General features: G+C 45.7%; 2 protein-coding genes across 2 annotated transcripts; one reads left to right on the forward strand and one right to left on the reverse strand.

Moving 5' to 3' along the window:
• The first annotated feature begins 6,391 nt into the window (after positions 1 to 6,391).
• On the forward strand, positions 6,392 to 27,168 carry ULK3 (unc-51 like kinase 3). Its single transcript, XM_015822540.1, has 16 exons — positions 6,392 to 6,493; positions 7,868 to 8,008; positions 8,342 to 8,462; positions 8,766 to 8,870; positions 9,155 to 9,298; positions 10,530 to 10,612; positions 10,910 to 11,065; positions 11,797 to 11,902; positions 13,286 to 13,326; positions 14,542 to 14,644; positions 17,357 to 17,421; positions 19,060 to 19,138; positions 20,945 to 20,985; positions 24,089 to 24,136; positions 25,461 to 25,527; positions 26,704 to 27,168. Exons 1-16 carry the CDS (start codon positions 6,392 to 6,394, stop codon positions 26,718 to 26,720), a joined length of 1,419 nt encoding a protein of 472 aa, XP_015678026.1. The 3' UTR covers positions 26,721 to 27,168.
• Positions 27,169 to 37,809: 10,641 nt separating this feature from the next.
• CPLX3 (complexin 3) lies at positions 37,810 to 50,389 on the reverse strand. The gene is made up of 3 exons (XM_015822541.1): positions 50,229 to 50,389; positions 43,780 to 43,867; positions 37,810 to 38,034 (listed from the first exon to the last, which is right to left on the reverse strand). Exons 1-3 carry the CDS (start codon positions 50,387 to 50,389, stop codon positions 37,810 to 37,812), a joined length of 474 nt encoding a protein of 157 aa, XP_015678027.1.
• Between the last annotated feature and the right edge of the window lie 7,137 nt (positions 50,390 to 57,526).

Below are 57,526 nucleotides of genomic sequence, written 5' to 3' on the forward strand. Positions count from 1 at the left end.
TTTGGTCTCTCTGCCTTCCTCGCCCAGCTTCAATACAACTGCCAAACAGTTCTTCAAAAAGAGCATGTTAGCAAAAGCCCCTAGTTCTCAAAAAAAAAAAAAAAAAATTGGCCTATGGAAACATCTCTGATTTTTTATCAGATTTTTCAGTTGCCAGCACCTCTGATTTCAAAATAATTATTTGGAGAGAAAGACTATGGTTTTAGCCAAGGCTTATTTGGGGCAGAATGGATGGCAGGCCATTCTTAACGTCCAAAATCTTACTGTCTTGTTATTCAACCCCAGCGATGATTGACAGCTGTTAAAAACATTCGGTGTCTCCTCAAAGGCCTGTTTTGAGTCCTCTGCGAACGAATCAGTGTAAAAGGAAAACCTCAGTTTCCCCCATCTGATAGGCTTGATCGATTGCTCAAGTAGAAATTGGGGATCTAGGTCTCAAAAAACACTAAATACTCTTTGGTTACTCCCGTCGACCTAATTTAAGCGATCTAAGATGCACACCAGAGGCTTAGAAGGAGCTTTGAATAGATCTGATGAAGGGGGAAATGTTCAGAGAACTAAGATGAGGCTGCAGTTTCGTTAAACAATTTTTTTTCCTCGCTTTTTACTCATTTAGGTAAACTTGGTGTCTCTTTCTCCCCTCCCCCAAAATACATAAGATGTTTTGGGGGGTTCCCCCCCCCAATAGATGTTTCCAAACCTTTGTGAGGTTGGATGTATCCCAGTACGTCCCAGGGAAGTATCTCTTGGTTTCTGTCTCTCTTTTTTATTTTATTATTCTTTGAAGATATGTAATGATGGCAGAAATGAGATTTTTTTTAAAAAAAGAAAAAAAAAAGAATCTTCCCCTCTAGGATGTATTTTCCGCCTCTATTTTTTTTTTTGTCCCTGTAAAAAAAATGTATATGTCAAACTTTTGTTTGTTATTAAATGCAGAATAAAAATATCAAGAATTAGTAGAAACGTCGTGGGTTTTTTTTGGTTTGTTTGTAATTGTGCGTTTCTTTGACCGGCATTAAGCCCCATAGCACCTGCGTTTCTTGTATTGCCTTGTCGCCTTGTGATATTTTGTTCCTGAAGATTTTGAGGGAGTGATGCAAACTCATTTCTGAAGGCAGCTCCCAAGGATGGGTTAGCTTCAAGAGACCATTTTCAAGTACCCTGTGACAGACTGAGCCTCGGTGGCTTGTTTGCACACCCTCCAATTTTATGACTTTGTAACACAACACCAGTTTTCCCAGTTGCAACGTAGGCTGAGCGCCAAAGAATTGAGGCCTTTGAACTCTGGTGCTGGAGAAGACTCCTGCGAGTCCCCTGGACTGCAAGGCGATCAAACCGGTCAGTCCTAGAGGAGATCAACCCTGACTGCTCTTTAAAAGGCCAGATCCTGAAGTTGAAACTCAAGTACTTTGGCCACCTAATGAGAAGGAAGGACTCACTGGAGAAGAGCCTAATGCTGGGAAAGACTGAGGGCAAGAGAAGAAGGGGGCGACAGAGAATGAGGTGGCTGGATGGAGTCACTGAAGCAGTAGGCGTGAGCTTAAAGGGACTCTAGAAGATGGTAGAGGACAGGAAGACCTGGAGGAACGTTGTCCATGGGGTCGCAATGGATCAGACGCGACTTCGCAACTAACAACAACAAGAAGAAGACAATACCAAGTCACAAACTTAACACAGGCTGGGTTTGCACAAGTTCTGTGTGAGTGAGTGGGTGAGAGAGAAGTTTAGAGATGGGGGATCCCTCCAAACGGAGCTGCCAGAGGACACCCCAGGCCCTCCCATAGGCTTTGTTCCCCAAGAATGCCGAAGGCCATGCTTGGGTTTGTTAATTTATATCCACCTTTATCAATAACTCAAGGCAGAGACCGTATCTAATAGTCCCTCTTCCTATTTTCCCCACTACAAAAACCCTGACTTGGGGGGGGGGGTTGGGCAAAGAGAGGGACTGTTCCCAACTTTCATGCCTAAAGCGGGACTAGAACTCACCGTCTCCTGGTGATTGGCCCCGATCACCCAGCCACCTTTCATGCCTAAAGCGGGACTAGAACTCTCCGTCTCCTGGTGATTGGGCCAAGGTCACCCAGCCATCTTTAATGCCTAAAGTGGGACTAGAACTCACTGTCTCCTGGTGATTGGCCTCTGGTCACCCAGCTGCCTTTCATACTTAAGGTGGGACTAGAACTCATGGTCTCCTGGTGATCGGCCCAAGGTCACCCAGCCGCCTTTGCAAGCCTAAAGGGGAACTAGAACTCGCCATCTGCTTAGTGATCTGCTTAAAGTCACCTAGCTGCCTTTCATGCCTAAAGCGGGAGTAGAACTCACCGTCTTCTGGTGATTGGCCCCTGGTCACCCAGCCGCCTTAGCACGCCTAAAGTGGGACTAGAACTCACTGTCTCCTGGTGATTGGCCCCTGGTCACCCAGCTGCCTTTCATACTTAAGGTGGGACTAGAACTCCCCGTCTCCTGGTGATTGGCCCAAGGTCACCCAGCCACCTTTCCACGCCTAAAGGGGAACTAGAACTCGCCATCTGCTTAGTGATCTGCTTAAAGTCACCTAGCTGCCTTTCATGCCTAAAGCGGGACTAGAACTCCCCGTCTCCTGGTGATTGGCCCCTGGTCACCCAGCCGCCTTTGCACGCCTAAAGCGGGACTAGAACTCACTGTCTCCTAGTGATTGGCCCCTGGTCACCCAGCTGCCTTTCATACTTAAGGTGGGACTAGAACTCGCCATCTGCTTAGTGATCTGCTTAAAGTCACCTAGCTGCCTTTCATTCCTAAAGCGGGACTAGAACTCCCCGTCTCCTGGGGATTGTGGCCCCTGGTCACCCAGCCGCCTTTGCACGCCTAAAGCGGGACTAGACGAGCTCTCCGTCCGCTTAGTGATCTGCTCAAAGTCACCCAACCCCGCCGCCCTGCCGAAAGTGGAACTAGAACTCACCGCCTGCCTCTCCTGACGTCTAACCGGGTGCCTTCCCTCGCCTGGCCCAAAGCGGCGCCGGGGGCTCCCTGCCCNCCTGCTTCCCTTCCGGATGGTACCTGATCCTCAACGTTCAGGCGGTTCTCTCCCCACGGGGTGGCGGGCGGGATAGTCTTAACTCCCAAGAGACTGGCCGGGAGCTTTCTCTGAAACCTTGCCCTGTTCTCCATCCGTGTCTCGTGGGAAAGTGCAAAGATTAGGGTGTCTAACTTTTGTGTGATTTTCCTCCCCCCCCCCCTTCCCTTCCTCTCTCCCTCTCTCCTTTCCAATATACATCTTTTTGACTTATTTCTTGCGCTTTCCATTTCTTCCGTTGCCGGCGTTTGGGGGAAAAGCAGTCTGGCACTCTTGCCGTTCCCACTGGAAGCGTCAATGAACAATCACTTCCCTTCTCCTCATCGTCCCAGCTGCTGTCCTTGTTGATTTTTAATTAGCCGAAGACTCGTTAGCTGCCAGCCAGCGTAGGGTGAGGAGCGCATGGCCATTTCCCCCTAGTGTGTGTTTTCTGGGAGATACGGAAGACAATTTCTGAAGGACACTCCTTGCTTTTTCCCCCTCCCTCCCTAAAGCCACTAAAACCAGGTTTCCTATTTGGGGTTGAACCGTTGCAGATTGTTGGGGAGGATAAAGGCTTATTCACCAGCCACACTGGCCCCTGAGAAGCTAGCAACCTGGAATGTGAAAGGAGGGGATGAGGCTTTCAAGTTAAACAGCGGAGCAAACATTGAGATGAAGAGGGCAAATATTTCTAATTTGGGTAATCCGGTGTTGATTTTACTCAATGCTGTCCTATCTGGTTTGGTCTCTCTGCCTTCCTCGCCCAGCTTCAATACAACTGCCAAACAGTTCTTCAAAAAGAGCATGTTAGCAAAAGCCCCTAGTTCTCCCCCCAAAAATAAATTGGCCTATGGAAACATCTCCTCTGATTTTTTATCAGATTTTTCAGTTGCCGGCACCTCTGATTTCAAAATAATAGTTTGGAGAGAGAGACCATGGTTTTAGCCAAGGCTTATTTGGGGCAGAATGGATGGCAGGCCATTCTTAACGTCCAAAATCTTACTGTCTTGTTATTCAACCCCAGCGATGATTGACAGCTGTTAAAAACATTCGGTGTCTCCTCAAAGGCCTGTTTTGAGTCCTCTGCGAACGAATCAGTGTAAAAGGAAAACCTCAGTTTCCCCCATCTGATAGGCTTGATCGATTGCTCAAGTAGAAATTGGGGATCTAGGTCTCAAAAAACACTAAATACTCTTTGGTTACTTCCGTCGACCTAATTTAAGCGATCTAAGATGCACACCAGAGGCTTAGAAGGAGCTTTGAATAGATCTGATGAAGGGGGAAATGTTCAGAGAACTAAGATGAGGCTGCAGTCTCGCTAAACAATTTTTTCCCCTCGCTTTTTACTCATTTAGGTAAACCTGGTGTCTCTTTCTCCCCTCCCCCAAAATACATAAGATGTTTTGGGGGGTTCCCCCCCCAATAGATGTTTCCAAACCTTTGTGAGGTTGGATGTATCCCAGGGAAGTATCTCTTGGTTTCTGTCTCTCTTTTTTATTTTATTATTCTTTGAAGATATGTAATGATGGCAGAAATGAGATTTTTTTTAAAAAAAGAAAAAAAAAAGAATCTTCCCCTCTAGGATGTATTTTCCGCCTCTATTTTTTTTTTTTGTCCCTGTAAAAAAAATGTATATGTCAAACTTTTGTTTGTTATTAAATGCAGAATAAAAATATCAAGAATTAGTAGAAACGTCTCGGGTTTTTTTTTGTTTGTTTGTAATTGTGCGTTTCTTTGACTGGCATTAAGCTCCGGGAGCACCTGCGTTTCTTTTATTGCCTTGTCGCCTTGTGATATTCTGTTCCTGAAGATCTTGAGGGAACGATGCAAACTCATTTCTGAAGGCAGCTCCCAAGGATGGGTTAGCTTCAAGAGACCATTTTCAAGTACCCGGTGACAGACTGAGTCTCGGTGGCTTGTTTGCACACCCTCCAATTTTATGACTTTGTAACACAACACCAGTTTTCCCAGTTGCAACGTAGGCTGAGCGCCAAAGAATTGAGGCCTTTGAACTCTGGTGCTGGAGAAGATTCCTGCAAGTCCCCTGGACTGCAAGGCGATCAAACCGGTCAGTCCTAGAGATCAACCCCGACTGCTCTTTAGAAGGCCGGATCCTGCAGTTGAAACTCAAATACTTTGGCCATCTAATGAGAAGGAAGGACTCACTGGAGAAGAGCCTGATGCTGGGAAAGATGGAGGGCAAGAGAAGAAGGGGACGACAGAGAATGAGGTGGCTGGATGGAGTCACTGAAGCAGGAGGCGTGAACTTAAATGGACTCCAGAAGATGGTAGAGGACAGGAAGACCTGGAGGAACGTTGTCCATGGGGTCGCAATGGATCAGACGCGACTTCACAACTAACAACAACAAGAAGAAGACAATACCAAGTCTCAAGGCAGAGACCGTATCTAATAGTCCCTCTTCCTATTTTCCCCACTACAAAAACCCTGAATTTGGGGGGGGGGTTGGGCAAAGAGAGGGACTGTTCCCAAGGTCACCATCCAACTTTCATGGCTAAAGCGGGACTAGAACTCACCGTCTCCTGGTGTTTGGCCCCTGGTCACCCAGCCACCTTTCATGCCTAAAGCGGGACTAGAACTCTCCGTCTCCTGGGGATTGGGCCAAGGTCACCCAGCCGTCTTTAATGCCTAAAGCGGGACTAGAACTCACTGTCTCCTGGTGATTGGCCCCTGGTCACCCAGCTGCCTTTCATACTTAAGGTGGGACTAGAACTCCCCGTCTCCTGGTGATTGGCCCAAGGTCACCCAGCCACCTTTCCACGCCTAAAGGGGAACTAGAACTCGCCATCTGCTTAGTAATCTGCTTAAAGTCACCTAGCTGCCTTTCATGCCTAAAGCGGGACTAGAACTCCCCGTCTCCTGGGGATTGGCCCCTGGTCACCCAGCCGCCTTTGCACGCCTAAAGCGGGACTAGACGAGCTCTCCGTCCGCTTAGTGATCTGCTCAAAGTCACCCAACCCCGCCGCCCTGCCGAAAGTGGAACTAGAACTCACCGCCTGCCTCTCCTGACGTCTAACCGGGTGCCTTCCCTCGCCTGGCGCAAAGCGGCTCAAACCGGCGCCGGGGGCTCCCTGCCCGTCTCTACCCCGGAGCAAGTCCCCCCCCCCCGGTCCTTCTCCTCCCTCCCCCACGCCGGGGAAGCCCGCTGCCAGCCGGCGGTTGCGCGCGGGGCGGCTGCGCTTCTCGGCGCCCGGCTGGCTCGGCTCTGCCCAGCAGGAAGCGGAGCGGGAGGAGCCTCGTCCGCCGCCGCCTCCTCCTCCTCCTCCTCCTCCTCCTGCGGGGGATTCGGAGAGGCCAGCCCGGCCCGGCCGCCTGGCTTCTGCCGGCGCTGCGCGGGGATGGCCGGGGCCGGCTGGGCGCCTCCGCAGCTGGAAGACTTCCTGCTGACCGAGCGGCTGGGCAGCGGCACCTACGCCACCGTCTTCAAAGCCTACCGGAAGGTAACGCGGGGCCGGGCCGGAGCCGCCTCTTGGTGGGGCTCCGAAGTGGAGCCTCCCCAGCGCCGGGAAGTCTACCTGGAAGGAGCTCAGCCCGCGCGCCGCTCCTGGCGCTCACTGGGTTGGGGGGCGCGCGCGCAAAGGGAGGGAAACTGGGGGTGGGTGGGATGATTGAGACCCCCCCCCACCTCCTTCCCTCTGGGGTTTCCTAAAGGTTGTGGTCTTGGGGTGGGGTGGGGGTCTCTTCCCACTTTGGAAAAATTAGGATGGACCCCCCCTTCCCCGCCCAAGAAAGAGAGTGTTCTGGGGCGCACGGATGATCTGTGGATCGGGCTGGAAATGAAAGTGGAAGCATGCCTGGAGTGGTGCAGGATGACCAAATGAGAGCAAGGAAAGACTGCTGCATTTTTCATGAAAGCCCCCCCCCCAAAAAAAACCCAACTCTATTATTTTGTTAGCACTTTAAAAATAAGGAGGAGCAGAGGGGCATCTATTGATTAAATGTATTTATGTATTCAGTTTTTATTCCAACCCATCTCCCCTACAAGTACCCAGAGTTTAAAAAAAAATAATGTTAAGCTAAAAAATATAAAATATCCAAGGTTAAAAACATATTTTAGAAAGCTAAAAAATATAAAATACCCTAATTTTAAAAAAAAAAAACCATTTAAAAAAGCTAAAAATTATAAAATACCCTAGGTTAAAAAATCATTTTAAAAAGCTTAAAAATATAAAATAACTAACGTTAAAAAAATGTTTAAAAAGCTTAAAAATATAAAATACCCAAAGTTAAAAAAACATTTTAAAAAAACCTAAAAATATAAAATACCCAGGGTTAAAAAAAAACATTTTAAAAGCTAAAAAATATAAAATACGTAAGGTTAATTTTTTTTTTAAAAAAAAAGCTAAAGATATAAAATAACCCAGGTTAAAAAAATGTTTAAAAAGCTAAAAAATATAAAATAGTCAAGGTTAAAAAAAACATTCTAAAAAGCTAAAAAATATAAAATACCCAAGGTTAAAAAAAAATTTAAAAGCTAAAAAATATAAAATACCCAAGGTTAATTTTTTTTTTAAAAAAAAGCTAAAAGATATAAAATAACCAAGGTTAAAAAATGTTTAAAAAGCTAAAAAATATAAAATACCCAAAGTTAAAAAAAAACATTTTAAAAAGCTTAAAAATATAAAATACCCAAGGTTAAAATATATATATATAAAGCTTAAAAATATAAAATACCCAAGGTTAAAAATATATATATATAAAGCTAAAAAATATAAAATACCTAAGGTTTAAAAAAGCATTTTAAAAAGCTAAAAAAATATAAAATAAAAACCTTACTAGAAAATTCCAAACTCTTTTCCTTTCTGCCTTCTTAGAAGAACTCCCGGGAAGTGGTGGCCATCAAATGCGTGAGTAAGAAGAATCTCAACAAGGCCTCTGTCGAAAACCTGCTGACCGAAATCGAAATCCTCAAAAACGTCCGGCACCCCCACATTGTGGAGTTAAAGGACTTCCAGGTGCAAATCAGAAGGGGGGGGGGCCTTTGGGCTGTGATTGAGTGCAGTTAGAAGTGTGAGGACTAGTCGTAAGTCCCTTTTTTCAGTGCCGTTGTAACTACTAGCTAAGGCTCTGCAGGCATTTCTTTGACCAAGCTAATTAGAGCACCACCTCCTAAGACTGACCGATGCAATTCTCAGCAATAACTCCCACTGGGACTAGGTATCACCCAAATTGCCTCCATAAGGACTAGAAACTTGGTGGGTGGGAGGAAAGAGGTTGGCTCAATGGGAATGGGAAAGTAGATGTGCTTTTGATAAACTGGATGGATTTCCCCACCCCCTCTCTTTTAGTGGGACAAGGAATACATCTACTTAATCATGGAATATTGTCCTGGAGGTGATCTGTCCCGTTTCATCCGTAGCCGGAGGATTCTTCCCGAAAAGGTGGCTTGTATATTTCTACAACAACTGGGTGAGGAATACGGAGAGAAACTTGTGGACTTCCAACTCCCAGAATTCCCCGTGGCTGGCTGGGGAATTCTGGGAGTTGAAGTCCACATGTCTTAAGGTGGGCAAAGTTGGATACTCCTGGTTTAGAGCAGTGTTTCTTTAAGAGGGTTGAACTTCAACTTGCTGGCTGGGGAATTCTGGGAGTTGAAGTCCACCCCTCTGAAAGTTGCGGACATTGAGAAACACTGGCTTAGGCATCTAGTCCTCAAGAATATGGACTGTTACGGAGTGCATTTCCTTTCTTTTTTTTTTTTATTCAAAGCAGCTTGTGCCTTGAAATTCCTTCACGATAAGAATATCTGCCATCTGGACCTCAAACCTCAAAATATCCTACTGAGTTCCTTGGAGAAATCTCATCTCAAGCTGGCAGGTATGGGAAGGAGCGAAACATCGGGCTACGGCTGTGCTCAATTTCTTATTAACATCCCTTAAAGTGGATTTTGCTCACAAGTAACAAAATTGGTAGGGTTTGACTTTACCGTGTCGGTCGTAAATGCGAGGAGCAGCTATAAAGCACTTTTTCGACAGTCCCCGAATGATTGGTAAATGAATGATCATACCTTGAGGTCCACACGTACATCGTGATTTCCCCGGGGATGCAGGGATGAATCCTGCTTTGAAGACTTTTAATCAATGCTCCCTCTTTCTCCCTAGATTTTGGATTTGCACAGCACATGTCCCCCAGGGACGAGAAGCACGTGCTGAGAGGTTCGCCTCTTTATATGGCGCCAGAAATGGTGTGCAATCGGCAATACGATGCCCGGGTAGACCTGTGGTCAGTGGGCGTCATCCTCTATGGTAAGATAAGATGATAAGATAAGAGGAGAGGAGAGGAGAGGAGAGGAGAGGATAATAGATAGGATGATAGGAGAGTATAGGTTGGGATGGGAAGAGAGGAGAGGAGAAGAGAGGAGAGGATAGATAAGATGATAAGGTAAGATAGATAAGATGGAATGGGAGGAGAGGAGAGGAAAGGATAGATAAGATGATAAGGTAAAATAGATGGGATGGGAGGAGAGGAGAGATAAGATGATAAGATAAGAGATAAGATAAGATGAGATAGATGGTAAGATAAGAGATGATAAGATAAGAGGAGATGAGATGAGAGGATAGGATAGATAAAATGATAAGGTAAGACAGATAAGATGGGATGGGATGGGATGGGAGAGGATAGATAAGTAGATGAGATGAGAGGGTAGATAAAATGATAAGATAAGATAGATAAGATAACCTTTATTGTCACTTTGTTCTGTGAACACACTGGCACACGTTAAAAATGAAACATATGTATATTAATAAGTCCATTAATCAGTGGAATAACTTGCCTCGCCTCCAGAAGTTGTGGATGTAGGAATTGGGTATGTCTAGTTTAATGAAAATAAGGACTAGGAGATGACACGATAGCAGTCTATCATGGGGGTCAACCTAGTCTCCAAAAGCCCCTGAAGGCAGGACAAGCAGCAACGGGTGGAAACTAATCAAGGAGAGAAGCAACCTGGAACTAAAGAGAAACTTCCTGACAGTGAGAACAATTAACCAGTGGAACAACCTGCCTCCAGAAGCGGTGAATGTTCCAACACTGGAAGTTTTTAAGAAGAGACTGGACAGCCATTTGTCTGAAATGGTATAGGGTTTCCTGCCTGAGCAGGGGGTCGGACTAGAAGACCTCCAAGGTCCCTTCCAACTCCTGTTATTTGTTAAGTTCATCTTCAATGACGGGAGTGTTGTGAATGCAGTCTTCCCACCATGGTCTTCATTTCATAATGGAATTGCAAGCTCAGCTAAAGATCGTAGAATGGTGAGCTTTTTGGTGCTGTCTGAACTTGGTGATTTTCTCGCAGATGTTTCATTACCAAACTAGGCAACGTCATCAGTTCTAGAAGGGAGTGGGGCTTGCAGAGTGGAGGAAAAGTGATTTGAAAGCAGTGATCGGGGCTTCGTTCCCTGCAGCTTCCGCAGGATTCTTTCAGGCGTCTCCACAAGACCTCCGATCCTTAACCAGGATACCTTTCTCCCCCCCCCCTTTTAGAGGCTCTCTTTGGCCGGCCGCCTTTCGCCTCCAAATCGTTTGCTGAGCTGGAGGAGAAGATCCGGAGCAGCCACCCTGTTGAGGTAACCCTGCAAGGCCGCAGGTGGGGATGACTTTGTCAGTTGTGGTTGTGATGTTTTACCGCAGGGGTTTGCAAGCTGCTTTTAATTCCCACCCCCTTCCTCCCTGCATTTTTTCTGAGAAGGGATCCACAGGGTCTCCCAGATTCTCAAAGGGACCCAAAGCACAACTTCCCATCCCCACCACTTCCTGGAACATCTCATCAGCTTCGCTACCCACGGAGTGATCGAAAATCCTCCTGGTCAGAAGTGGGGGTACCTTTAAGCCTTCACCTGATTTCTTCCACCTTTCCTTCCCAGCTTCCCAGCCGCCCCCGACTCTCCCCGGAGTGCCGGGATCTCCTGCAGCGTCTTCTGCAAAGGGACCCCCAGCAGCGGATCTCCTTCCAGGCCTTCTTTGCACACCCGTTTGTGGACATGGAGCACATGGCCAGCGCGGAAAGTCTGGGGAAAGCAGTGAGTAGTGGCAAAGGGTTGAGTATGGGGGTCTATGTGTTTGTGTGTGTAAGAATGAAGGGGAGGGGAGGGGAGGGGAGGGGAGGGAGGAAGGAAGGAAGGAAGGAAAAGAAAGGAAAAGAAGGAAGGAAGGAAAAAAGGGGAAGGAAGGAAGGGAAAGGGGGAGGGAGGGAAAGAAGGAAAAAAGAGAAGGAAGGAAGAGGGAGGGAAGGAAGGAAGGAAAGAAAAGAGAAAGGGAAGAAAGGAAGGAAAGAGAAAGGGAGGAATGAAGGAAAGAGAAAGGGAAAGAAGGAAAAGAGAAAGGAAGGAAGAAAAGAAAGGAAAGAGAAAGGGAAGGAAAGAAGGGGAGAGGTGTAGTTCAGCATTGGCAGATGACTTACTATTACAGCAGAATCTAGGTGGGTCTCTATTTACTAGCCCCACCTAGATAGATCAGACCAGGAAATCCACTCCATAGAAAAGCTAAAACTACTTTTGTTGAGAGTGGCTCTAATCACAAACTCTTGCAAGTCTGATTATAAATCCATAAATATAAAAACCAGTTCCTCCTCTTCCTCACAGTTCAGTGGATTTGGGAGGTCTCTCTCTGAGCCACCTCCAGATGTTATCTGGCTGGGACATTCTGGGAGTTGAAGTCCACAGATCTTAAAGCTGCCAAGGTTGGACACCCCTGTTTTAGAGGATGGACCCCCTTGGCCCACAATCTCTTCTCTTACGTTGCTTCTTTACAGACCAAGCTTGTCACGGAGGCGGTCAAGAAGGACCAAGAAGGTGACATGACCACCGCCCTTTCGCTCTACTCCAAAGCTCTGGAGTACTTTGTCCCTGCCTTACGATGTGAGTAGCCCAGTTGCTCTTTGCTTTCCCCTTCCTTCTTTCCTCTAGAGTAAGTCAACCCACTCTGAGTAAAAACAAAGTGCTCCGGAGGGCAGGACAAGAAATAACAGGTGGAAGCTTATGAAAAAAAACATCCAACCTATAACTAAGGAGAAATTTCCTAACAATGAGAACAATTAATCAGTGGAACAGCTTGCCTCCAGAAGTTGTGGGTGCTCCATCACCGGAGGGTTTAAAGATCAGATTGGACAACCATTTGACTGGGATGGTATAGGACAGTGATGGCGAACCTTTTAGAGGCCGAGTGCCCAAGCTGCAGCCCAAAACCCACTTATGTATCGTCGGGTGCCGGATGGGCGTGGCCCATTAGGTGGGTGTGGCCCATTGGGTGGGCGTGGCTGCAGTGGTAATAGCAGACTGGGTGGGACTAAAAAGTTCAATCAATCAATTCCAACTTTGCGAGATCTTTTTTTTCGTGAGAAGTTGAAATTGACTGATTGATTGAACCTTTTTTTTTTTTTGCACACAGCGGCGGAGGCCTAAAGCGAAAAGGTTTTATAAAACCCAGCTGAAGGCCTAGGACTGGGGCGACAGCCTGCGTGCCCACAGAGAGGGCTCTGCGTGCCACCTGTGGCACGCGTGCCATAGGTTCGCCACCACGGGTATAGGATTTCCTGCCTTGGGCAGAGAATTGGACTAGAAGACCTTTTAAGGTCCCTTCCAGCTCTGATTCTATGTAGACCTGCATTTGAGTCTGGGGGAATCAATTTATTTTCACTTGGGACCAGCCTCTTCCCGACTTCGTTCATTTCTTGCTGCCCAAACATATTCTCCCAAGATTTTCTCCGCCTCCGCCTGATTTTCATTTTCCTAGAATCCACTTCTTTGCTTGTTTCTACACTAGCTGGCAAAAATCACCCTTAAAAGGGGCTTGCCAAGCCACCAACAGGTAGTCCCTGACTTATGAGCTACTGGGAGCTACTTACGAACGAGATTCAAAGTCCTGCCAGTCACATGCACCCCTGGGAGTCACATGACCAAACTTCAGGTGCTTCACAACCAGGCCACATATATGTCCATTTTGCAGCATCCTAGGGTCATGTGACTGTGTTTTCCCAAAAAGGGACGTCCAGTTTTCAGCAAACCACCTCCATAGCAAACCCTTGGCTCGCTTAACGACTGCCGCGTGTCCTTAACGAGCACTGCAAAAACAGGTTGTAAAATGAGGTCTTTTGCATGACCGTCCCGTTTTGCGACCGTCACGATTGGCAGGCTCCATTACGGTTGCCAGTATTCAAATTATGGTAGACTCCCTTGGGTTTGCCCCTCGGTGTAATACGCAGCCTGCCTTGCCCACTTCTTCATCTCCCTTATTGTCTTCAGATGAACAAGACGCCCAGCGGAAGGAAGCGATCCGATCCAAGGTTAGTCGAACGTCCAGGTTCCAACTGACCCGATGGCTAAATTTTCAAGCAAACTTTTGGGGTAGGTGAAAGTGCTCCTTTGCAAGCAGGATTAGGCCAGGATTTCTGCCTTAGGCAAGGAAGATAGGTGGGACCCACCAGCATTTTTTCCCAGTCGGTCTCCTCTTGGGAAGCCGTGTCTAAAAAGCAGTTAGCCTTGAAAGTGAGCTGAGGAATAGGGTCAGCAAAATAAATTTTACTGCTAGGCAAACTCCTAATAAATATAAGCTAGTTTGCTGTACTGATAGGCACACCAATATTCGGTTTTGGGGAAATGGGTATTCTGTCTTACTGATAAAGGAGCCCCAGTCGTCAAAAAATACAGCAAACACATTTATTCAGGCAAACACATTTAGTCGGAATTAAATCCAGCTGGGAATAACTTGGCGCAACAGTTTTCCCTAATTCCTCTTCAGCTTTTAGCAATGCCAAAATCCAGGTTTCTCAATCTTAGCAACTTTAAGACAGGTGGACTTCAACTCCCAGAATTCCCCAGCCAGCCAGCCAGCCAAGCTGGGGCTGGGACTGGGAGGGACCTTGGAGGTCTTCAATCAATCTGTTTATTACAGCCATAAGGCCAGACATATAACAGCAGTAACAATTTTACTTCCATATTTACAGAATATAAATAGTCCAGGGGTCTCCAACCTTGGTCACTTTAAAACAGGTGGACTTCAATTCCCACAATTCCTCATGGCTGGCTGGAGAGTGTTGGAAGTTGAAGTCCACCTATCTTAAACGCCTCCACAGTTAAGAAACACAGGATCCCACTGCAGTTTACCAATATGTAAATCTCAGAAGCAGCCTATTTATTAGCAGTATTTTACCTCAAGAGCCCTTTGGCTGTGCTGAGCCCCAGTTTATTTCTTTATTTCAAGAAGCAAAACGGGCAGAGGCGTAGTGTGGGGGGTGCAGGGGGGGCCGGCCGCACCGGGCGCAACATCTGGGGGGGCGTGCTCGCACTCGCAGCTCTCTGCCCCTGCCTGTGCGAATCCGATCCGAGCCGCCGGGTCGCCGCCCACTGTGGAGGGGGGGGGCGCAAATTACTTGCCTTGCCCCGGGTGCTGACAACCCACGCTACGCCACTGAAAACGGGCACCATTAATTTGCAAGGCGCCTACTTTGGTGCAAAGCATTAAAAGCTCTCTTCTGTTTCCTGTTTCCCCTCTTGACCAGGTGAGCGATTATATCTCACGTGCCGAGCAGCTCAAGGTGCTGGTAGCATCGGACAACAAAGCCCTTTTGCAAAAAGGCTGCCCTGGACGGGACATTTTAAAAGGTAAATTTCTAAGGGAGAGAAGCTGAAGAAGGGAGTACCTTGCTTGAAATAGTGTCTTGTTGATAAGGCATAAGTCAGGGTCTCCAACTTTGGCCACTTTTAAGACTTGTGGACTTCAACTCCCAGAATTCCCCAGCCAGCCATGAGGAATTCTGGGAGTTGAAGTCCACCTGTCTTAAAGTGGCCAAGGTTGGACTAGACCAGGGCTTTTCAACCAGTGGTACAGGTACCACCTGTGATACATTGGCACCTGGCAGGTGGTACGCGACCATCCTAGAAAAGTGGTAGCGGGGGAGGGGAATGACCTGAACCGGTGGCAGCACCGCACAAGCCTGAGCGAGAGACAGCTGGAGCTCCAGGGCTGTCAGGGCTCAGCGGAAGCGCCAGGATCAGTGCCAGGCTCCAGCTGGAGCTCGGCGCTGATCCTGGTGCTTCTGCTGAGCCCAGAAGACGCGCCGATCAGCTGCAATGTTGCAGCATCTCCAGGGTCTTGTGATTTACATTCAGATGCTTGGCAACTGATTCATATTTATGACGGTCACAGTGTCCCAGGGTCATGTGAAGCGACCAACACCTGCTGCAACCACCCAGCAGACGGGGGGAATAAAACCAAACACCCCCCCCACCCCACCCCCGCTGCCAATCCTCAACAGAAATGCTCACAACAATGAAAACTTCAGACAGGAGGAAGAGCGCCACCAGGTGGGCAGGCAGGTGTCTTGCTCGGCTGTGCCTTGGGGGGCACTTTTTTCAGTGCCATTGTAACTTCAAACAGTCACTAAGCGAACGGTTGTAAGTCGAGGACTACCTGTACTTTATCACTTTTTTTCCTTTTGGGGGGGTCATCAGGTTTTTGACACCTTGCTAGGCGACTGATGGTACTCGGATGTTGCCATATCCTAAAAGTGGCACAATGGGTGAAAAGGTTGAAAAGCCCTGGACTAGAAGACCTGTAAGGGTCCCTTCCAGCGCCATGATTCTATGATAAACAAGGATCTGCTGCAAAATGATGCCGGGTGCCAATCCTGCAGGAGTGTTGTGAGCCACCAGAGGGCGCTGCTCCACAGCCTCCCTTTCTCCAAAATCGAGATATTTTCCCCCTGAGCTGTATTTACTATTTTAGGACAGAGCTGGCAAAAGGGAGAGCATGGTGTGTTTGCCTGCGTTGCTGTAGGTTTCCAAGACAGGCATTCGGTTTCGGGGGGAGGGGGGTGTTGTGGTTGCCCAAGATTTTTTTCTTTGGCAAAAAAGGATGTACAATCAAGCTCGTTGCTTGTTTAACGACCACCTTGTTTTAGCAATAGAAATTCTGGCCCTAGCTACAGTGATAAGTCGACAATTACCTGCATACGAAAACCTGCCCCTCTGTCAACTGTCCGACAAGCACAGCGGTTCCCAACCTTTTCTATACCCCCCGCCCCTAGAACACTTCTGATATATTCTCGCACCCCTTACCAAAGTTCGAGATAACGACAACGAATTATACATACAGGCTATAATTTTGAATAGCCAAGTTTTCGCACCTCCTAGAATATCGTCTCGCACCCCCGATTGGGAACCCCTGGACTAGTGAAACCCCAAAAAGGAATCTTCAAGGCTTTTGAATGCCATAAAATATAAGCTAATGATGATGATGATGATGATGTTGATGATGATGATGATAATGATGATGATGATAATCTATATAAATAAAAATGTAAATGTTCGTTTGTTCAAAATCTTAAATCTCCGAAAGTTCTTCACCGATTGCTTTGAAATTTTGACACAACGTTGCATTCGAATACGCACGTGTTTTTATATACCTACTATTATATAGATGTCACACCTGTGACAGGTAAAAACATTTAACCTGTCTGAGCCACAGCAACGTGTGGCCGGGTACAGCTAGTAATAATAATAATAATAATAGTAATAATAATAATAATAATAATAATAATAATAATAAAGTTGGAAGGGACCTTGGAGGTCATCTAGTCCAACCCCCTGCTCAGGCAGGAAACCCTATACCCTTTCAGACAAATGTCTGTCCAGTCTCTTCTTAAAAACTTCCAGTGTTGGAGCATTCACCGCTTCTGGAGGCAGGTTGTTCCACTGGTTAATTGTTCTCACTGTCAGGAAGTTTCTCCTTAGTTCTAGGTTGCTTCTCTCCTCGATTAGTTTCCATCCGTTGCTTCTTGTCCTGCCTTCAGGCGCTTTGGAGAATAGCTTGACTCCCTCTTCTTTGGGGCAGCCCCTGAGATATTGGAAGACTGCTACCATGTCCCCCCTCGTCCTTCTCTTCGTTAAACTAGACATACCCAATTCCAGCAGCCGTTCCTTATAGGTTTTAGCTTTATTGAATACACATCTCGGAACTGAAGAAGCAAAACCACCTCTGGTTTTCCCGTGTGAATAATTGCCTAGTTAAGCCATAGCTTCCCCTTACCCGCTCCCACCGGATGTTCACATTGTCCATTCATGGAACTTCGTTTTATTATGGGAAACGGTCCACTTCTCCTGCATTAGTGACCTTGGCATTCTTGCAGGCTCTCACTCTCTCTGAACAGCTTCTTGGGATACCCTTTGGTATCCCATTTCCTCCCCCTCCGCCTCCCCCCTGTTTCTATGGCAAGCTGATTAGCGGTAGAAGTTAGCAGGCATCCTAGCGATTCAACCTTGACACCCTGGGAACTTTATCTTAGCTGCAAACCATTTTTTCCTCTCTTGTTCCAGAGATGTCCAAGAACAAACCCCGACTGTATGCTGCTCTGGAGGTCGCATCTGCCGCTGTGGCGAAGGTCAGCTGCTGGGGAGGGGGGAACAGAGAGGGTTGCCGTGGTTGAACCGGGGAGCACGCAGGGACTCTGCAGTCCCAAACAAGCAGGGTGGGTGACTTCTGGGAGATTGTGGAAGGCTGCGGGAGATTTAACAGGATGACAGAGCTGGAAGGGACCTTGGAGGTCTTCTAGTCCAACCCCCTGCTCAAGCAGGAAACCTCATCTCATTTCACAGAAGTGGCTGTCCAGTCTCTTCTTAAAAACCTCCAATGATAGGGCGAGTGGGGCAGGCAGGCGGGCAGGAAGAAAGGAAGGGAAAAAAAGGAAGAGAGAGAGAGAAAGAAAAAGAGAAAGAAGGAAAAGAGAGCGAGAGAGAAAGAAAGAAAGAAAAAAGGAAAGGAAGGAAAAAGAGCAAGAGAGAGAGAAAAAGGAAAAAAGGAAGGAAAAGAAAGAAAAAGAGAAGGAAAAAAGAGCAAGAGAGAGAAAGAAAGAAAAAGAAAAAGAAAGGAAGGAAAAGAGAAAAAGAAAGGAAAAAAGAGCAAGAGAGAAAGAAAGAAAAAAGGAAAGGAAGGAAAAGAAAGAAAAAGAAAGGAAAAAAGAGCAAGAGAAAGAAAGAAAGAAAAAAGGAAAGGAAGGAAAAGAAAAAGAAAGGAAAAAAGCAAGAGAGAAAGAAAAAAAGGAAAGGAAGGAAAAGAAAGAAAAAGAAAGGAAAAAAGAGCAAGAGAGAAAAAGAAAAAGGAAAAGAAAGGAAAGAGAAAAAGAAAAAGAAAGAAAGAAAGAAAGAAAGAAAGAAAGAAAGAAAGAAAGAAAGAAAAAGAAAAGATGACAGAGTTGGACGGGATCTCAGAGGTCTTCTAGTTCAACCCCCTGCTCAGGCAGAAGACCCTCTACCATTTCAGATAAATGGCCGTCCAGTCTCTTCTTAAAAACCTCCAGCCACAGCCCCCCCACAACCTCTAGAGCCAAGCCCTCCCATTGATTCATTGTGTTCATTGTCAGGAAGTTTCTCCTTCCTTCTAGTTTCCATCTGTTAACTTCTTATCCTGCCTTCGGGTGTTTTGGAGAATAACCCTAACCCTTCAGCTCCTTGAACAGTCCCAAAAGGCAAAATAAGGACCAAATATTGTAAGGGCTCCGAAGGGTGTGCTAAACCACACTTGGGATGGAAGAGTTCAGTGGGACTTCTTTTTAAACTCTCAATCCTGTCCAGCCAAGTCTGTGCAACACACACACACACACACACACACACAAACACACGTACACACAGAGCCTGCTTGCCTTTGCAGTTCGCTCGAGTGCCAGTATGTTCAATTGCATTCAAAAATGAATGGATGAATCAGCGCTCTCCCCATGAACTCAGCATTCAGTGCGTAAAGAGATCCGATCTTTTCTGCTTCCTAAAATCGCCTGGCTTTAATTTTATCCCCATATTTTTGCCGGGGGGGGGGGGGAAGAGGTGAGGAAGGAAGGAAGAAAACTCTTTATTTCTCCATACCTTTCTCCCCGTGCGGGTCATTGTGTGGCCTCTACTTTGATTAAAAGTGGAGAGGGGGTGTGTGTGTTAATTCATATACAGCTGGGAGAGAATATTTGTAGCCCGGTGTTGAAGAAGTCCTTTCATGTCCAGCAGGGATTCAGCTTGTTATCTCTCGTCCCCAGGAAGAAGAAGGGAAGGAGGACAGCGAAACGCTGGAGCTGTATCAGCAGAGCTTGGGCGAATTGCTTCTGATGCTGGCTGGTGAGTGAAAAGCTCGCTGGGTGATGCCAGGAAGAGGCTGGAGGACAGGAGAAAAGGGTCAAAGGTGACCAGCTGTCCCTTCAGCTACACATAGCTTAGCGGTGAGGTCAGACTTGATCTTAATGCATAGGACTATCATTTCAGACCAATGGCTGTTTGTCTGAAATGGTTTAGGGCAGGGGTCTCCAAACCCCGGTCCGTGGACCGGTACCGGGCCACGGCATGCCAGCAACCGGTCCGCAGAAACAAGCAAAGCCCCATCCGTGGGATGCAGGCAGCACACAAAACCACACACCCTCCAGTCCGTGGAAAAACCTCTCTCCACAGAACCGGTCCCTGGTGCCCAAAAGGTTGGGGACCTTTGGTCCAGGGTTTCCTGCCTGAGCAGGGGGTTGGACTAGAAGACCTCCCAGGTCCCTTCCAACTCTGTCATTTTGTTAATTCATCAGCGGAATGGCTGATACAAGGAACGGTTGCAGGAATTGGGTATGTCTAGTTTAATGAAGAGAAGGACGAGGGGGGACAGGATAGCAGTCTTCCAATATATCTGAGGGGCTGCCCCAAAGAAGAGGGAGTCAAGCTATTCTCCAAAGCACCTGAAGGCAGGACAAGAAGCAACGGATGGAGAAAATAACCAAAGCGAGAAGCAACCTAGAACTAAGGAGAAACTTCCTGACAGTGAGAACAATTAACCAGTGGAACAACCTGCCTCCAGAAGTTGTGAATGCTCCAACACTGGAGGTTTTAAAGAAGAGACTGGACAGCCATTTGTCATATAATATACGTGGGTATATGCATAATTCTGTATTTACTTATTTATTTTTGTCATATTTATGTAGTGTGTATCGGAGGTGGTGATCTTTTGAGAACTGTATGCAACGAAATTTCATTTTCATGTATGCCGATTAGTGTACATTCAAAGTGACCATAAAGTTGTTATTCTATTCTGAAATGGTCTAGGGTTTCCTGCCTGAGCAGGGGGTTGGACTAGAAGACCTCCAAGGTCCTTTCCAACTTTACTATTATTATTATTATTATTATTATTATTATTATTATTATTATTATTATTATTATTATTATTATTATTATTATTATTATTATTATTATTATTATTATTATTATTAATTATCTCTTCTTAAAAGCCTCCAGTGATGAAGCACCCACAACTTCCGAAGGCAACTTCTGTTCCACTGGTTATTTGTCCTCACTGTTAGGAAGTTTCTCCTTAATTCCAGGTTTGCTTCTCTCCTTGATAAGTTTCCATCCGTTGCTTCCTGTCCTGCCTTTGGGGCTTTGGAGAAGAGGTTGATCCCCCTCCCCTTTGTGGCAGCCCCTTAGATTTCTGTATCTGGATCTTTGGAAGAACTTTGGGCTGCCTCCATACTTTGCAACTGAGCAATGCATGGCATCCTCGGTTTAGATTCAGCGTATCGCAAAGCTGGTTATCGTGGTTAGTACACCGTGCTTCATGACTTAGCAGGTGGTGAGGACCCAGCCCGCTCTGGCTTAATCAAACCCCCATGCTTAAAACAAACAAAGGCTTCCTGCAACGTGTGAACTTGAGTAGACATTGCTGAACTCTTAGTCAGTTTTTTCAGTGTTGTTGTAACTTTAAGCGGTTGTTAAACAAACGGTTGTAAGTCTAGAACGGCCTGTAAGTCGTATTTTATCTTTTGAATCCAGATTTCTGCCCAGCCCTATAATGTTGCTATAACTGTTGGGCTTATAAGCTAATTCACTGCATTATTTTTTTTAGTTCTTAAGCAATCAAATACTCTTTATTCTCTTTTTTCCCCCTAAATTCAGCGGAACCTGCAGGAAGAAGACGAGAATTGCTACATGCTGAGGTACGTTATGGCTGTCTCTCCAGAGTGGAACCTGGGCCCCAGAGAACAGGAAGGGCTGTTGCCTCCAAGGGATCACTTCTGAATCAGGAAAACCACACTTCAAGAGCACAAACCTGGCTTTTGATATTGTTGGTTGAACGGGTGCATCAAACGTCTGAATGCGCACCATAGAATGAAGAAAACCTTGCATGGAGCAAAGTTGCTTTTGTCAAAAGACCGCTGGGTTTTCTTGTTTGTTTTTTTTTCTTTGAAAAGATTTTACTTCTCATCCAAGAAGCTTCTTCGGTTCTAATTAACTGGTGAGGAATGGAAGGAGCTGAAGGGAGGATTGTGGGCGATGGATGGAAACTCATCAAGGAGAGAAGCAACCTAGAACTAAGGAGGAATTTCCCAACAGTGAGAGCAATTAAGCAGTGGAACAGCTTGCCTCCAGACATTGTGGGTGTTTTTAAGAAGAGATTGGACAACCATTTGCCTGACATGGTATAGAGTTTCCTGCCTGAGCAAGGGGTTGGACTAGAAGACCTCTAAGGGTCCCTTCTGACTCTGTTATTCTGTTATTTTGTTATTCTGTTATTCCTACCACCCGGGAGCAGAAGATCAGAGTAGAAGTCCTTCAAGATTCCTCCCAACTCTTAGGATTCCCTATATGTGCTTTTAGATTAAAAAGACAATTTAATTTCACCTTTCTATACCCAGATGCTCTAAAGACAATGTTTCTCAATTCTGTTATTCTGATTTATATTCTTTCCAGTCAGCAGGTCGTTAGTGCTCTGAGAATTGGTCATTCAAGTGCTAATGACAGCTGACTGCAAAGAATATAAATCCTTCCATTCCCTACCAGTTAGTTAGAACTGAAGAAGCTTCTTAGATGAGAAGCAAAATGTTTTCAGAATAAAAAACCAAGAAAGTCCAGTTGCCTTTTGGAAAAAGCACCTTTGGGGCAACCATGACCTGGATCAGGGGTAGTCAACCTTGGCTCTTTTATGACTCGTGGACTTCAACTCCCAGAATTCCTGAGCCAGCTGTGCTGGCTCAGGAATTCTGGGAGTTGAAGTCCATGAGTCATAAAAGAGCCAAGGTTGACTACTCCTGACCTGGATGATTGATACCATAGACACCATGTGTTATGTATGTGTTTAGTAGTGGAAGGGTCTCAAATCACTTCCACGCCAGGCCGATGGGCTTCGTGAGTGCTCTTTGGCTGTTGAGAGATGGACAGGGCTGTCTTGATGGACCCAGAGGTTGGTCCCACAAGGTTCTTCTGAACAGGAAATCCTGACTACTTACCTGCTGTTAAGTTCCTGGGAAGGACGACAGGGTTAAGAGTTTTCCTAAACGTGAGGTAATTTTTCCTTTAACGTTTTGCACTCGAATACAAACAGAACCGTCTAGGTCTGCGACTACCGGGCTCGTCTTATAGACTTTCTTGTCTAGTTCCATCCTCTTCAACTCCCCCTTCCCCCCGGGGAGAGAGCTGCCTTCCGTTGACCTGCAAAGTAGGAGACGCCTCAAAACATTTGAGCAGAGATGATTGTGAGAATAGGTGTGGTGGTATACGGATGACTTGCTAGAACTCTAAGCCTAGGAAGAGCTTAGATGTAAAAAAGATGTTGAGACACTAGAAAGAGTGCAGAGAAGAGCAACAAAGATGATCAGGGGACTGGAGGCTAAAACATATAAGGAACCGCTGCTGGAATTGGGTATGTCTCATTTAATGAAGAGAAGGACGAGGGGGGACAGGATAGCAGTCTTCCAGTATCTCAGGGAGTGCCCCAAAGAAGAGGGAGTCAAGCTATTCTCCAAAGCGCCTGAACAAGATGCGAACAGGACAAGAAGCAACGGATGGAAATGAATCAAGGAGAGAAGCAACCTAGAACTAAGGAGAAACTTCCTGACAGTTAGAACAATTAACCAGTGGAACAACCTGCCTCCAGAAGCGGTGAATGCTCCAACACTGGAAGTTTATAAGAAGAGACTGGACAGCCATTTGTCTGAAATGGTATAGGGCAGGGGTAGGCAACCTTGGCTCTTTTATGACTCGTGGACTTCAACTCCCAGAATTCCTGAGCCAGGTCCCTTCCACCTATTATTATTATTATTATTATTATTGTTGTTGTTGTTGTTGTTGTTGTTGTTGTTGTTGTTGTTGTTGTTGTTGTTGTTGTTATTGTTATTGTTATTATTGTTATTTTGTTGTTATTGTTATTATTGTTATTATTGTTATTGTCATCGTCATCATTATCATTATCATTATTAGAGTGTGGGAGGTTAAAAATGGGAAGGCCTGAACTCAGCTCCTAAGTAAATTCTCCTGCCTAAGGAATTTCTCCATCATGGTGGAATCCCCCCCCTTGAGGTTAAATCCCTTGCCTCAGTTTGCATTCTGGGAAATGGCCCTTGCGCCTCCCTTTGGCTTCTGGATTCAAATCCTGGCTCTCTCCCGTGCTTGGCTAAGGTGCGCGGGTGAATGTTGGTGCCCAAATGGGAGGGCAGGACGTCGGAGGTTGCTCCGTTGCCTTTGTGGCTTATTTCTGGGGATATCCAGAATTCCGTCTGCTCTGCCAGGAGGAGCTTTCCGTGGGGCTGGCCGAGCTCTCATGATGGCGTTGAGGACGAGGGGAGGCCCCAAGAGGGCAGACTGTAGCTGCCAGGAGTCTTAGGAAGAAACGCCTGGATCTCTTTTCCTTATAGATCAAGGAATCCCAGTGGGAAGCCGAGTCCATCGGAAATGAGGGCCTTTCGGATTCTGTAAGAAACTGTAAGTCTGGTCCCTTCCCTTCCTTCCTTCCTTCCCTCCCTCCCTCCCTCCCTCCCACCCATCCATCTTTCTTCCTCTCTCACTGTGTCCCTTTCTCCTTCCTTCCCCTTTTCTGTTTCTTCCTTTCTGTTCCTTCCTCCCTCCCTCCCTCCCTACTTCCCTTTTCCTTTTCTCTTTTTTCTTTTTCTTTCTTTCTTTCCTTTCTTCCTCCCTCCCTNTGTCCTTTAGGACTGATGAATGGACGACAATTCAAGGACCCTTCCTGCTGTCCCAATTCTCAAAAGGATTTGCACTCCATTAAAAAGGAAATTGCAAAACGTGAGCTTATGTTTGTCTTGGCAGATCCAGACGCTGATGGCCCGAGCAGAATATCTGAAAGAACAGATCAAGGTAGGAGAAGTTGAGGGGGAAGGGGGGAGAGAGAGCTGCCTTCCGTTGACCTGCAAAGTAGGAGACGCCTCAAAACATTTGAGCAGAGGTGATTGTGAGAATAGGTGTGGTGGTATACGGATGACTTGCTAGAACTCTAAGCCTAGGAAGAGCTTAGATGTAAAAAAGATGTTGAGACACTAGAAAGAGTGCAGAGAAGAGCAACAAAGATGATCAGGGGACTGGAGGCTAAAACATATAAGGAACCGCTGCTGGAATTGGGGATGTCTCGTTTAATGAAGAGAAGGACGAGGGGGGACAGGATAGCAGTCTTTGGGGCACTCTCAGGGAGTGCCCCAAAGAAGAGGGAGTCAAGCTATTCTCCAAAGCGCCTGAACAAGACGCGAACAGGACAAGAAGCAACGGATGGAAACTAATCAAGGAGAGAAGCAACCTAGAACTAAGGAGAAACTTCCTGATAGTGAGAACAATTAACCAGTGGAACAACCTGCCTCCAGAAGCGGTGAATGCTCCAACACTGGAAGTTTATAAGAAGAGACTGGACAGCCATTTGTCTGAAATGGTATAGGGCAGGGGTAGGCAACCTTGGCTCTTTTATGACTCGTGGACTTCAACTCCCAGAATTCCTGAGCCAGCTGTGTTGGCTCAGGAATTCTGGGAGTTGAAGTCCACGAGTCATAAAAGAGCCAAGGTTGCCTACCCCTGGTATAGGGTCTCCTGCCTGAGCAGGGGATTGGACTAAGGTCCCTTCCACCTATTATTATTATTATTGTTATTGTTATTGTTGTTTTGTTGTTGTTATTATTGTTATTGTTATTTTATTGTTATTGTTATTATTGTTATTGTTATTATTGTTATTGTCATTGTCATCATTATCATTATTAGAGTGTGGGAGGTTAAAAATGGGAAGGCCTGAACTCAGCTCCTAAGTAAATTCTCCTGCCTAAGGAATTTCTCCATCATGGTGGAATGCCCTCCCCCCTTGAGGTTAAATCCCTTGCCTCAGTTTGCATTCTGGGAAATGGCCCTTGCGCCTCCCTTTGGCTTCTGGATTCAAATCCTGGCTCTCTCCCGTGCTTGGCTAAGGGTGCACGGGTGAATGTTGGTGCCCAAATGGGAGGGCAGGACGTCGGAGGTTGCTCCGTTGCCTTTGTGGCTTATTTCTGGGGATATCCAGAATTCCGTCTGCTCTGCCAGGAGGAGCTTTCCGTGGGGCTGGCCGAGCTCTCCTGATGGCGCTGAGGACGAGGGGAGGCCCCAGGAGGGCAGATTTGGAGCTGCCAGGAGTCTTAGGAAGAAACGCCTGGATCTCTTTTCCTTATAGATCAAGGAATCCCAGTGGGAAGCTGAGTCCATCGGAAATGAGGGCCTTTCGGATTCTGTAAGAAACTGTAAGTCTGGTCCCTTCCCTTCCTTCCTTCCTTCCTTCCTTCCTTCCCTCCCTCCCTCCCACCCATCTTTCTTCCTCTCTCACTGTGTCCCTTTCTCCTTCCTTCCCCTTTTCTGTTTCTTCCTTTCTGTTCCTTCCTCCCTCCCTCCCTACTTCCCTTTTCCTTTTCTCTTTTTTCTTTTTCTTTCTTTCTTTCCTTTCTTCCTCCCTCCCTTCCTCCCTTTCTTTCTTCCTTCCTTCCTTCCTCCCTCCCATCTTTCTTTCTCTCTCACTGTCTCGCTTTCTCCTTCCTTCCCCTTTTACTTTATGTTTTTTTTTCCTTTCTGTCCCTCCCTCTCTCCTTTCCTTCCCTTTTCCCTCCCTCCCTTTCTTTCTTTCTTTCTTTCTTTCCTTTTTCCCTCCCTTCCTCCCTTTCTTTCTTCCTTTCTTCCTCCCTCCCTCCCTCTCTCCCTCCCTTCTTTCTTTCTCACTGTCTCGCTTTCTCCTTCCTTCCCCTTTTCCTTTCTGTTTCTTTTTCCTTTCTGTCCCTCCCTCTCCCCTTCAGTTTTCCCTCCCTCTCTTTCTTTCTTTCTTTCTTTCTTTCTTTCTTTCTTTCTTTCTTTCTTTCTTTCTTTCTTTCTTTCTTTCTTTCTTTCTTTACTTTCCTTCCTTCCTTCCTTCCTTCCATCTACCTACCTTCCACCCTACCATACCGTGCCCTACCCTGCATTGGATAAGTGTTGGTGTAGAGGAACCAGGCTGGCGTAGAAGTGAAGGCCCCAGGCTAGAAATGGGGAGATCCTGGCTTCTAGTCCCTCCTTAAGCACGAAGCCCCTGGGGGACTTTGGGCCAGTCCCTCTCTCTCTCTCTCTCTCTCTCTCTCTCGCTGCCTTAGAGCGAAGAAGGCAAACCACTTCCAAATAACCCTGCCAAGAAAACGTAGCGACTGAGCCAGGCTGTTGCCAGGAGAAAAAAAAATGATTTCAAGAGATCAATTTTGAGCCAGCTATTTAGAACGTCAGGTTTAAACTTTGCTAAAACTAATTTGAAAATAGCACTGTTGGGGGGTGGGGGGTTAATGATTTCATTTCAGGCTTAATCCAAATTGCTTTTTCTCTTTCTCTCTTCTACCTTTTTTTAAATGGATTCATTTCAGGCTTAATCTAAATTGCTTTCTTCCCTTTCTCCCCTTTTGCAGCATGTACTTTACAGTGACCCATTGCCAGGAGCCGGCCTGGGGGCTTTCCATACCTCAACCAGCCAGCCGTGGACAATCCGAATTTGCACCCCGTTGTTTTCATAACTGGGGCTAATTGTTGCTGACACAGAGCTGGGTCCTGCTGCGGATTCAGACGGGCGGAGCAAACGCTAGGGAACGTGAGGTTTTGTAGGCTGTCAAACCTGGCCTGGCGTGATTTATTTTCCCCGTTGGCAAAACTTGAATTTAAGTGACTAACCTTAGAGGCTATCAGGCATTTAGTGGGCAGGGAAATAAGCTCAGGGTACTTTTGTTGAAGGTACGTTGTGTACAGTAGTACACGATCCGGAACGAGGTGTTTACAAGTGGGTGATGCCAGGATGGTTCTCCTGTGTATTATCCTGATTGAGGAAAGATGGAGAATCTTATAGGGAAATGTCTTCATAAACTATTTTCTAACAGCTACGGGAGAGTCGGTGTTTATTCTGTTCTTTTATTTATCATTGGGGTGGGTGGGGGGAAACCCATATCACTGGTTTTGGAAAGTAATTCCATTTGAAATCTTGAATTCGTTTGGAAAGTGACCTGAAGGTTTGAACCAGTTCAGAAAATCTGTGTGATAGAAGGCAAACCATAGAATCCTAGGGCTGGAAGGGATCTTCTAAGGTCTAGTCTAGGGGTAGGCAACCTTGGCTCTTTTATGACTCATGGACTTCAACTCCCAGAATTCCTGAGTCAGCATAGCTGGGCTAGCTAGCTCTCTCCTGCCCTTCTGCTTCCTGCAGAGACGCAGCAAAGGGAGGAGCCCCGCCCAAAAAGCTTGTCAGCTTGTCGGAGAACACCATGAGTCCATTCTCTTTTATACACACGCACACACACAAACAAACAAACAGAGAGAGAAGCATGAAAGTGCAAGTGCCTCTCTCTGTCTCTGTCTCTCTCTGCAAATGGCAGAGGAGGCTGGGAGCCACAGGGGAAGGCTCAAAGAGCCGCATTCAGCTCCGGAGCCGCAGGTTGCCGACCTGTGGTCTAATCTAACCCTTTGCCCAAGGCAAGGAGACCTTATAATATCCTGGACAAATGGCTGTCCAATTTTTTTTTCTTGAAAACCTCCAGGCAAGCTGTTCCATTGGTTCTCACTGTCAGAAAATTTGAATTTGGGTGTTTAAACTGATTTAGACCAAGTAGATGAACAAAGAAAAGATGAGTTATGTTCCACTAATGCAAAAGCTACCTGGTTTCTCCCCCCCCCCCCCAATTATGGTCCACTCTGTCCTGTCCCGTTCAACCCCAGTAAGACAAAGAGTTTGTCATCTGTTCTTGAGCCACCCCAGTTGTTTTGCAAAGTTCTTGTGGTCCCAGCTGTGACAGTGAGACAATCTGTGGTCCTCCCTCTCTTCTCCCCCATCAGCGATGCTCTCCATGGCATTCCTCCACAAACCAAGGTTGGAAGCAAAGGCTCAAGCAGCCCACGTTAGCTTGGAGAGTGTGTTAGAAGTGCCCTTCAATACAACTGTGGCATTGGAAGTGGGGGCTGGCACAGCCCCCCTTTCGCTACTGGGAATGGCCCCAATCAGGCAGGGGTCACCAGCCAGGGGGTGTCCCAAGGCCGGCCAGGTGCAGAGCTGGCTGAACAATTCTGGGAGTTGAAGTCCAGCCATCTTAACAGTTGCCAAGTTTGAGAAACACTGCATCAAGACCTGATTGGGTTTTTATTTATGATTTAAATCGTAGTTTTCTGGGGCCATAGGGCACCATCGCCATTAACCAGGGTTTACAATCTAGCCTGGTTCACGCCACAGCCTTAGTGCAATTTATGAACCAAAGCAACCGGTCACCGTATCTTCAAACAGCAAGTTGAGAACTTTAAATCATTTTTTTCCCCAATACAGAGAGCCTGCAAACTCAGAAACTTCATTTGGGCAGCTTATGTCGGGGCCAGGCAGGAGGGTTTGGCCACAGTTATTTTTATTTTTTGGTACATAAAATAATGTATGTATCTTGTAGCCAGATACTGAGCATTTAAAAGCTTCTTTCTCTTAAAGCACTTTCAAGACAACTATGCCTTTGGTTTCCTCCGGTTCTTTCCATGATTCAGTGGCCCCTTTCAGGAATGAGGGCAGAGAGGTCAAAAAAGGCAAGATAGCTACTCTGATCTGCCTTCTAACCTGCCAATCAGTGGAAAAAACAAAGAAAATAGGATTATACCTCCCTAAATTGTACAAAACGATGCATATTTCTCTCTCTCTCTCTCTCTCTCTCTCTCTCTCTCTCTCTCTCTCTCTCTCTCTCTCTCTCTCTCTCTCTCTCTCTCTCTCTCTCTCTCTCTCTTTCTCTTTCTCTCATATGTAATCTCTCAGAATTATAATGTGTGTTTGTTCCAGTTACATAACTGAACGAAGGATAATAAAACGGACAAGGTGAAATTAAGTCTTTCTGTTTTGGGACAAGGGGCGGAAACGGAGTCTTTCGCACCACGTTCCTTCTCCGGTTACAATCGGAGCTGAACTTTTCAGAGGCCATTTGACTGTCACCTTCCTTGATGATCAGAACGTTAGGGAAAAGAATAGCTCGCCTGCGTTGTTGGAACGGACAGCTGGGTCTAATGTTTGGTGCGCCTCTTCCTGCAATCAGGAATCTGAAAAACGCAGGAAGCAGCAGATGAACGAAGAGACGGGGCTTTTTAATTTTTCAGATTCTTGAGCTGAGAAACTATTAAGGTTTGGTTCCCCCCCCCCCATCCACCAGGAAAAAAATGCCAGGTTGCAGAATTGTCTTCCAAGGGCAATCACCCTTTGTGTGTGTGAGAGAGAGACCATAGCGGTGTGATTCCCAGGTGGTCAGGTTGTTCTTTCCTGCATCCCAAATCTACCTTTGAAGGGTCCTTGGTGCTCTCTGAGCCTGTCTGTTTTCTTGCAGACATTTCATTACCCAGCTAGGTAACATCACCAGTCCCAGTCTACCTTATTTTCCCATTTCTGTTCTTTATTCCGGGATTCACCCGGGTCTTTGAACAAGGGATTGTGTGACACGAGGCTAGACAGTGTGCCAAAAGGCCATGTTCACCATCACTTAAGGTCATCCCTGCACATGCTCAGCAAGTCACTTGCCGTGTCGTCAGCTGGACAGAAAATCCGGCTCATTTTGGCACAGCCGAAATAGCAACAGCAAGAGCACTTAGACTTCTTCATAGTTCTTCACAGCCCCTCTCTAAGCGGTTTACAAAGTCAGCATCTTGCCCCCAACAATCTGGGTCCTCATTTTACTGACCTTGGAAGGATGGAAGACTGAGTCAACCTTGAGCCGATCAGGATCGAACTGCTGGCAGCCAGAAGAAGTAGCCTGCAGTACTGCCCTCTAACCACTGCACCACCCCGGCTTTTACTCATTTTCTGAAGATCGCCAACATTGTTATTAATCTCATATAATCCTAACACTGAATGGAGCAGCTGGAAAAGGAACATTAATGTGGACCGGTATCTAGGAATGTTAACATTTCTCTCCTGGTTCCAAAATGGGAAAGGAGAGCAAAATAAGGAGAGAAGAAAAAAGCAATTAATTAAAAGTCCAGATGGAAAATGCACAAAAGTGGAAAAATTTGGTATTCCCCAACACGGAGAAACGGTTGGTGAATTGACAGAACTAGGGACTAGAACTCACCGTCTCCTGGTGATTGGCCCAAAGTCACCCCAACTTTCATGTTTAAGGCGGGAATAGAACTCTCCGTCTCCTGGTGATTGGCCCAAAGTCATCCAGCCGGCTTTCATGCCTAAGGCGGGACTAGAACTCACTGTCTCCTAGTGATCAGCTCAGTCACCCAGCTGGCTTTCATGTCTAAGACGGGACTAGAATTCACCATCTCTTATGTTCCCAGACCAGCATCTTATCCTCTACACCAGGGGTAGTCAACCTTGGCTCTTTTATGACTCGTGGACTTCAACTCCCAGAACTCCTGAGCCAGCACAGCTGGCTCAGGAATTCTGGGAGTTGAAGTCCACGAGTCATAAAAGAGCCAAGGTTGACTACCCCTGCTCTACACCAAACCAGCAAACCAAGTTCTTAAGATGCTGCAGCTCAGTCTGCTTGGTGTAGCTTCGATCAGAGATACCCAACTTCAGATTTAAGAGCCCACATCGACCTGCTGGCTCCGTGAACTGTCATCCAGTCGCCATTGTGAACGAGGCAGAACCGAGAGGGGAGAAATGCCAAAATTCCATGCTTCTTTTCATTTCGGTGAAGTTCACCTTGATTGGAGTGGAGTCCCCCTGGCTCTTGGTCCCTGCTGTCTTCAAATCATGGTTAGAGGCAACACCTCCACTCTAGCCTGGCAGAACTGGCACGACCCTGGCCTATTTGGGGGCCTGTCTCCTCTGTTTTTCTCTGCCAGCTCTTGCATGAAAACGCAGGCTGTGACAGGGAGGCGCGTGCTTCCCTTTGCAGCTGGCCCCATCTGATCATGCCACCTGGCTGGCGAGAGAGCCTCCATGGGGCAGATAATCTTTCCAGACCGAAGAACATGTGCAGCCTTCCTTTCCTTACGACCTGAGGTCATGTTGGCTCCTAAAATAAACCAGGGGAACATCACATGATCTCCGCAGCAATGTTGTCAAAAGGGAGAGAGCGAACAGAAATGGGGGGGGAAAAAAAGAGATGCTCGGGAAGAGAAGAGCCTCAATAACTAAAAAAAGACCACACAGGAGTCGCAAACCCATCAGGGGGAGAAAGCGGGAGGGGGAATTAGAAACCCACCTAATTAGGAGCATCACGGACGAGGAAGGCCAAACAATCGGCGTGTTCAAAGCGAGGACTTGAGTCCTTTCACAATTGGATTCCCAAGTCCATTTTTGGCACCCGCGAGGCTGCCGTAGCCACCCACCCTCCTCGTCCCCCGTGCCAAACAGCTGGTTCACCAACTTCTCAAGAATGGCCACTAATGAACAGGATCGGCTTTGTCCAAGTTATTAGGAATCCTGTTTTGTGAATAAAGCATCTAAATGAGCGCTTGGATGCCAAATAAAGGAAATGAAGAAGGGGTGGGGAAGTAAAAAAACAAAACAAAAGACAGTTTTAAAAAAAGTCAAAACTTTATTAGGGCTCATTAAAATGCTTTCCCGTCCTTCCGGTTTTTAATGTAGATTTTGTTATTAACGGATTTGTGTTTGCTATTCTTTCGAACAATAGAAGCTTTTGGCAGAACGATTGGACAAGTTCACAATTTGTTGATTGCCCAGTTAAATATCCCAATCATTTAAGGGTGAGAAGCTGGCCATTCTCAGACTGTGCTGGAAACATTTTCATTATTTGTTTGGTTTCAACTTATATGGCCGCCCCCCACATGCCCAATCCATCATGATTCCTCGTGGCTATCCGTTCAAAGCACTATAAAATCTATGGCACTAAAACCAACATGGTTGTTTAAGTAATGACTTCGTACATAAGTCTAGGCAGATTCTGGCCTGGTGTAGGAAAAAATATAATGTATATCATATATAATACAAGTACTCCTCAACGTATACAGCAGTTTGCTTAGTGACCATTCAAAGTTACGACATCGCTGAAAAAAGTGACTTATGACCATTTTTCCTCCTTACGACTGTTGCAGTGTCCCCCTGCTCACATGATCAAAATTCAGCCGTTTGGCTAATAATAATAATAATAATAATAATAATAGTAATAAAGTTGGAGGGGACCTTGGAGGTCATCTAGTCCAACCCCCTGCTCAGGCAGGAAACCCTATACCCTTTCAGACAAATGGCTGTCCAGTCTCTTCTTAAAAACTTCCAGTGTTGGAGCATTCACCGCTTCTGGAGGCAGGTTGTTCCACTGGTTAATTGTTCTAACCGTCAGGAAGTTTCTCCTTAGTTCTAGGTTGCTTCTCTCCTTGATTAGTTTCCATCCATTCTTTCTTGTCCTGCCTTCTGGTGCTCTGGAAAATAAGTTGACCCCCTCTTCTTTATGGTACAGGTAATCCTCAAGTTACAACTATCTATTCATATTTATGACAGTTGTAGTGTCCTGGGGGGGGTCACTTCAGCAAGGGATGCAAAGTTAGAAGTTCGGTTTGTAAAAATATCTCGCTGTGAGGCGTGTTTTCTTTGCATTTGGCTGATCTGGTGTATAAAGCTGGCTAAAAGGTTTGTAAAAGATGCCTTTAGCTTAGCAGTGGTGCACAATTCATAAGAAAACACTTAAGTGGGCCAGTGATAGGATAGCTGTATTATGCAACCTTCCTAACTCTGTTAATTTAATGGCAACAGTTAACTCGGGGGAAGTTGACTTGAGCCTTCTCCTCTTCGCCAAGTTGTGTGAACTGCTTACTAGAACTTAATAAGCTCTTCGTGCTTCTGAGATGGAGACAAAGGGTAGAATGGGCTTCAAAGGCAGGATGGTATGATTAAATAGCATATAGCAGTATTTCAGTATTTGAGGGGCTGCCAAAAGAAGGATGGGGTCAACTTATTTACCAAAGCACCTGTAGGCAGGATAAGAAACAATGGGTGCAAACTGATCAAGGAGAGAAGCAGCCTGGAATTAAGGAGAAACTTCCTAACAGTGAGGACAATTAACCGGTGGAACAACCTGCCTCCAGAAGCGGTGAATGCTCCAACACTGGAAGTTTTTAAGAAGAGACTAGACAGCCATTTGTCTGAAGTGTATAGGGCAGTGATGGCGAACCTTTTAGAGACTGAGTGCCCAAGCTGCAACCCAAAACCCACTTATGTATTGTCGCGTGCCGAGTGGGCGTGGCCCATTGGGTGGGTGTGGCCCATTGGGTGGGCGTGGTCACGGTGGTAATGGCAGACTGGGTGGGACTAAAAAGTTCAATCAATTCCAACTTTGCGAGATCTTTTTTTTCCCGCGAGAAGTTGAAATTGATTGATTGATTGAAACTTTTTTTTTTTTTGTATACAGTGACAGAGGCCTAAAGCAAAAAGATTTTATAAAACCCAGCTGAAGGCCTAGGACTGGGCTGATGGCGCGCGTGCCCACAGAGAGGGCTCTGCGTGCCACCTGTGGCATGCAAGCCTTAGGTTCACCCCCATGGGTGTAGGGTCTCCTGCTTGAACAGGGGGCTGGACTAGAAGACCTCCAAGGTCCCCTCCAGCTCTATTCTGATTGATTACAAAAAAATGGGGCCGTAGATGATTGGGTTGTTTGTGTCACCCAAACCTAGCCACCAGTTATCAAACCAGATCATTTTTTTTTTCTGGGTATGGCTTTGGAAAAATCTGTTGCTTCTTTCCATTCCTTCCGATTCGCCATTCTAAGTTTTTCCCTTGAAAGCTCTCCTCTCACCCATCGAACCTTCTTGCGACGAGATGCTTTGCCCTGCAGACCCCATTTGAGAATGATCTTAAAAACAGACCGAACGAAAATATATGTCAGCACTAAAAAGGCTGCCTGAAGTACTTTCAGCTACCTCTTTTTTGAAAAAAAAGGCAAAACAACCCCAATTAATTTAAAAACTCCACCAGATTGTTTTGCTAGCACTGACAAGCAGAGTTCCTGGGCGGCCTTCTGCAAAAGTAATAGTCAAATTAAGATTTCAAAAGGAGACAAATATCACTTTCTTCCAAAAAAAAATAATCATAATGAATTGTCCTTTTAGTATTATCATGCAGCTAGTTCCCAATCCTGGATCGTTTGCTTTAGATTCGTACTTGCACCGGAATTGTTTTCATGAGGTTGATGTATAAAAGCAATTTCGTGGGAGGAAGGAATGATGTTAAAAGAGGCTCGGAGTTCGTTATCTGGCCCGGTGTGGGGAAAAGAAAAAAAAAGATCAAGGAAAAACAGATCAAGTTTGTTCCGTCGCTCGCTCTGGGAGTGATTCATATCAGGAAGTGGTAGCACTTTTATTTTTAGAGCAGACAATTTGCAGCAGCCCTCAGGTCCTCGGCTTGTACGAAATGCAGAGCCAAAGCAGCTGCCTTGATCATGACAAAGACACAAAAAATAAAAATAAAAAACAAATCCCCAGATCTGTCTCGAGGTACTACTTTTATTAGGTCAAATCCAGGCTTACAGAATCTCTGAGATCTTGGGAGTTTCCAAAAATATTTCATCGAGCAAGATAGTTGTAAATCCAGGAACCGGGTTGGGGAGGGGGGAGGCATATGATTGGGGTTTTTAAAATAAAAATAAAAACAACCCTATTGGGGCCAGATTCATCTTAAATAATGCATTACAAGATTTAACGTCCTGGCAAATGGGAGTGTCCAGGGATGCTGGCTTGGGTCAAGGATTTTTCCAGTCCTTGCTAGGAAAAGTAGAAAAAAAACAGATTCCCCCCAATCTTTGGGACTCTCAAAGACAGCTGTTAATGTTTAGATTATTTTCATCCTTTGCAAAACACCGAGGTCCCTCGGTAGGTGGGGAATCTACTGACTTTGAGATGCATCTAAGATTATAAGCTGGGGGTTGTTTTTTTCTCTGTTCAATTGTGTTTGATTCTGTGGATATTTTTTTTTTGTAGGTGTGGCCTTGCCTCCTTTTTAGGGCTGAGAAAGAGTGACTGGCCCAAGGTTATCCAGCTGACTTAGTGCCTAAAGCAGGACTAGAACTCACAGTCTCCCAGTTTCTAGCCAAGTGATGGCGAGACCACCAGACCTTTTAGAGACCGAGTGCCCAAACTGCAACCCAAAACCCACTTATTATTGCCGGGTGCCAGGTGGGCATGGCCCACTGGGTGGGCGTGGCTGTGGTCATGGCAGATTGGGTGGGTGTGGCCAAGGTGGGTGTGATCACCTCGATGTTGCTCATGGGGAGGGACGCCTGTGGGGGTCAGGCAGGGTTGGGGGAGATCCAGGGGGTCTCTGGCAGGTGAGGCGGTGGGCAGGAGGCTCGTCCTGTGGGGTGAGGCGAGGTAAGGCAAGGCAGGGTGGGGGTGCCATTGTCACAGGGAAAGGTGAGGCAGGGGCCGGGGCGGCTGCTGCCTGACACCATCGGCGCCTGCACACAGAGGCCAGTGAGCGCATGGATGCTGGGATGCATCCGGACATGTGGGACCTCGGCGAGTTAGCGGGCGGCTGGTTGAAGAGGGACAGTTGCCATCTCCAGGGCATGATGCGCGTGCCCACAGAGAGGGCTCTGAGTGCCGCCTCTGGCACGCGTGCCATAGGTTCGCCATCACTGTTCTAGCCTGATGCCTTCACCATTACCCAAAGCTGGCTCTCTATAATAAGCTAATATACTGTAGGCCTAATTTCATACATCCCCTTGTTTTTTCCCACTCAACTTTCATCTTTTCCCCTTTGGGTTGTTAATCATCTTGCTTGGGAAGGCTTGCAGCTGTTTTATAAACCTTCTGTCAACTTAATCGTTGCTTTCGGAACATCATCTGGATTTGATTTCTATGTTTAGTGCACTAAGCAAGAAAGGCATTCTCAGAGGACAGTGAAATGAGCGTCTGTTGGCAATCAACTCATTAGCACTGAGGAAGAGCAAGAAGCCAAGTTTTTGGACCCTGCGTAGCTTGAGAAGGTTCAAGAAGCTCACAATGTAGAGTCGAAGTCTAGATATCGAAACTTTCCACAATATTCTCCCATTATGCCCTGCTAGGATCTTCAGGGGCCAGACAATGTTCTTTACTACAAGGTGTATATAACCAATAACTTGATGTTAGAGAGCAACCATCCCAGTTGGGAGAAGGGGTCAAGTCTGGACTCTTTCCATAAACACAAGAGGGAAGGTCTGACTCAACCTTGAATGTCTTGGACCCTTAGCTGATCTTTCCCAGGTGAAAGTTGCCAGTCTGGGGAGATTCCTGTATTATAGGCAGAAAACAATAAAGTAGGTAGTTTGAACTCTAGAGCTATGGTCTGATTGTGCCTGCCTGACACTGGACGACATGGAGACAGATGGAAGATTTTCTGCCTACGGGATTCCACCGTAATTTCATCAGTCAATAGTGAGGAATAAAGTGTAGTGCCTTGCCCTTAAGAGAAGAAACAGCCTGCATTTAGACTCCAGATACGCAACGCGGTTGATCTTTTCTGGAAGAGAATAACAGGACAAAGGAATGCATAGAAGCTTGGTCTTTATTCCACCAAATTGAACAGTACCATGGAAAAAAAAGAAGGGAAGCATCGAAGGTCGAGGGTGAAAGAATACTGCATAGTCACGTTACAACATAAAGATTGCCACGTTTGTTACACAGGTAATTATACCCTTCCCGCTACTTGTTCAAAACATGACAGTGAGAGGTCCCAGGATGTATTGTTAGACATTGAAACAGAGCACAAAACGCCTACGGGATTATGGTTGATTAAGCACCAACCAGAGAGACTTTCATCCGTGTATGGCTTCAGGGGTAGAAGGAGGGGCCAAGCTGTGCTATCTCCACCTGTAACATGGGGATGATGCATTTGGGCTTTCTGAGGTTCTGGAAGTTCTGTTTAATAGTAGGGAACTATGGCAGCAGTGGGAGGGGAAATCTCCTCTTGCCCCCAAGCCTTGGACTGGAAGACGTACAAGTGGCCGAGCCACCTAATTTGACAAGGCTCGGAACTTCTCTTGGCAACGATACCTTTCGCTTCTTCGGCATTTTTCTACAAGAAGTCCCCTCTTCAAATTGTGTTTCTGTAAAGAGGGTTGTGTGTAAGTTTGTACATGTGTTTGTGTGTGTGTGTGTGTGTGTGCATGTGTGTGTAGTGCACATTTATTTCACTACACAGCCAGGACGACGCCCGAGATAGTAAATGGCTCTTATCCTTCTCCACCAAGCGGTGGATGGAAGCTAGTTTGTCTAGATATATAAGGAAAGGGAGAAGGTTGAAGAGAGGTAGAACTTCAAGGTGGATCATGGTGAGGGAAGGGGGGGGGTGTCCAACAATTGATGGTTCTAACCTGAGACAGGTACGCACACCTCATGTCCACTGAAGAGGGACAGAAGAAGGAAGATACCTTACAAGGGAGGGGACTTGGGCTGCAAAGAAAATACTCAGCTCACGCACGCACAAACAAGGAAGATAAACTCATTGGGCATCTGTTGGGTCCTTCTCATCAACTAGGGTCAGGCTTCCACTCTCACGGACACCCCACCCCACTCACACGGGTCCCAAGTTGACCACTGGGATCTGGTGCCGGTCAAGAGGCAGCATGGAGTCACATGATGGTGCATTTCTCAGCAGACTGCTTCAGATCATCTATGGTGGCTTGGGCTTTGTCCTTCAAGGAATCTAGGTCTATGTTCTGGATGTTGGTCAGCTGTCCGATTACAGAGTCCTTTTCCTCTTCCTCCTCGTTGTCTTGCTCTATCATCTTGGCCAGCTCCTTAGGCAGCTCCACGTCACCCCCGGCTAGTTGGATCTGGCTGTCATCACTTTCGTTCTAAAGAGAAGAAGGTTAACCGATTGGTCTGACTTAAGAGAAGCAAACCCCTTTGACTATGGAGGTTCTCCGTCATCCAGTTCCTGGTTGTCCCAAAGGTGCTTTTTCAGGAGGGAACTGGGCTGTCTTGTTTTTCTTTGAAGATATTTCGCTTCTTCTCCAAGAAGCTTCTTCAGCTTGGACAGCTCCATTCCCCACCATCCAGTCAGAACTGAGGAAGCTTCTTGGAGGAGAAGCAAAACATCTCCAAAGAAAAACAAAGGAAGTCCAGTTGCCTCCTGAAAAAGAACCTTTGGGACAAATCCCACGGATTTCAGTGGCGGTAAGCCTCAGAGGCAATACCGGTAGGTCTTCACTTAGGACAGTGTTTCTCAACCTTGACAATTTTCAGGCATGTGGACTTCAACTCCCAGAATTCCACAGCCAGCATTGCTGGCTGTGGAATTCTGGGAGTTGAAGTCTACATGCCTTAAAATTGTCAAGGTTGAGAAACACTGACTTAGGACCATAACCGAGACCAAAAACATCTATCACTAAGCAACACAGTCACTATGTGAGTCACGCCTGATGGCCTTCTCTGCCAGGGTCATTAAGCAGATCATTCTGCCCCTGAAGTGAACTCAGCTTCCCTCGTTGACTTTGCTTGTCAGCAGCTGACTGGGAACATTGCAAGTGGCAATCAGGTGATCCTGGGATGCTGCAACCATCATAAATACCTGCCACCCAAATTTTGATCACATGACCACAGAGATGTTGCAATGGTCATAAAGGTAAGGGCTAGTTTTAAGTCACTCATCATAACTTTGAATGGTCACTAACCTAATGGTTAGGGTTTACCTGAGATCTACCTGTAGTTTTCTGAGTAGGTTTGGATTCAAAAGCTAAGGGGGGGGCTGGTCTTAGTTGTACCACCAGGGAATTCTTGGACTATAGCTTAGATGAGGAAATTCCCCCTCCTGCCCAAAAGCTCAATAATGACAAGAACGACTTCTCTAAGATTGCCAAGAAAAATACATGTATGTCCATGAATTCCCCAAGAATCAACCTTACCTCTGCTTACAAATAAGTGGGAATTTGAAAGCAGCCTTGAAGGAGGAACATGAGGTTCAGAATGAGATTTAGAACACAGTACATCAAATATCAGAATTGGAAGGGACCTTGGAGGTCTTCTAGTCCAGGGGTCCCCAACCCCTGGTCCATGGCTGCGGCATGCCAGCAACCGGTCCGCACAAACAAGCAAAGCCCCATCCATGGGATGCAGGCAGCACACAAAACCACACATTCTCCAGTCCGTGGAAAAACCTCTCTCCACGGAACCGGTCCCTGGTGCCCAAAAGGTTGGGGGACCTCTGTTCTAGTCCCGCTCCCTGCTTCAGCAGGAGACCCTATCTACCATTTCAGACAGGTGGCTGTCCAGTCTCTTCTTATTCAGATTATTCAGATTTTGGGATCTGGATGGTCTATTGTTAATCATATTAGCTGCATTCACGCAGCCGTGCTAACCAAGTGGGCTAAAGTTTTAATGACAGCATTCATAGCACCAGCCAAGTTGGTTAGGCTTAATCTTCTCTGTGGCTTAATGCCCTGTGCAAATTCGGATGTGGGACAGTTCCACGATCCGATTAAGCCTGCTGCCATCCTAGAAAATGATGTAAGAGACGCTTGCAAATGTCAGATGTAGGGTTGCAGATGAATGACTAAATGCCAGGTATAAAAATAGGCCATTTTGTCAGATTTCGGCCTTGGGGCAAAAAACCCAATAAATACTGTTAGCCACATCCCAGTGAAACAAGTAGAGTGGAACCAAACTGCATTCATCATAAGCTTCATTGATTTGAAGAGGACCAGTTAGGAAGAGAATTCTGAACATAATTGGTTTGTCCTAATTATGCCTGGCCTTAAAAAGTCTGCAAACGGGCAGCATATTGGGTTTCAGATTCAACTAGAAAGGATTCCAGCGGAGGCAATTGAATACGTCGTAGCTCACGGCTAATCTCTGGATGACCCAACTATTCTCAACTTCAGTTTCTCACTCATTGGGCAGCCTCAAAAATGTAACTGGTTTCAACTGGAAGAAATCACCAGATCAGTTCAGCCAGAAGGATTCCCTGGGACACGTTTCGCTTCTTATCCAAGAAGCTGCATCAGTTGGGACTGGATGGTGGGGAGATAGAAGGATAGGTTCCAAACCCATCCTTCCATCTCTCCAACATCCAGTCCCAACTGCTGAAGCTTCTTGGATAAGACGTGAAACTTCTTCTTCTTCTTCTTCCTCCTGAAAAAAACAGTCCACTTGCCTTTTATTTTAAATTTTTAAAAAAGCACTTTTGAGGCAATTATGATCTGGATGACAGAATCTCCATAGACGTTCTCAAGACTGTGTTTCTCAAACTTGGTAATTCTATGACTTTAAATGACTGGGGACTTCTGGGAGTTGAAGTCCACCGGTCTTCAAATGGCCAAGTTTGAGAAACATTTCCCTACATCGGGGCTTTTCAACCAGTGGTGCGGGTACCACCTGTGGTACATTGGCACCTAGCAGATGGTACGTGACCATTCTAGAAAAGTGGTAGCGGGGGGGGAATGAGCTGAACTGGTGGCAGCACCGCACAAGCCTGAGCGAGAGATGGCTGGAGCTGCAGGGCTGTCAGGGCTCAGCGGAAGCGCCAGGATCAGTGCTTCTTCGGGGCTGTCAGGGCTCAGTGGAAGTGCCAGGATCAACACCAGGCTCCAGCTGGAGCTCGGCGCTGATCCTGACGCTTCTGCTGAGCCCAGAAGAAGCACTGATCAGCTGGAATGTTGCAGCATTTCCAGGGTCTTGTGATTTACATTCAGATGCGTGGCAACTGATTCATATTTATGACAGTCACAGTGTCCCAGGGTCATGTGAAGTGACCAAAACCTGCTGCAACCACCCAGCAGACGGGGGGGAATAAAAGCCAAACACCCTCCACCCCACCCCCATTGCCAATCCTCAACAGAAATGCTCACAACAATGAAAACCTCGGACAGGAGGAAGAGTGCCGCCGGGTGGGCAGGCAGGTGTCTTGCTCGGCTGTGGCTTGGGGGGCACTTTTTTCAGTGCCATTGTAACTTCAAACAGTCACTAAGCGAACTGTTGTAAACTGAGGACTACCTGTACTTTATCACTTTTTTCATTTTTTTTGGTCATCAAATGTTTGACACCTTGCTAGGCGACTGGTGGTACTCAGATATTGCCATATCCTAAAAGTGGTACAATGGGTGAAAAGATTGAAAAGCCCTGCTCTACACTGTTTTCCCAAAATTCCCAAGCAGCACTCAACCTATCAAAAAGAGGCTATTGGTTCAGGGGCATTTAGCTATCTCTACACAATAAAACTCTACCTCTTTGGAGGCTTTGGACCACGTCCAAGACCTACATTTTTCAAAGGGACAGAGTGTTGATGGGTGTTGGTGCATCCACCCTCTTGAGATTAACTGTCCCCTTGCAGAGACTTGTGCTGTTGTTTTTGTAAAAAAAAAAAAAAAAGGTAATTCCTCTTGCAAGTGGCTGGCTGGTTGACGTCTTCGTAAGGCGTAGGGATTCGTAAAGATCTTGTCCTCTTTCTGTCTTCAACTGACAGTAGAGGACGCCCACTTCAACTTGCTTTGGGGAACTGGGAAGTTGTGTTTATTTCTGTTTACTTATTTCCAATATTTGCAGAGTACTTAAGAAGGACGTTTTTGGTGCTCTGTAGGACAAATTAAAACCATGTAATATGACTTTCTTCTGGGGTTCGGCAGCGTAAATTAAAATCATCTAGTATCCAAATCAAAGTCAAGCAGCAAAAAAGCCAGCGAAGGGTCCCAGCAGAATTAAATCAAAAGAAACCAGAGAGGGAACTGTAATGGTGGGGAACTTCTAAACGGGAGACCCGCGAATGTGCCAGGTTGATGATTCGATTCAATAGCAGTTGGGTTGAACTAGTCCTTCAGTTCAAATCACTGAATAGAATCAAGTGCCTTTGAATCAGTCCCAATACTTGACTTAAAGCCATTCGTTTAGGGCAGGGGTAGACAACCTTGGCTCTTTTATGACTCATGGACTTCAACTCCCAGAATTCCTGAGCCAGCATAGCTCAGGTTGGAAACCTCTCCCTTTCCCCCTCAGCATAGCTGGCTCAGGAATTCTGGGAGTTGAAGTCCATCAGTCATAAAAGAGCCAAGGTTGCCTAACCCTGGTTTAGGGTGACCGGCTGGCTGGAAAATTCTGGGAGTTGAAGTCCACACATCTTAAAATTGCCAAGGTTGAAAAACTGGTCTAAACTTTAAATAAAAAAGATGGGGCTGGCATTAATTGGAAGTTTCTGCAGAATCTAGCCTGGAGTCAGGGTTCTCCATAATCAATTTTGGGCATTATTATTATTATTATTATTATTATTATTATTATTATTATTATTATTATTATTATTATTATTATTATTGATCATCGCACAGTCAGCCAGATGTTCAGACTGGATTTGGCATTTTTGTCTACCTATCGAGTCCTTCCCAAGGACCTGGGATAGGCAGATGTGGATGTTTGATGGTATTACAGATATTGTTGCAGGATGGAAGCAGTTCCTAGTAAGGCCGCCTTTTGCAATTGACTCATGGTGAATTTGTCAATACCAATGGTGTTCAAGTGGTGCTCCAGTTGTTTTGGGATTGCACCCAAGGCACCTATTACTATTGGTGCTACCCTTGCTTGCTTTTGCCACAGTTTTTCTATTTCTATTTGTAGGTCTTTGTATTTTGTTATCTTCTCCAGTTCTTTCTCGTCTATTCTGCTGTCTCCAGGCACTGCCACGTCCACTATCCAGACTTTTTTGTCTTTCTTATCAACAATTGTTAAGTCTCAGGTGTTATGTTGTAGGTGCTTGTCTGTTTGGATTCTGAAGTCCCAGAGCAGTGTAATTTTATCATTTTCTATGACTTTATTTTATGATCCCACCAGTTCTTGCTTACAGGCAAATGATATTTCTTGCAGATCTTCCAATGCACCACTGTTGCTACTTTGTCATGCCACTGCTTGTAGTCAGTCTGTGCGATCTTCTTGCAGCAGCAATTATTGCTGTTATTATTATTATTATTATTAATAATAATAATAATAACTGCTTCCATCCTGCGACGATATCTGTAATACCATCAAACATCCAGGTCCTTGGGAAGGACTCGACAGGTAGACAAAAATGCCAAATCCAGTCTGAACATCTGCCTGACTGTGCAATGATTAATAATAATAATAATAATATTAATAATAATAATAATAATAATAATAATAATAATAATAATAATAATAGTAATAGGCTGCCTGTCTTACCATGGAGTAACTCTGGGCAGCTTACAATATTAAAAAGATAAAACAATACCAAATCTACAGACAATATAAATGCTATAGAGATCCCAAATATTCAGCCCTAACTAAAAGATGGGGAAGGAGGGAGTAGGGTGAGTAGCGGGGAGAGAATTATCAACTCTGTTTACCTGCTGGGAATCTATTCCCCTTTAGCATAAAATAGCTTTCTTCACTTTGATCGCGAAGCTTCACTATAATAAAGTTGTGTAGAGCAGGGATCTCTAACCTTGGGAACTTTAAGATTTGTGGACTTCAGTTTCTAGAATTCCTCCCAATTCTGGGAGTTGAAGGCAACAAGCCTTAACGTTCCCAAGGTTGGAGACCTCCGAGGTAGAGAAATTCCCTAAACAAACCAGACTGTGCTCTATGAAGGCCCCACTCCATACCTTGGGCAGTTTGTATTTGTCCCGGAAGTGAGTCCGCAGTGTAGCACGTTCAGCCTTCTTCTGGGCAAACTGGGCATCACGCTCCATCCTGCCAAAGTCATAAGGAGAAAGAAATGGATTTCAACCATGAACAGGTCTGCTCATCTGTCCAAACTGACTCTAGGCAGCCTACAAGGGTCAGCACCACAAGGCAAGCTTCATAGAACCCAATCACCAAGGCCATCAACAGGATTCAACTGAAGAATAACCTCAACTGGCATATTAACCTCACCTAAACACATGGCCTCAAAGCCGGGAGGAACCGTCAGGTCTGAACAGTAAGACCACACTTGGAATATTGCATCAGGTTTTGGCCACCAGAGATAAAAAATATATAGAGATTCTAGAAAGAATGCAGACAAGAGCAACAAAGATGATTAGGAGACTGGAGGCGAAAATATATGAAGGACGGTTGCAGGAATTGGCTATGTCTAGTTTAATTCAAAGAAAGACTAGGGGTGACATGATAGCAGTCTTCCAATATCTAAGGGGCTGCCACAAAGAAGAGGGGGGTAATCCTGTTCTCCAAAGCATCTGAAGGCCAGACAAGAACGAATGGATGGAAACTGATCAAGGAGAGATTCAACCTAGAAATAAGGAGAAATTAGAACAATTGAGACAGTCAGAACAATTAATCAGCTTGCCTTCAGACGTTGTGGGTGCCCCATCACTGGAGGCTTTGAAGAAGAGACTAGACAGCCATTTGTCTGAAATGGTAGAAGTTTTCCTGCCTGAGCAGGGGGTTGGACTAGAAGACCTCTGAGGTCTCTTTGAACTCTGTTATTCTGCTCTGTTCTATGGTCTCTAAAGCCTTATGGAAGACTAATAGGGTCAGAGCCATCCTGCTCCCTGGAGAGCTGGTACAGAAGAGGCAGGATATTGGGTTCCAATGAGGTGGCACTGCTTGATGGAAGACACCTGGAGCATGTCCTCCCTACTTGATCCGGAGGGGCAAGCCAAAACGATGGGGAGACAAACAGTCCCACAAATAGCTTGGCCCTATTATTAGTAAATGTGCTCCAGTTGGCAAGCTAAGCCGAAATTGCTGGAGGATGACAACATGGGAACAGAAAGTCAGAAGATTTCCCAAAGGAGACAGGTATCCAGGCCAGTGTGAAGTTAATCAAAAGATACGGACCAAGCCACATTAATTAAGCAACAAAAACCTGGCTCGGTTACTGTGAAATAATTGCCTCTGCTCTTTCTCTGCCTATATCCAATAATTGTTGAAGCAAAACTGGTGTATTGCACATTGCATACATATATAAAAATGTATGATCTATCCTTGCTTGTAAAAGAGCGTATTGCTATCATTTTTACATGATCTCCTCTCGACTGATATTGTAAGGATCACTTCTCGTTATCAATGCACAGGACGGAATCCCAGTTTTGTGTATTATGTAATCCAGAAAGTCTAACCTCACGTGAGGTTCATTCCTCACCCCGGGCTTTTACATGGTACAATGATCACATCCCTAACAAACCTTCACAGAAAAGCCGCAAGTTTGTAGAACTAAACTATGAAGAGATAAAGAGGCAAGACTGAGCCTCAGCTAGATGTAAAGAAGAAATTAAGTGAATCCTTAAGTGAGATTTTAATAAATGTAGTGAAAAAGGCTTCCCAAATTTCTGGTTTTTATTTTTATTTTTTTGCCATCCTAGACTAACCCAGGGTTAAGGTTGCTGGAATTGGGTATGTCTAGTTTAATGAAGAGAAGGATGAGGGGGGACATGATAGCAGTGTTCCAGTATCTCAGGGGCTGCCACAAAGAAGAGGGAGTCAAGCTATTCTCCAAAGCACCTGAAGGCAGGACAAGAAGCAACGGATGGAGAAAATAACCAAGGAGAGAAGCAACCTAGAACTAAGGAGAAACTTCCTGACAGTGAGAACAATTAACCAGTGGAACTACCTGCCTCCAGGAGCGGTGAATGCTCCAACACTGGAAGTTTTTAAGAAGAGACTGGACAGCCTTTTGTCTGAAATGGTATAGGGTTTCCTGCCTGAGCAGGGGGTTGGACTAGATGACCTCCGAGGTCCCTTCCAACTTTATTATTATTATTATTATTATTATTATTATTATTATTATTATTATTATTATTATTATTATTATTATTATTATATCCTATAATATCTGAATGAATCCTTTAACTTCCTTTAATCTGCTTGGACTAAGATGGCTTTGATCCAAGCGGTTAGGAAAAAAACAAAGGCTTGGTTCACACAACTTTCTCAATCTAGTTAGGCTAAAAATCTAATGGTTGCAGTCGTACCGTACAACTTCATGACCTTGATTAACTGAGAGGGTGTCTGCCTTTACCCACACAGTTGAGGTGATGAATTTGCTAGGCAAATATTATCCTGAAAATGGCTTCACTTAGTACGCAAAATTATCCTGTTAGGTGAACACAGCCATCCAGGATCTGTAGATAGGATACTACTCTCGTTCTCCAGTGGTGTATACGACAGAAAAAAACCTTTAATTTCTTATATTCTCTCCTTGCCCCAACATCAAAGTCATCTTAATTGGTCCCATTATATCTCCTTTCAGTGGTACAACTAAGTAACTCTCATCCCAAGCCCTATGGCTCAATTAATTCTCCGTCCTCTAAACATTTAAACAAAAGGCCACACTTGGAATACTGCATCCAGTTTTGGTCACCGTGATGTAAAAAAGATGTTGAGACTCTAGAAAGAGTACAGAGAAGAGCAACAAAGATGATTAGGGGACTGGAGCTAAAACATATAAGGAACGGTTGCTGGAATTGGGTATGTCTAGTTTAACGAAGAGAAGGACGAGGGGGGACATGATAGCAGTCTTCCAGTATCTCAGGGGCTGCCCCAAAGAAGAGGCAGTCAAGCTATTCTCCAAAGCGCCTGAAGGCAGGACAAGAAGCAATGGGTGGAAACTAACCAAGGAGAGAAGCAACCTAGAACTAAGGAGAAACTTTCTGACAGTTAGAACAATTAACCAGTGGAACAACCTGCCTCCAGAAGCAGTGAATGCTGCAACACTGGAAGTTTTTAAGAAGAGACTGGACAGCCATTTGTCCGAAATAGTATAGGGTTTCCTGCCTGAGCAGGGGATTGGACTAGATGACCTCCAAGGTCCCTTCCAACGTTATTATTATTATTATTATTATAAAAGCTGCTGGCGACACAAGCTGTTAGACAGAGGACTGACTAAAGAAATACTTGAGTCCTTAAATGCTGGGTATTTAAGCAGAGGCTGGATAGCCATCTGTCAGGCTTTCTCCAGCCAGGGCTAAAACTAAATGCATCACAGGTGGTGAATCAAGGACACCACCCTCTGATAAGTACAGGTAGTCCTGGACTTCATTTAGTGACCGTTCAAAGTTACAACATCACCAATAGTGACTTATGACTATTTTTCCCAATTACGACGGTTGCACCATCCGCATGGTCATGTGATCGCAATTCGGACGCTTGGCAACTGACTCATATTTATGACAGTCGCAGCCTGCCGGGGTCACGTAACTCTCCTTCTGTGAACCTTCTGACAAGCAAAATCAATGGGGAAGCCGGGTTCACTGAACATTCGTATAACCCTCTTAACAGCTGCAGTGATTCATTTAGCAAACCATGGCAAAAAAGGATGTAAAATGTGGCAAAATTCACGTAGCAAATGTCTTGCTTAGAAACAGAAAGTTGGGCTCATTTGAGGTCGTAAGGCGAGGACACTCGGTATGCGTTTTGCAAGAAACGAGAAAACTATTAAGAAAAAAAAAATCCAGCCCCTGTTATGTGCAAAACCCAAACTCTACTTATAATGTAATAGAAACCAGGCTTAATTCTTGTGCTTCTTTTTTCCCTGTTCCTGTAGGTCTACGAAACAGTTCTCGTTGCACGGAGCCATTAATACATGGCTCTCGTGACTGTAATGGATTAGTTTAGTCCAAGCTGATTGTTCCTAATCTTGTTGGATCTAGCTCTCCCACTGTCTTTCAAAGTTAAGGCAATTTTGTAGTTTCTGCATCGGGCACCGGGCAAGATGAATCTACCTTTCAGTGGTGTAATTCTACAAATCTGTGATGGAGTTTAAATGAGTTGGAGGGTTAGGACAGCCTTGACAGATTTCGTGGAGAGGAAAATTAAGTACCGTCAAGCAAACCAGGAACTGGTCTATTAAATTAAACTCTTTTTATAGGTCAAAGATAAGAAATAGGATTTTGGGCTGTCTTTAGCTAAAAAGCTAAGATTAAGGGCCATTTCTAAGCAGTTCCATCATTTTATGTTTCTGAGCTTATTCCCTATGCCGCTGATGTTCTTATATTTGTCTGAAAAAGTTGCTATCAAAATTATTTCTGTGCAAAACTCTTCAGGAACCAGTGCTCCTCTCTGCAACACAGTTTCAATAATAATAATAAAAAATCAGGTGGAAATCTATCCCAAATCCTTAATCTACCTTTAAGCTTAAGTGACTATCTTTTTGATACAGACTGTAGTTCCTCCAGGCTCCCTGCAAAGATAATAGAAGGCAGGCAGAGGTGCTTACTCACAATAAACCTTGGGAGGGATGGGATGTGAGACTGAATAGTTAAGGTATTATAAAACTCTGAGCGCTGAGTGCAGAAAGTGAGTAATTCCGAAGAAGAACAATGTATTATGTACTAAGGCAGCTTTAAATTATGTGTCTATTCCTTCTTCCCCTCCCTTCCCCAAATTAGAAATAATTCAGAATATAAATAAATCTGTAGTGAGACATAGTGGGGGGTTTTTTTTCTCTTCCTGGGAAAACAATCCCATCTCTTGAAAGCAAAAGAGGATTAAAAGATTAGGGGTTCATGAAAATACATTACTGACATTCCCTGCTCTCTGTAACTAATGGAATATCCTGGCTCCCTTTCTGAGTTTCCTCCTCTGTGCATACGAGGAGCAGCTGAAACAGGTGCAGGATCCCGTTAATTCAGCCACCATTTAAATGAAAGATCAGCTTCTACAATCTGCGTTCCGCAGCCCTGAATTCCTACATTTGCAAAATCTCTCGCCTCCCAAACTCCAGTTTGAAACGTATTTTTGACGAATCTCGTTTCCTAAATAAAGACGCGTCTATAAGGACTCCCGATAAAAATTAAATCGAGTGTTTAAACGAGATAAAAATACCACATTCGAGTCGGGGAAAGATTACAAAACGATCTTAGGTAGATTTTTGTGGGACTAGACTTCGAAGGTTTATGCTTATTTTTTTCCGGAATTCCTACTTATTTTATTTAGCTTTGAAGGTATGGATCTCAGAATCTATTTCTGATTGGATGAACAAGTTCAAGATTTTATTCAGCCTAGAACATCACAGGGGAGAAATCTTCACTCTCTGCGCATGTACTTGTCTTCCCATTGATTCAGTCACTCTAAACCAATAAGTCATGTTAGACTTGAGCCAACAGCCCTATCCATGTTCAGATTGAGTATTTGCTTTAGACGATAAATGTCATGTACCTCAACCACCTGATGGAGGGCTGAATGATCGGAGCTGTTATACAATGAACTATCGTTCATATTATGTAAAGCGAAATCATCACATCTTATTTGATTATTTTGATTAAAAAGGAGTGAAGGGCTTTGGTCCTCCTGCTCCTTCCTATTAATCTTCCAGAGAAGCACTCAAGCATAGGCCTGTGAAGGAGGCATTCAGAAGACTAACAGTAACAAGACATGTCTAGTTCAATTAATGAAGTGCACTCTTCTCTAATAATGCTTAGGCTACCGTGTTCTTGTCAACCAACTGCTAAACTTTTCTAGACTGTTCCTCATGAGATGTATTGGAATCCAGTTTTTATCCTCCATCATCAGCAAAGTACAATTTTGAGCAGTTGATATTTTGCGACGCTATTATTGTTCGTCAACATGCAAGATACATTTGTGAGCAATTGATGTTTATGATATTACTATTGTTAATACGGACTATACTCCTAGTTGCAAAAACGAAAATCTGTTAGATTATTTTTGGAACTTCAAGAAGATGAATTGAACTTAAAGAAGACTACACAGCAAGTGAGTATCTGGAGGTATCGGCAGTGAAGGCAAAAAATAATGGGGAAACTTGACTCAAGTCATCAAGGTTTCTTTCAAGCAGGCCCCCATTTCTGTCTCAGATATATAACATGGCAACATTCCTCCAGAGAGTCTCCTGATGACCTGGATTGCTAAACTACATCGGGATGGCCAGTCAGGTGTTCTGAGCTATGATGTCATCATTCTTAGCCAGCCTATGACGCCATTGTAAGTCAGAATACCTGAAGAACAGCAAGCTAGGAAGTCTAGCCTGATGATATCTCACAAGGACTGTATTTATCATATGTTGAAAAGCAAAGATGAAGGTAGGGAAGAGGTTTCCCTTCCAGTATTTATTTATTAAATTTATACACCGTCTCATGCAATACTAGACACTTACTTTTCTTCCATCAGCTGCTTCTGATACTCTTCATATTCTTCCCGGGTCATTCCTTGGGCTTCTGCTGGGGATTTGTCCCCTTCGCCTTTGTCTTCTCCTCCCAACCCGCCGGTGAGATTCTTCAGTTGGCCACCGACCATAGACTTCACCATGAAAGCCATGGTTAGGCAGACCGAAGAGCAGCGGCAGCAGATACGGGAGCGGAGTTAGCGGAGTTAGCAGTCCCTGGAGAGGGCCAGAAGAAGCTCAGCTGGGTCGTGGAGTAGGCTGGCGTCTTCGAGCTCAGCTGCCGACTCGGGTTTAGATCAGCATCTTGTCTCTCGTGGAGGAAGCGTCCCCTCGTTGTTTCCCATTGAGGCTCAACGGGGCTTCCGGAGGGGAAGAGTAGAGCCGAGTCCAAGCGAAAGTTCAGCACCTGGTGTCCGCGGACAGCTCCGGAGCAGCGCGCCCCGGCCCGACTCTCACAGAATTGCGGACTGGCGCGCTCGTTTCAGCACCACGGCGCTCGGACAGCGACTGCCGTCGATGGGCGTTTGCGGAGCCGATGTGCCGACGGGGCTGATCCGGGAGAAAGACTCCCCTCCCGCCGCGGAGGGCCGTCCTTCGGAGTCCCAACCCTCTTCAAGTTGGTCTAACCTCGACTCTCCACGCGTGACAAGTTGACTCCGCCCCCTGAGCCCTCCCTTCTGGCTTCCCAGCCCCACCTTCCTTTTTACTTTTATTATTATTATTTTATTTTAAAAAGGAAAGAAAATGGACGTGCGGAAGAGACAAGTCTGTCACTCAAACAGCTGATGGCAGCGTCTGAACCCATCCGATGGGAGGAGAGTTGGGAGTAAGGACCCCGGTACGTTTACCAGCTTTGCTCAGCCTGGCACCGGATGGGCCGGATGGCAAATCCTATCATTCCCTTGGCTCAGAGTTAGGGGAATTGTGTCCAACACATCCGGAGGACCTCCAAGCGAAGAAGACTGTTGTCTGCACGCAAATACAGATGTGATGGACAGTAAAGTGGGAAGACTTTTTCTGGAAAACTAGGTCAAAAAGATGAATTTGTACCTCTTTGGACTGGCATGCTTTTCCTTTCTTTTGTGCTCTGCCTATTAAAGAACCTTTATATTTATCTTCTAGACTCGAGTTACTAAATTTCTACCCCCCCCCCCATAAAGAGTTTTCTAGCCTCTTAAAGACTGGTTTAATGAGGTATAAGCATCCATTTTATAGCTGTCTTGGAACTGCATGTTTACTCAATCCAAATTTCTGGATCTGCCTGAGCACAAGCCTATAAACTAATCTCACAGTTGCGTTTGCACAACTTCGTTAGGCAAAGTCTAGTGGATCGTTTTGAGATTCGCAGCTGATGCAAACACACCCACCCATCAAAACCGAGTCTCACTGGATCTAGTTCTTTATTTACCCTCCCGCTTTTCACTCCCAAAAGTGACTTGTAGAGCAATTAAAATCAAACACCATAGCATTAGCAAGTTTGTGATTGCAAGGCTATTTTAGACCTTGGTAATAATGGCTGGAACATTAGAGTTTTTAAGTTCTGGCATATGGGAAGGGAGGGAGGGAGGAATAGAGGGAGGGAGGGAAGAAAAGAAGAAAGGAATAGAGGGAGGGAGGGAGGGAAGGACAGAATGAAGGAAGGAGGAAGGGAAGGAAGGGAAGGGAGGGAGGGAAGAAAGGAAGAAAGGAATAGAGGGAGGGAGGGAGGGAGGGAGGGAAGGAGGGAGGGAGGAAGGAAGGAAAGGAAAAGAAGAGAAACAACAAGGAGCAGGGAGAGAGGAGAAAGGAAGAAGAAAAGGGAAAGAGGAAGGAGGGAAACGGATTCCCTAGAAATTGCAATGGGGAGGATGGGAAAATTTAAAAGAGAATGAAAGAGCATAGGAAGAACTCAGCTGCAAAGCTTCTGGTTTGAATGGATAATGCCCATTAGGAGCAGCTAAGCTCCTAAAGCAAGAATATAATGCACTATAATAGATATGGCTAGTACAAATGAACAAATGGATTTAAAAAACCATCCTCCTATTTTTGCATATAAATAACCTGAGTGCTGCTTTTTTTTGTACAGAAGTTAATGGGAACTGTTTCTGCTAGCCACCTAATTGAGACACAGCAAGTGTGCTTTAAACTCTAGTGGGACTCGTTGGTTACGTTCACACAATGCATTAGGTTCAGTTGAAACAAAGTTGAGTAATTTGTGGTGGAGTCCACTGGGGGAATCTAGCCATCATTTTGGCATAGCTTGCCAACTGGAGCACATTTACTAAAAATGGGGCCAAGCTATTTGTGGGACTGCCTGTCTCCCCATCATTTTGGCTTGCCCCTCCGGATCAAGTAGGGAGGACACGCTCCAGGTCTCTTCCATCAAACAATGCCATCTTGTTGGAATCCGATATCCTGGCTCCTTTGTACAAGTGACTGTCCAGTCTCTTCTTAAAAGCCTCCAGTGATGAAGCATCCACAACTTCTGGAGGCAAGTTGATCAACCCACTGGTTGATTGTTCTCACTATCAGGAAATTTCTCCTTATTTCTAGCTCGGTTCTCTCCCTGATTAGTTTCCATCCATTGCTTTTTGTCCTGACTTCAGCTGCTTTGGTGCCTGGTGGACATTGTCTTTCCTACCTTTCGTCCTTCTAGCTTCCTTCCAGTCAATATTTTTTGATAACAGCGATGGGGAGGAATCTGTTTCTACCTGTTTTGTTTTTTTTCCAAGACCGCAAAACCCCAAAGAGATCAAAATCTATAGAACCGAAGCACAACCTAGCACACAAAACAATTGTGGTTTTGCACCTGTAACAACAGGAAACTGCTTCTCGGATCAACAGGACGAATCTGTGTGCTTCAGAAATGGGGATCCCTTTCAAACAGGATGTCTTTTTGCTGAATCGGCCTGATTTTCCTCCAGATAAAGACTTCTCATGAATTTTAGCACTATTCAGCACTACTATATCTTCACTTTTCTCACACTCCATCATGTACCCTCCTGGTCCTCAAATTTAGTGTGCTTCAGAAGGCCAGAACTGGGGGCTTTATTTCGCCAGAGGGGTCTGTAGAGATTAATTTAAAAAAAAATACAAGATGGAGGTTCCAATTGTTTGATTGCAACACGTGTATATATAGTAAACAAAGATGAGGCTTTGCATACACAAGTTGTGGCTGGCAACTGGCTTTGTTGTCTCTTCTAAGGACATCCCTGGCCCTTGGTAACATACCCCACAATCATTGTTTACCTTTTGTCACCTTATTACAATTTTGCTTCCTTCTCCAAAATAGGAAGATAGGCTTCATGCTTGCACTAAGCCAGAAATTGTGCCTGTTTGGCTGCTGGACTGAACCAAACCTGGTTTAATCCAATATCTGAATTTCTCCAGTCTGTGTGCTTTTGCCATGATTGGATTCAATTTGGTTTAGATTATTATTTTTGAGTGATAGGTTTGATTGATTAAGGGATAATAAGCACTGCCTTTTAGCTTGGTCTTTGACTTACACAAAACTAGTTAGGATTCCAGAACTAAGTCCCTGGATTGATGTATCTCATCCTGTTTCCCTGGTGTGGCATCCTCTCCTATATGTTTGTGGAGTTTCTCAATCATCCAGGTTATGGCTGTCCCAAAGGTGGTTTTTGGAAAAAAAACAACTGGACTTTCTTGGGGGTTTTTTTCTTTGAAATCTTTGTGCTTCTCATCCAAGAAGCTTGGGTGAAGACACTTCTTGAATGAGAAGCGTTTTCACGCTTCAGAGAAAAAAAACAAGAAAGTCCAGTTGCCTTTTGGAAAAAAAGCCCTTTTGGGACATCCTCTTCTACTTACACAGTTGGAAGGGACCTTGGAGGTCTTCTAGTCCAGCCCCCTGCCCTGCCCTATATACCATTCAAGACCTCCAGTGTTGGAGCATCCACCACTTCCAGAGGCAAATCTTCCCACTGATTAATTAATTTCAATCCACGAATTGAAAATCCACTGGTTTTTCTAATCACTTGATTAATTAACCCAATTCACCTTTTGACACCCACCCCCCATTTCTGCTTAGAGAAGGTTCCTTCTCAATCAGCTGCCCTGATCCCTGGCTGATCCCACACAGGGGGCCTTTTAGCCCTTCCCGAAGAAGGAATCTGTTAATCGGAGCGGCTAATTATGCTCGGAGAGTGCTCTTCTGCTCTCAGTGGCTACTTGCCATGCGCCTGGCTTGCCTCTCTGTGAACACTCAGCCCTAGGGGATCATTCCGAGCGCACTGGACAAGCTGTCAGGGGGTTGAATCAGCAGCGGAAAGAGTCAAACATAAATCCCTCTAAGCAGGCATGGATGAAATCCCCGCCGCCTCTTGTCATAAGCTTAGGAATGTGCACGCTTCATCCCCCAACACATGGAGCAGAGAGGAGAAATGCAGGTCCCTTCCGTGACACAAACACGCATGGACAGACCCACAACGCTGCCGAATGAGACTTGGTAATCAGCACATGGACGAGACATGTGCTTTCCGTTGCCCCTGGCCGGGAACAACTCAGAAACAGGCCTCTGCGTGTAAACAAACTCACCAAGGCTTCTGTGTACGTTTCCTCCTCCCCCTTCAGAGGGTTGTTCGGGATTTACATTCCTAGAAATTTAGGAAAAGCAGGTGAAAAAAGGAAGGTTGACAGCTTTGTCCATCGCTGGGTCACCAAGGAGCAGCAGAAGGACGTAGCCTTAGAGCCACGCAGCTCAAATCTGGACAGATTGCACCCAGTTGAGTAAAAGCGGTTTACTTGACTAGGATGGCATCCAAGGGGGCACTTGAGATGGGCGTGAGTGGCAGCTTTTCAGGGGCCCAGAAGAAAACTTTCCATTGCTTCCCCCCCACCCTATCACCTCCAGTTGTCAAGCCGAGGAGGTGTCTGTGCCAATAAAGGAGAATATTCGTAGCTCAGGGTTGAAATGAGGGATCCCTGGTGTTCTCTCAGCTTGGTTGTTTTCTTGCTGACATTTCATTATCCAAACTAGCTAACATCATCAGTGCTAGAAGGGGGTGGTGTTTGTGGAGAGGAGGAGGAGGAGGAGGAGGAGGAGGAGGAGGAGGACTGTGGGGTCCTTGGTGGTCTCTGAGCTTGGCGGGTTTTTTGCAGATGTTTCATGACCAAATTAGGTAACATCATCAGTGCTAGAAGAAGTGTGAATGAACGCAAACTCCACTCCCTTCTAGCACTGATGATGTTTCCTAGTCTGGATAATGAAACATCTGCAAGAAAATCAAGCTCAGACAGCAACAAGGACCACACAGTCCTCCTCCTCTTCCTCTCCACAAACCCCTCTCACTTCTAGCACTGATGATCTCACCTAGTTGGGTAATGAAACATCTGCAAGAAAACCACCAAGCTCAGAGAACATTAAGGACCCCACAATTCTCCTCTTCCTCCTCCTCCTCCTCCTCCTCCACCTCCTCCCTCTCCTCCTCCTCCCTTTTCCTTCACTCCACAAACCCCACCTCCCTTCTAGCACTGTTGATGTTACCTAGTTGGGTAATGAAACATCTGCAAGAAAACCACCCAGCTCAGAGACCACCAAGGACCCCACAGCTCCTCCTCCTAAGCAGGCAGCCCCATCACTACACAAACAGTGATGCAGCAGACCAGTCAGGCTGAGCAACAGGGGTTGATTTCCCAGCGGAGGTCAATGTCCTGGCTCAGCTAAATCTGTTCCGGGACCTCAATTTCCCCTCACCCTTCACTGAGGATTAAATTCCCATTTCCTCTTTGACACACAATCCTCCTGACTTTGTCAGTCCCGGGAGAATTAATATAGCTTTTGCCACCCAGGCAGGCACCAAGAACGCAGCGCTGGTTATTTTTATAGAGTTTTTGTGATCTCAGCCCAAGGCTTGGGCGCAACCTGCCTGTGTCTTATTTTAGATCATCCCTGCTGACAAAGGTGTTTCCTGTTTGCATTTAAATCCTTACCTTCCACCAGAGATCTTAAAACCAAGTGGTTGTTTTCCCCTCCACTGTCCTGTCCCCTGCCCTGAAGCTCTTCTTGTTAAAGCGCCATACCTATTTGAGCCTCTTTTTCATTCTGGAATGAAAAACTTCGTTGTCATGGTGAAAGTGCTGGACAGGAGACTGGGAGACAGTGAGTTCTAGTTCCACCTTAAGTATGAAAGCTGGCTGGGTGACTCCGGCCTAATCACCAGGAAACGGTGAGTTCTAGTCCTTCCTTATGCATGGATACCAGCTAGGTGACTTTGGGCCAATCACCAGGAGACGGCGAGTTCTAGTTCCATATGAAAGCTGGCTAGGAGACTTTGGGCCAATCACCAGGAGACTATGAGTTCTAGTCCCGCCTTACACATGGATACCAGGTAGGTGACTTTGGGCCAATCACGAGGAGACGGCAAATTCTAGTTCTACCTTAGGTATGACAGCTGGCTAGGAGACTTTGGGCCAATCACCAGGAGACAGGGAATTTTAGTCCCTCCTTACACATGGATACCAGCTAGGTGACTTTGGGCCAATCACCAGGAAACTATGAGTTCTAGTCCTGCCTTACACATGGATACCAGCTAGATGACTGGGCCAATCACCAGGAGACTATGAGTTCTAGTCCCACCTTACACATGGATACCAGCTAGGTGACTTAGGGCCAATCACCAGGAGACTATGAGTTCTAGTCCCTCCTTACACATGGATACCAGCTAGGTGACTTTGGGCCAATCATCAGGAAACTATGAGTTCTAGTCCTGCCTTACACATGGATACCAGCTAGGTGACTGGGCCAATCACCAGGAGACTATGAGTTCTAGTCTCCTAGGTATGAAAGCCACCTTGATGACTTTGAGCCAGTCTCTCTCTCTCTCTCTCTCTCTCTCTCTCTCTCTCTCTCTCTCTCTCTCTCTCTCTCTCTCTCTCTCTCTCTCTGTCTGTCTCAGCCCAACCCACCTCACAGGATTGTGGTGGTGGTGGGCAGAAGAGTTGTACAAGTCAAGGAGATTTATTTTATTTTGCTTTGCTTTCCTGCAACCTGGGCACATTTGATATATTCATTGGTTAATTCCCCCCCTCCCTGCTGTGTCTGCTGTGACATCGTTGCTTCCTCTCTCTGAGGTCATAAACTGAGACAGGGACGACACACACACACAGCCCAAGGGCAGGTGAAAGAGAAAGGAGAAAAGAGAGAGATTTAAAAGAAAAGAAAAAACAGGAGGGAGCCTTTGTGTAAAGGGAACGGATGTTGGGGAAGACATGGATCTGATTGCTCTAAATACAGCCTTGCATTTTGGCTGAAGAGGCATCCAGGATTTTGAAGGAGGCTGGGGGGGGGGGGG

The sequence above is a fragment of the Protobothrops mucrosquamatus genome, unplaced genomic scaffold (genome assembly GCF_001527695.2).
Source record: "Protobothrops mucrosquamatus isolate PMUCROS unplaced genomic scaffold, P.Mucros_1.0 scaffold1601, whole genome shotgun sequence".
Taxonomy (NCBI): domain Eukaryota; kingdom Metazoa; phylum Chordata; class Lepidosauria; order Squamata; family Viperidae; genus Protobothrops; species Protobothrops mucrosquamatus.

Excerpts from the sequence above, each read along its gene's own strand:
- ULK3 (XM_015822540.1), top strand. The coding sequence starts at position 6,392 with ATGGCCGGGGCCGGCTGGGCGCCTCCGCAGCTGGAAGACTTCCTGCTG. Across the intron at positions 8,463-8,765 it reads TATATTTCTACAACAACTGG|CTTGTGCCTTGAAATTCCTT; the intron begins GTGAGGAATACG and ends TATTCAAAGCAG. Across the intron at positions 11,066-11,796 it reads CGGAAAGTCTGGGGAAAGCA|ACCAAGCTTGTCACGGAGGC; the intron begins GTGAGTAGTGGC and ends GCTTCTTTACAG.
- CPLX3 (XM_015822541.1), bottom strand. The coding sequence starts at position 50,389 with ATGGCTTTCATGGTGAAGTCTATGGTCGGTGGCCAACTGAAGAATCTC. Across the intron at positions 43,868-50,228 it reads AAGCAGCTGATGGAAGAAAA|GATGGAGCGTGATGCCCAGT; the intron begins GTAAGTGTCTAG and ends TGACTTTGGCAG. Across the intron at positions 38,035-43,779 it reads ACAAATACAAACTGCCCAAG|AACGAAAGTGATGACAGCCA; the intron begins GTATGGAGTGGG and ends TCTTCTCTTTAG.